At 49.1% G+C, this 70,577-nt stretch overlaps 1 protein-coding gene across 2 annotated transcripts; it reads left to right on the top strand.

The window, feature by feature from the left end:
- The first annotated feature begins 24,831 nt into the window (after positions 1-24,831).
- INCENP (inner centromere protein) lies at positions 24,832-55,441 on the top strand. Of its 2 annotated transcripts, XM_055581074.1 has the most exons (19): positions 24,832-24,986; positions 28,209-28,359; positions 28,767-28,880; positions 29,708-30,495; positions 38,061-38,112; positions 38,979-39,036; positions 39,120-39,213; positions 40,514-40,565; positions 40,993-41,110; positions 41,532-41,666; positions 47,632-47,741; positions 47,812-47,932; positions 48,230-48,352; positions 49,150-49,272; positions 49,398-49,576; positions 51,322-51,400; positions 51,586-51,693; positions 53,379-53,529; positions 54,964-55,441. In XM_055581074.1, exons 2-19 carry the CDS (start codon positions 28,220-28,222, stop codon positions 55,176-55,178), a joined length of 2,760 nt encoding a protein of 919 aa, XP_055437049.1. In that variant the 5' UTR covers positions 24,832-24,986; positions 28,209-28,219; the 3' UTR covers positions 55,179-55,441. The 2 variants fall into 2 exon arrangements, with proteins under 2 accessions (XP_055437049.1, XP_055437051.1); XM_055581076.1 differs by lacking the exon at positions 49,150-49,272.
- The last annotated feature ends 15,136 nt before the right edge of the window (positions 55,442-70,577 follow it).

Raw genomic sequence — 70,577 nt, 5'->3', positions numbered from 1 at the left:
CAAAGACTTTAAACTGAACCTGTTTAGTTTTGTTTTACACTTATAAAAATTATGTTTATTATTATTGTTTACCAATGGGGAGATGCAGGCTATTTACACCAGCAGCTGTAGGGGCAAGGGGAATGCACAGTTAGCAACCTGTATAGGATAGACAACTTAGGCAAAAATAAGACTCTCTAAAACAAAGGACAGTGGTGAGCTTCACTACACGCTGAGCATGCTCAATTTGCCCAAAGATAGACAAAATTGTTCCAGGGGAGTCCTAGGATACTGAGGTCCTGTTTGAATTTGGGAGAAGGTTACCAACACTACAGTCTGGACTTTGTTAGGAAAATGGGGGTATCCTTACTGTGGAGGCCATTGTCAGGAAGATCTCGCTGGAATGTCAAGGTCCAAGCTCGAAATGGTTTCTTTGTCAAGTGTATAAACATTTCTTGAGAGGCCACGTCACCCACAGAGAGAATCCAGATGTATCTGGTACAAATTTCATCTGGAAAACAGGACAAAATTTTGTCTTTGAAAGTCAGAGGGATGTGAAATGTTCAACCCTTCTCTATGTTCCCACTTTACAGTTTATCCACAGCTTATTAGTTTTTCCATAGTAAAGTTTCTCAGGTCAAAAATTCTGTTCTATTGTCTTGCAGGGCATTCCAAAGACTCAAATGCTCTAGTCCACTGTAGCCCCAAGGAATGGTCCCATGAATTCTCAACTATGAGTTTATAGTTTGTAGAGAGGCAGAAACTGCCTCGTTGAAGACATCAAATCTTTTAAACAGGAAGATCCTCTTTTTACTCAGTAAGGATTTCTTTTTTAAATAGGTAAGAAGTGTACTTTATTCAGAGAGAAACACGCTCCACAGACAGACTGCAGGCCATCCCAGAGGGCGCGTGTGGCCTCTTGGCAAGGATTTTAATAAGCATCTACTCTGTACAAATCTTCGGCCGTATTGCATGAGATTTCATAATGCAGTACTTTTCCAGGACCTTTGAGGTTAAACTGCAAGTTTGAGGTGACATTTTGTAGGGGCCCTAGAATCAGACATCCCTTGTGACTCAGATGGCAAGAATCCTCCTGCAAAGTGGGAGACTGAGATCAGATCCCTGGGTTGGGAAGATCCCCTGGAGAAGGAAACGGCTCCCCACTGCAGAATTCCTGCCTGGACAGAGGAAGCTGACAGACTACAATCCATGGGATTGCAAAGAGTCAGACACAGCTGAATGACTAACACTTTCTAGAATCAGGACCTGAGTTCAAATCCTGACCGCTCCCCAACCACCTCCTCTGGGTCCAGGGCTAGTTGGCTCATCTCTTTGAGACCCTGCCCACATTTGTAAAATGGAGATGATGCTAATAACTACCATATAGGGTGTTGTAAGGATTGAGTAATGCCTGAAAAGTGCTAAGCCCCATTCCTGGTACAGGCAGTATCAGTAGATGTTAGTAACATAAAGCAAATATACACGGTCTGAGAAAGAGTTTATGGTGCTGATAAGCTGAAAAGTTGCAAAGAAAGGGCACAGTGTGACGGAAGTGTGAGGCCAGAAATCTGAAGGTAAAGTCAGCCTTCAAACCAGAGGAAGGACATCTCAGCAGTAGAAAAGGAGTTATACTTGGAGTATTTGAATACGTGAATCTTTTATTCTGGGAAGCCCTCAGTTAACAGCACTGTGTGTCGCTGCTTTCTGGTCTTCACTGACCGTGGGAGGAAGCAGACACAAGCTAACCAGTTCAGTTCACGTGGAGACACGTTAAACGAGTTAAACAGCGTCAGGTATGTGTAGTAGTGTTCGTCGCTCAGTCATGTCCGACGCTTTGTGACCCCGCACACTGCAGCCCGCCAGGGTCCTCTGTCCATGGGATTCTTCAGGCAAGAATACTGGAGTGGATTGCCATTCCCTTCTCCAGAGGATCTTCCCAACCCAGGGATCGAACCCAGGTCTCCTGCACTGCAGGCAGATTCTGTACCATCTGAGCTACAGGGAAGATCCAACATGTACTGAACCAAATTAAAACTACTCTGAGAATAAAGAGGGGGAGGTGTTTCAGTGTTTCATTTTATTTTTTAATTTAATTTTTATTTTATATTGGGCTAAGATGGGCTCGATAAAGGACAGAAATGGTATGGACCTAACAGAAGCAGAAGATATTAAGAAGAGATGGCAAGAATACACAGAAGAACTGTACAAAAAAGATCTTCATGACCCAGATAATCACGATGGTATGATCACTGACCTAGAGCCAGACATCCTGGAATGTGAAGTCAAGTGGGCCTTAGAAAGCATCACTACGAACAAAGCTAGTGGAGGTCATGGAATTCCAGTTGAGCTATTTCAAATCCTGAAAGATGATGCTGTGAAAGTGCTGCACTCAATATGCCAGCAAATTTGGAAAACTCAGCAGTGGCCACAGGACTGGAAAAGGTCAGTTTTCATTCCAATCCCAAAGAAAGGCAATGCCAAAGAATGCTCAAACTACCGCACAATTGCACTCATCTCACACACTAGTAAAGTAATGCTCAAAATTCTTCAAGCCCGGCTTCGGCAATATGTGAACCGTGAACTTCCAGATGTTCAAGCTGGATTTAGAAAAGGCAGAGGAACCAGAGATCAAATTGCCAACATCTGCTGGATCATGGAAAAAGCAAGAGAGTTCCAGAAAAACATCTATTTCTGCTTTATTGACTCTGCCAAAGCCTTTGACTGTGTGGATCACAATAAACTGTGGAAAATTCTGAAAGAGATGGGAATACCAGACCACCTGACCGGCCTCTTGAGAAATTTGTATGCATGTCAGGAAGCAACAGTTAGAACTGGACATGGAACAACAGACTGGTTCCAAATAAGAAAAGGAGTACGTCAAGGCTGTATATTGTCACCCTTATGGCAGAAAGAGAAGAGGAACTAAAAAGCCTCTTGATGAAAGTGAAAGTGGAGAGTGAAAAAGTTGGCTTAAAGCTCAGCATTCAGAAAATGAAGATCATGACATCCAGTCCCATCACTTCATGGGAAATAGATGGGGAAACAGTGGAAACAGTGTTAGACTATTTTTGGGGGCTCCAAAATCACTACAGATGGTGACTGCAGCCATGAAATTAAAAGACACTTACTCCTTGGAAGGAAAGTTATGACCAACCTAGATAGCATATTCAAAAGCAGACATGACTTTGCCAACAAAGGTTCATCTAGTCAAGGCTATGGTTTTTCCAGTGGTCATGTATGGATGTGAGAGTTGGACTGTGAAGAAGGCTGAGTGCCGAAGAATTGATGCTTTTGAACTGCGGTGTTGGAGCAGACTCTTGAGAGTCCCTTGGACTGCAAGGAGATCCAACCAGTCCATTCTGAAGGAGATCAGCCCTGGGATTTCTTTGGAAGGAATGATGCTAAAGCTGAAACTCCAGTACTTTGGCCACCTCATGCGAAGAGTTAACTCATTGGAAAAGACTCTGATGCTGGGAGGGATTGGGGGCAGGAGGAGAAGGGGACGACAGAGGATGAGATGGCTGGATGGCATCACTGACTCGATGGACATGAGTCTGGGTAAACTCTGGGAGTTGGTGATGGATAGAGAGGCCAGGCGTGCTGCGATTCATGGGGTCGAAAAGAGTCGGACACGACTGAGTGACTGAACTGAACTGAACTGATAGTTGATTTACAATGTTGTGTTAATTTCAGGTGCACAGCAACGTGATTCAGTTACACATAAACATATATCCATTCTTTTTCAGATTCTTTTTTCCACTTAGATTATTATAGCATATTGAGTAGAGTTCCCGCATCAGGTCTTTGCTGATTATCTATTTTATACCTAGTCGTATGTATATGTTAATTCCTAATATGTCCCTCCTCCTACCTTTCCCCTTTGGTAACCATAAGTTTGTTTTCTATGTCCGTGCGTCTATTTCTGTTTTGTAAATAAGTTCATTTGTATCTTTTTTTTTTTAATTTATTTTTGGCCACGCTGGGTCTCTGTTGCTGTGTGTGGGCTTTCTCTGGTTGCAGCGCTTCAGGATCTAGAGTGTGGGCTCAGTAGTTGTGGCACATGGGCTCAGTTGCTCTGAGGCATCTGGGGTCCTCCTGGACCAAGGATCGAACCCATGTCCCCTTCACTGGCAGGCGAATTCTCAACCACTGGGCCACCAGGGAAGTCCCCATTTGCATCATTATTTTTAAATTCCACATATAAGTGATATCATATGATACTTGTCTTTCTCTGTCTGACTTACTAGTCTTTCGTTTTAAAATAACATTTCATCTATTGTCCTAGCTGTCTAGTCACTGTCATGTCTGACCCTTTGCAACTCCATGTAACTGCAGCATGCTAGTCTCCTCTGTCCTCCACTATCTCACGGAATCTCCCCAAATTCATGTCCACTGAGTTGGTGATGCTATGTAACCTATTTATAATTGTTAACCTAGCTAACCTATATCTAATTTAAAATAGAATATTTGATAATTATACTACAAAGTTTAGCCCTCTCACTCCCACACTCGGTGGAATGCTGCCCCTCTGAACATGTACTGCTAATCTCTAAATGGTTACCAATGGGAAACGTCCTTCTACTTGGTTCTGCCTGAAGGATTTAACCAGGATGTCCCCAAAACAGAAGATGCAAACAAAAGAATATGGAAAAGTGTTCAACTTTACTGATAATCAAAGAAACATGTATTAAATACAAGCTCTTATTTTAATTCAATTAGTGAAGACTTTAAGTATAACAACGACTAACATAGAAATGGCAACCCACTCCAGTGTTCTTGCCTGGAGAATCCCAGGGACGGGGGAGCCTGGTGGGCTGCCATCTATGGGGTCGCACAGAGTCGGACACGACTGAAGCGACTTAGCAGCAGCAGCAACATAGGCAAGGGCCTGGCAGAATGAATCCTTTCAGGAGTTTCCAGTGAGTAACAACAATAAAAACTGTATTGTTCTCAAGCTCAACAAGGAAATATTAACTGACATGTGCCACTCACAGGAAGCAATTTCATAGGCAGTAAAAGTGAGGCTCGTGGAGTGGTGACATGGTAAAATACACACACACACACATGACGAAAGAATATGAGGTGGTTAGGAATGGTTTTTCCAGGAGTCACGTATGGATGTGAGAGCTGGACTATAAACAAAACTGAGCACCGAAGAATTGATGCTTTTGAACTGTGGTGTTGGAGAAGACTCTTGAGAGTCCCTTGGACTGCAAGGAGATCAAATTAGCCAATCCTAAAGGAGATCAGTCCTGAATATTCATTGGAAGGACTGATGCTGAAGCTGAAACTCCAATACTTTGGCCACCTGATGCAAAGAGCTGACTCACTAGAAAAGACCCTGATGCTGGGAGAGATTGAAGGAGAAGGGGACGACACAGGATGAGATGGTTGGATGGCATCACTGACTCGATGGACATGAGTTTGAGCAAGCTCCAGGAGTTGGTGATGGACAGGGAAGCCTGGCGTGCTGCAGTCCATGGGGTTACAAAGAGTCTGACATGAGTGAGCGACTGAATGGAACTGAAGGATGCCATGATCACACTTGTGCCTAAAAAACATACCCAGAAGGAGTTATAGGAAGAAATACAGCCACAGTGTGATGAGGTGGTGAGATTAGCGATCACTTTCTATTTCTGTTTGTCTCAAAGTTCCTACAGTGAATGTGCCCTATTTGTAAATATTTTCTTTCACTTTATAGTTTATCTTAAAAGTTTTATTTTAATTATGTAAAAACCTGGTGGTCAAACATCAGAGCTCTCAGTCCCCAGTTCCTATGCGGGTGGAAAAAATCACAGCTCTCAAGGTGACAAAAACTCGGGTTGCAGGAATAGTAGAATGACTATACCATTCTCCTGAAAGATTCTAGAACATTCCTAACAGCCTACCTGGTGAAAAAGATTTTGCAAGTAATATGTACTTATCTTTGGGAAAATACATACTAACCCACCACAGCTTCTTAGTATAGCAGAAACTTTATAATCTTAAAGTTTTTTCTTTTTTTTTTTAAAAAATTCATTTATTTGGCTGCATCAGGTCTTAGTTGGGATCTTTCCTTGTGCAGGCTTAGTGGCTCTGCAGCATGTGGGATCTTAAGTTTCCTGACCAGGGATTGAACCCATGTCCCCTGCTTTGCAACGTGGATGCTTAACCACAGGATCACCAGGAAAGTTCAAACAGTTTTGTTTTTTTTTTTTTTTCCTTATTTCACCCTCTCCCCCTGGTTCAACTTTTCTGAGGAAATGAGATTTTCAGGCATAACTCCAAGTTCTGGAGAGACGTCATGGCACAAACCCCTTCCCCTTCAGGTGGTCGTGGTTTCCTGTTCCCTGTAGGTAGAAATTCCCTGGGCTCCTACTTTATTCCAGAGCACACAAAGTACCCAGGGAGTGCCCGGAATGCCCCTACTCTCTGCGAAGAGTCCTAGATTCACTTTTATTTGGCTCTTTGAAGAAAAGAGGCAGAGTCTACAAGAGAGAGCAAAATGGGTCATTATTGGTAAAACAGAATATAGGTACAGTCTTATGACCGAAAGGTGTTGGGAATCATACTCTGACTTGTATATACGCAGTAAATCTTGCAAGAGGATGAAGTTTGTTTTTTTCTTTTTTTAAGTATGTCTTTTTTTCAGAGAATATAAGAGACAGATAAAGTGAAGAGTGCCAACTACTGTCAGGAACATGTTGCTTGTTAAAACTGGAATCTTGGGACTTCCTTGGGAGTCCAGTGGCTAAAAAGATCCCACATGCCACAGCTAAGACCTGGTGCAGCTAAATAAATAAATGAATAAATATTTTAAAAAGAGAAAAAGCTGGAGGGACTTCCCTGGTGGTCCGGTGGTTAAGACTCCATGCCCTCAGTGCAGGGGTCATAGTTCCCATCCCTGGTGAGGGAACTAAGATCCCACATACCATGTAGTACAGTAAAACAAAACCAAAAAAAGCTGGAATCTTGTTTAAAGAGAAGAAAAGAAAAGCCAGCATTATCTGAGTGACTATTGCTAATAGTCATACAATGTCCTTTAAAACTGCGCACAGGGATTAGTCCCTTTGCCAAAGAGCCACTGAGTAAATAAAAACAGGAATTCCAGTGTCTTGGTTTCTCCTGGGGATGATTTTTGTTGTTTTTCAGTCACTCAGTCATGTCCGACTCTTCGCCTTCCCATGGACTGCAGTACACCAGGCTTCCCTGTCCTTCACTATCTCCCAGGGTTTGCTCAAACTCATGTCCTTTGAGTCAGTGATGCCATTCAATCATATTATCCTCTGTCGCCCCCTTCTCCTCCTGCCCTCAATATTTCCCAGCATCAGAATCTTTTCCAATGAATCAGCTCTTTGCATCAGGTGGCCAAGGTACTGGAGCTTCAGTTTCAGCATCGGTTCTTCCAATGAATACCCAGGGTTTACGATTACCTCTCCCTTAACTGTGCTCTCTGCATTTGCTGATTCTGAGCACACTGACTCATGAGCCCACGCAGCAGCTGCCTACACCATCCTGTAGGATTTAACCTACCTCTTACTGGTCCAGCAGGTTAACATTCACAGAAGGAAAAATTTTCTCTCTTTCCCACCCCCACTTGACTCCTAAACCTCCAGAATGTTTTATCATCTAGAAATCCAAGTTACAAATCTTCTCCTAGGAAGTTCTTTGCAAGTTCAGCTTTAGAAGACCTACTTCCCCACTCTTACTATTTTCTCTAGCAGCCCGGAAATGTGTTCAACCTCCAGCAGCTCTTGAGGGGAGCCAGTCACAGGCAGAAGAGTTCTTTTGTAGAGGAACTTCAGTCACATTGGCTAGTTCCTTAAGGCAGTGGTTTCCAAGGCTGATGTGTAGGCTGGGTTTGGTGAGTGACAAGGATTCTACTGATTTGGGCAAAATGACAAAAATAAGAACAAGGCAAGTGTTTTTCAAAAAGGAATTTATCTAGCTGTGATGGATTTTGAGATTGCATACTCTTTTATTTTTTGAGTTAAAATGTCTTTTATAATAGTAGGGTCATAATAAGTGATAGATTTTTTTAAAAGACATGCATATTTGCTCAGTAAAATCAATACAATGTACATTTTTTGTTAATTTACAATTTTGTGAAATCCAAAAGTCCAGAGAACAATTGCTGTCATGGATTTCATCAAAGATTTAATATGAGATAATGGTATTTAATGAGACTTAATAGCATTTCATTCCAATGAGGAAAGTTCTGAATAACCTGTCTTTGTACACTCAAAAAGTCAACCTACTTGGAAGCAACCTCGGTGTCCTTCAGCAGATGAATAGATAAATAATAGATAAATTCCATTTTCTGCGGTCCATCAGAAAATGGAATATCATTCAGTACTAAAAAGAAATGAACTATCAGGGCATGAAAAGACATGGAGGAAACTTAAATCCATATTATGAGCTGAAAGAAGCCAATCGGAAAAGTCTGTGTATTCTGGGACTCCAACTATATGACATTCTGGTGAAGGCAAAACTTTGAAGATAGTAACAATAATCGTGGTTGTCAGGGGTTGTAGGCAGAGGTAATGACTAGGCAAAGCATGAGGATTCTTAGTACTCTGCTTGATATGTATCATTTTGATACATATCATTACAATTTTAGCTAAACCCTACAACACCAAGAGTGAACCCTAATGTCTAAGCTATAGACTTCTAAGCTTAGAAGTCTATAGACTTCTTTTTTTTTTTTTCTTCTATAGACTTCTTTTTTAAATATAGAAGTCTATAGACTTCTGGTGATAATGATGTGTCAGTGTAAGTTCATTAATTATAATAAGTGGACCATTTGATCAGGGATATTAATAACTGGGAAGGCTAAGCATATAGAGGGGCAGAAGGTATATGGGAAATCTCTCTATTTTTCACTCAGGTTTGTTGTGAACCTAAAAATTCACTTAAGAATAAAGTCTTTTTTAAAAAAGTCAACCTACCAAGCAAAATTAATGATTAGTTACAGCCGCTGTGGGGGAGCAGAGATCTCTGGCCAAGACCAGAACATCAGTTTCTTAAGCCTAACGCTTTAAATCTTCAGCGATCACCTCTCATATAGCTGAGAAAGTTGACTTTGATGCTTTCTAGTCCTGGCCCTACCACTAACTTGACATATAACCTTGAACTAGCCACTTACCAGTCTGGGTCCATTTCCTCAGGCTGCAAAGAGTCCTTTCCAGATCTGAAATTCTGTAACTTAAAAAGTTAATGATCTGCAAGTTCAACATATTAAGAAAAACAGAGGGTTCCTCCTGGGTAAAGGATCAACGCTGGGGAAATTCACACTAATTATAGAAAGCAGCAATATACTCAGTGAAACTAAAAACTGGAAACACACAATTTTTCTTATTGCCCTAAATGGTCATGACTTATAAGTTGTTATTCTAGAGTGGTTTGGTATTGAGAGGAGAACTAAGAAGATATTCCTACCCCATCCCCTCCCCTCTCTAGTAAGTGAGAAATCCCATGGACAGAGGGTCCTCTCAGGTTACACTCCATGGGGTCACAAAGAGTCAGGCATGCATGCATGTTAAGTCGCTTCAGTCGTGTCCAACTCTTTGCAACCCCATAGACTGTAGCCTGCCAGGCTCCTCTGTCCATGGGATTCTCCAGGCAAGAATACTGCAGTAGGTTGCCATGCCCTCCTCCAGGGGATCGTCCCGACTCAGGGATGGAACCTGTATCTTCTGTGTCTCCTGCATTGCAGGCGGAGTCTTTACCACTGAGCCACCTGGTAATCCTGAAGAGTCAGACAGGACTTAGCAACTAAAACAAAATAAGTGAGGCATTGTTTTCAAAGGGCAGTGGATCCAAATGCAGTCACTGCCTCTTAGTGGACACACAGCGTGGGGTTCATCTCTAGATTCAGAGATTTCAACTCAGTTGCCCAGCAGCTGTAAGAATCGTTAAGGCTGGAAGGGCCTTAAACAGCTGGCTGTTTCACTTCCTTTACTTTGCGATGGGGATGTTGACACTTGAAGTCACATGGTGGGGCCCAGGGTTTTTTGTCTCAAGTCCAGGGACCATCCCCCTGCATCACATGGCAGCTTCATAGGGCTGCACAAACTCTGCCTATTTCTGTAAACATCTTGAGTGTTGGGGAACTACCTTTGGCAGGAAAAGAAAGATACCTCTCCACGTCAATTGGTCTCCCACTGGAACAGGAGGAGGATGCCTCAGACACAGCCATGTGACCTGTGGACCTGAAAAATATTCACAACCTAAAAAGTGAGAGTTATGTTTATTCAATGGGAATTTTTAGGACTTCAGATCCAGGAGACAGCATCTCAAGTAGCCCTAAGAGAACTGCTCTGAGGAGGCAAGGGAGGAGCCAGGTTGCATAGAAGTTCTGCAACAAAGGGCAGTAGTCTGAACATCAAAAGATTGTTGTGAATAAAAGGAAAACCAACCTGCCAATGCAGGAGATGCAAAAGACTCAAGTTCGATCCCTGGGTAGCGAAGATCCTCTGAAGGAGGAAATGGCAACCCACTCCAGTATTCTTCCCTGAGAAATCCCATGGACAGAGGAACCTGACAGGCTACAGCCCATGGGGTTGCAAAGAGTTAGATGCAACAGAGCAAACACACACACACACGCACACACACACACACAAAGCAGCAAAATACCAGATATCTCAAGTTAAGGAATTTAGTGCTTTCCTATGTATGGGAAAAATCAAGGGTTTCTGTTGGAGAAGGAAATGGCAACCCACTCCAGTATTCTTGCCTGGAGAATCCCATGGACAGAGGAGCCTGGTGGGCTATAGTCCATGGAGTCACAAAGAGGTGGACACGACTGACCAAATAACACACACACACACACACACACACGAGTCTCTGTTCACTTAACTCATTCCTGGGATATGCACCTATGTAGGATATTCTCTATATGTCACCTATCTGGGGCCAGTAAACTGTGTTTTCCCATCCCAAGTTTCCTCAGGGCTCACCATGGGGAGTGGCTGCAGTCTGATGGCTGCTAGATGGCAGGTATTCCTTCCTTCCTGAGTTCCCTCAGGACTCACCAGCTTACCATCCATAATGGTTACAATTGCTGATGACTGTGACATCCTTTGTTTACTGATATGGCAGGAATTATTCCATTTCTTAGGCCTGATAAGGCTAACACAGAGGGAGAAGGTCATGGAACATGAAGGTAGAGATGGGATGTGCCAGGATGCCCAGCAAACCACCAGACATCAGGAGAGCAGCAGGTAACAGCTTCTCCCTCAAAGCCCTGAGAAGGGGCCAATGCTGCCAAGCCCATCTTGAACTTCAGGCCTCCAGAATGATGAGACAATACATTTTTGTCATTTAAGCCACTCAGTTTGTGGTACTTTGTTATGGCAGTGCTAGCAAATTCATAACAGATTTTACAGAGCTTTCTCCATCAAACACCTTCCAGTTGTCAAATAGACTTTGATTTTGCAGGACCAGATGAAGCTGCCTTTTCTCCAAAGTATCCAATGATTGAAATTTCAAATCATGGAAAGATCGTGTGTACTTAGAATTTCAGAATCATTCACTGCGGGACTTCCCTGGTGGCCCAATGTCTACCAAGTGCTACCAGGCTCAGCACTCCCAATGCAGGGGCTTGGGTTTGATCCCTGGTCAAGAAACTAGATTCCCACATGCCTCAACTAAGAGTTTGAATGCCTCAACTAAGAGTTTGAATGCCTCAACTAAAGAGCCTGCATGCCGCAATGAAGATCAAAGATCCCATGTGCTGAAACTAAGACACGGAGCAGCCCGATAAATAAATAAAAATAAATATTTTCTAGAAAAGAATTATTTGTTGGAAGGAACATAGTCTAATGACAGAATGAGTAGGAATCCTTCTACAGTATCTCCTTCAGCCAGGGACAGAAAAGAATCCTGTATCCCAGGATGCCTCTGGTGGTCCAGTGGTTAAGAATCCATCTGGCAATATAGGGGACACAGATTCGATCCCTGATCTGGGAAGATCCCATATATCTCAGAGCAACTGAGCCAGTGAGCCATAACTACTGAGCCCAATCTCTACAGCCAGTGCTCCACAATAAGAGAGCCCCCCGCAATGAGAAGCCCACACACTGCAATGAAGAGTAACTCCCACTTTCCACAACTAGAGAAAGCCCGCGCACAGCAACAAAGACCCAGTACAGCCAAAAGAAAGAAAAGAAAGAAAGAGAACTCGCTCAGTCATGTCCGACTCTTCGCGACCCCATGGACTGTAGCTGACCAGGCTCCTCCAATCCATTGGATTTTCCATCCAAGAATAGTGGAGTGGGTTGCCATTTCCTTCTCCAGGGAATCTTCTGGATCAAAAATAATAAATAAGTAAAATTAAAAGAAAAAAAAAGACTTCTGTATCCCTGCTGTTGCTGCTGCTAAGTCACTTCAGTCCTGTCCAACTCTGTGCGACCCCATAGACGGCAGCCCACCAGGCTCCCCTGTCCCTGGGATTCTCCAGGCAAGAACACTGTATCCCTAGGGCACAAAAAAGGCAGGACAGTCCAGATGAGATATTCTGTAATAGAATAGAGATGTAGCCTTAGAACTCAGCAAAGGATTAGCACACGCAACCACCTTCCATACTTGAAGCTACAGAGGAGCTCCTTATGAACCTTAAATGAAGTAACTGGGGTTGCCATCCATGAGCTTGATTCTACAATCATGTATAAGGGACTAAAGCAGAGACAAGCAAAGTCCCCCGAGCAAAGCCAAAGGAACATCAGGAAGCAAACGCTTCCTGTCCAAGTGCTATACGGGGAAGGATGAGTTTTAGTCACCAACTTTAAGCAGTTCCTGTTCCAAAGAGGTATTTTTCCAGCTAGGATGGTTTACTCAGGACCAGCAGAGAATTGCAATTTAGGGTCAGCCAGCATGGTGAGCTATATTCAAGTCCCCACATGGTAAGGGAAAGGAGATAATTTTTTACGGAGAAGAAAAGGAAGTTGGGGGGTTTCCCTGGTGGCTCAGCCAGTAAAGAATCCTACTGCAATGCGGGAGACCTGGGTTTGATCCCTGGGTCTAGAAATTTCCCGTGGAGAAGGAAATGGCAACGGGTGCTCCAGTATTCTTGCCTGGGAGGAGTCTTTTCTTTCTGTTGGGCTCTGCTGTTCTTGCAGGGTGTGAGAGCTCCCCCTGCTGGTCTCCCAACTCTATTTAACTGCGGTATCTATTAAGAGTAACTTTTTACATCTCTTAGGTATGTACTCAGGGAACATGACAGACTTTACCTATTTCTGATTCCATTGGCAAGAGTCTCTCTGTTATAAGCTGGATGCATCAGGCTGTCGTAGCTGGCTGCCATTAACCATTCATCCAAATCCCCATGCTAATTAGCAGCACATGGGACTACAGCGTGGCTTTTGCTGTACATAAGAGAGAGAAATTAAAAGACACTTACTCCTTGGAAGGAAAGTTATGACCAACCTAGATAGTATATTCAAAAGCAGAGACATTACTTGGCCAACAAAGGTTCATCTAGTCAAGGCTATGGTTTTTCCAGTGGTCATGTATGGATGTGAGAGTTGGACTGTGCAGAAAGCTGACCGCCGAAGAATTAATGCTTTTGAACTGTGGTGTTGGAGAAGACTCTTGAGAGTCTCTTGGACTGCAAGGACATCCAACCAGTCCATTCTAAAGGAGATCAGCCCTGGGATTTCTTTAGAAGGAATGATGCTAAAGCTGAAACTCCAATACTTTGGCCACCTCATGCAAAGAGTTGACTCATTGGAAAAGACTCTGATGCTGGGAGGGATTGGGGGCAGGAGGAGAAGGGGACGACAGAGGATGAGATGGCTGGATGGCATCACTGACTCGATGGACGTGAGTCTGAGTGAATTCTGGGAGTTGGTGATGGACAGGGAGGCCTGGCGTGCTGTGATTCATGGGGTCGCAAAGAGTTGGACACAACTGAGCGACTGAACTGAACTGAGAGAGAGAAATGCACTCAATTGTATCCAGCCTAAAACTGGCTGCCCCAAAACTAGGATTCCTCAAACTAAATCCTCAATAAATGAGCTTCTGATTGTGCTTTTATTCACTGCCTGAGGGAGACTACACAGAAAACACTTACTCAAGGATTTAGTTTGGTGAGCTTTATTCTTTACTGCATGAGGATCAAAAAGCATTCTTTTAATAAATTTCCTTTGCACACTTCCTAGTTCATATAAATGAGTTTCTCAGCCATTATGATCAGAAGGTAACAACAAAAAGAGTGATTCTTTGAGACTTCAACATATAGGCCACCCAAATAAAACACAATTGTGGAGAACTTTGGCTACCAGCTGTGATGGAACTAGTACAGAATAAGTCCTCCTATGGTAAACAGCAGTAAAGCTGGAGTGAAAAATATGAGCAACTCTTTTTAGGCATTAGACCACAGGAGGAGGCAGACTGTTGTCCTGAAGAGAAGGGGCACACCTGGGGTTGAGCCCCAGGACCACTCTGTCTTCCTGGGGTGCGGCCAGCTGGCACCTTAAGTAGCTGAGGAAGCAGATATCAGATCTAGGAGCAGGTGGGGTGACTGGAATTTCAGAGCATGGGCAGACATTTGTGTGGTCCTCTACAAGGTAGGGAAGATGTGGAGCAAGTGAAATTAGAATCAGTTGCGTGTGGAAGGGTGAAATGGTGCAACCACTCTGGAAAACTGTATTTTATAAAGTTATACATACACTGGCTATATGCCTCAGCATTTTCATAATAACAGACATATGGAAAAGTCATATCCCAAATATCCCCATCAGCAGAATTAAGATTGCAAAATATTCGTTAAGTTGTATTAATACTTTTATACAGCAGTAGTAAGAATGAAGGAACCAGAGCCACAAATAACAGCATGGATGAATCTCACATAATATTGAGCAAAAGATGCCAGACACAAGAGCATACTGTATAACACTTTATTTTTTAAAAAACACAAACTTTTATTTTTTAAAAAACAAAAATTATGTTGAGAGATGAATGTGTTTTGGGGATAAACCTATACAGTAGTCCCCCTTATCTGTGGGGGATAGTTTCCAGGACCACCAGTGGAGGTCTAAAATCTCAGACAGTACCAAAGTATATACCAGGTTTTTTTCTACACATACATACCTATGATAAAGATTAAATTATAAATTAAGCACAGTAATAGGTTGACAACAATAATAGAACAATTACAGCAATCTATTGTAATAAAGCTATATGAATATGGTCTTTCTCTCTCAAAATATCTTATTGTACAAATGTAATGCCTTTTCCATCGTAACTAAGCAGTTCTTGGGCGCTGTAGGCTGAAACGTTTACAGTTTGAGGTGTGACAGCAAACTAGCACGAGTTTCTTTTTCCTTCTTCACAATTTCACAGATAGAAGAGTCATTCTTACCAAAGATCTTAGTAACCTGTGTATTTTTTTTTCTTTATTAAGAACTTCCACATTTTCACTTAAAGGAAGCACTTTGTGGCTTTTCTTTGTCATATCTGAATTGCCAGCATCACTACTCTGGTGCCTTGAAGCCATTATTAAGTAAAATTAGGGCCACTTGAACACTGAGCACTTTGATGCCTGGACAATTAATCCAATCAACCAAGACAGTAAGTAGCTAAAGGGGTGGGGTACACTGGAAACGGATGAATCTTGGCACCAGCTGGATACAGCAGGTGGTGCAAGATTTCAACACCCCACTCTGAACACAGCACAATTTAAAACTTATGAATTATTTACTTCTGGAATTTTCCATGTAATATTTTTAGACTGCATCTGACCCCGAATAACTGAGATCTTGTAAAATGAAACCATGGATAAGGAGAGACTACTGTACAAGCAATCAATGATTACCATTTTTTTTTTTTTAAGGCTTTACTTTGGGAAAGGGAGCAAGTAGGCTTCCGGGAGGCTAGCGAAGCTCTATTTCTTAACCTGGGACGTGCTTTTTAAGGAATGATTTTGACAAAATAATAAGCTGTATATCTCTGTTTTGTGCCTTTTTCTAGATGTGTGCTCTATTTCACAATTAAACTGTTGGAAGGGAGGAATGAAGGGACATCCTCATTCAGGATAATTTTAGGGGTCCAAGAAGCCAGGATCTGCCCCCAGGTCCATACACCACCTGCAGCATGAAGCCCCAGCCTGGTTAGCGTGTCCTTCGCTGGTCGCCGGATCCTCTGGCACAAACTGTCTACAAAGTAAAATGCCTAGAACGGCGCTTGGCAGTGCAGCACTCTGACTGCCAATCAGCGGCTTCTAATCACCTGCGCCTGCGCAGAGGCGCCTGCGGCAGATTCGGTTACGCCTGCGCAGTCTGCGCGGCTGGGCTTTAACTCGTCCAGGGGCAGCTGGAGCAAGGGAATCGTTGGCAGCTGGCCTGTGGGCAGAGTATTAGTATTTGGACAGGAGGTGCAGTTGCATGTCCGCTGAACCGAGTTGCAGGCTACTAAATGGGTACCCATGTTTAGTTCCAAAAATTTTCTAACTTGTGCTGTGCTTAGTCACTGTCGTGTCCAACTCTTTGCGACCCCATGGACTGTAGCCCGCCAGGCTCCTCTGTCCATGGGGATTCTCCAGGCAAGAATACTAGAGTGGGTTGCCATGCCCTTCTCCATGGGATCTTCCCAATCCAGGGGTGGAACCCAGGTCTTGTGAATTGCAGGCGGATTCTTTACTGTCTGAGCCACCAAGATTCTAAAATAGGGATCAGCAAACTTCTATAAAGGATTGACAGTAAATAGTTTAGGCTTTGTGGGCCATGAGGCAAAATCTCCTATATTACACAGGTACTTTAGTAAGCAAAGAAAAACTTATCTACAGCTAAAATTGATGTAATTCAATATAAAGCAATAATGATTAAAAAATTTAAGGGAATAGGCCTACTAATAGAATTGTAGTTTGAGGTTGGGACGTGGAGGATAATATTTTCTTAATTGTGGCTCATAGTTAAGTTTGAGGGAATGCCAGGAGATAGTGAAGGACAGGGAATCCTGGAGTGCCGAAGTCCATGGGGTCACAAAGAGTCAGAAACGACTGAATGCCTGAACAACAATAATCATTAAAATTCAAATATGATGTTCACCTGTAAATGCAGATACAGTGAGATTTTTACCCACTTCCTTTTTAAAGTGTCTTTTCACACAGATATGTAATGCCAGATATTGATAATCTGAGATGATTTCAGTTGACCATATTCATCACCAGAAAATGGGCTTCCCTAGTGGATCAGTTTCCCAGGTTGGTAGGTGCCCAGTATGCTACTGGAGATCAGTGGAAAATAACTCCAGAAAGAATGAAGGGACGGAGCCAAAGCAAAAACAACACCCAGTTGTGGATGTGACTGGTGATAGAAGCAAGGTCTGATGCTGTAAAGAGCAATATTGCATAGAAACTTGGAATGTTAGGTCCATCAAATCAGATCAGTCGCTCAGTCGTGTCCGACTTTTTGTGACCTCATGAATTGCAGCACGCCAGGCCTCCCTGTCTATCACCAACTTCCGGAGTTCACCCAGACTCATGTCCATCGAGTCAGTGATGCCATCCAGCCATCTCATCCTCTGTTGTCCCCTTCTCCTCTTGCCCCCAATCCCTCCCAGCATCACAGTCTTTTCCAACGAGTCAACTCTTTGCATGAGGTGGCCAAAGTACTGGAGTTTCAGCTGTAGCATCATTCCTTCCAAAGAAATCCCAGGGCTGATCTCCTTCAGAATGGACTGGTTGGATCTCCTTGCAGTCCAAGGGATTCTCAAGAGTCTTCTCCAACACCACAGTTCAAAAGCATCAATTCTTCGGCGCTCAGCCTTCTTCACAGTCCAACTCTCACATCCATACATGACCACAGGAAAAACCACAGCCTTGACTAGACGAACCTTTGTTGGCCAAGTAATGTCTCTGCTTTTGAATATACTATCTAGGTTGGTCATAACTTTCCTTCCAAGGAGTAAGCGTCTTTTAATTTCATGGCTGCAGTCACCATCTGTAGTGATTTTGGAGCCCCGAAAAATAAAGTCTGACGCTGTTTCCACTGTTTCCCCATCTATTTCCCATGAAGTGATGGGACCGGATCCCATGATCTTCGTTTTCTGAATGTTGAGCTTTAAGCCAACTTTTTCACTCTCCATTTTCACTTTCAACAAGAGGCTTTTGAGTTCCTCTTCACTTTCTGCCATAAGGGTGGTGTCATCTGCATATCTGAGGTTATTGATATTTCTCCCGGCAACCTTGATTCCAGCTTGTGTTTCTCCCAGTCCAGCGTTTCTCATGATGTACTCTGCATATAAGTTAAATAAACAGGGTGACAATATACAGCCTTGAGATACTCCTTTTCCTATTTGGAACCAGTCTGTTGTTCCATGTCCAGTTCTACCTGTTGCTTCCTGACATGCATACAAATTTCTCAAGAGGCAGGTCAGGTGGTCTGGTATTCCCATCTCTTTCAGAATTTTCCACAGTTTATTGTGATCCACACAGTCAAAGGCTTTGGCAGAGTCAATAAAGCAGAAATAGATGTTTTTCTGGAACTCTCTTGCTTTTTCCATGATCCAGCGGATGTTGGCAATTTGATCTCTGGTTCCTCTGCCTTTTCTAAATCCAGCTTGAACATCTGGAAGTTCACGGTTCAGGTACTGTTGAAGCCTGACTTGGAGAATTTTAAGCATTACTTTACTAGCGTGTGAGATGAGTGCAATTGTGCGGTAGTTTGAGCATTCTTTGGCATTGCCTTTCTTTGGGATTGGAATGAAAACTGACCTTTTGCAGTCCTGTGGCCACTGCTGAATTTTCCAAATTTGCTGGCATATTGAGTGCAGCACTTTCACAGCATCATCTTTCAGGATTTGAAATAGCTCAACTGGAATTCCATCACCTCCACTAGCTTTGTTTGTAGTGATGCTTTCTAACGCCCACTTGACTTCACATTCCAGGATGTCTGGCTCTAGGTCAGTGACCACACCATCGTGATTATCTGGGTCGTGAAGATCTTTTTTGTGCAGTTCTTCTGTGTATTCTTGCCATCTCTTCTTAATATCTTCTGCTTCTGTTAGGTCCATACCATTTCTGTCCTTTATTGAGCCCATCTTTGCATGAAATGTTCCTTTGGTATTTCTGATTTTCTTGAAGAGATCCCTAGTCTTTCCCATTCTGTTGTTTTCCTCTATTTCGTTGCATTGATCGCTGAAGAAAGCTTTCTTAATATCTTCTTGCTATTCTTTGGAACTCTGCATTCAGATGTTTATATCTTTCCTTTTCTCCTTTGCTTTTCGCTTCTCTTCACAGCTATTTGTAAGGCCTCCCCAGATGGCCATTTTGCTTTTTTGCATTTCTTTTCCTTGGGGATGGTCTTGATCCCTGTCTCCTGTACAAGTCACGAACCTCATTCCATAGTTCATCAGGCACTCTATCTATCAGATCTAGGCCCTTAAATCTATTTCTCACTTCCACTGTATAATCATAAGGGATTTGATTTAGGTCATACCTGAATGATCAAGTGGTTTTCCCTACTTTCTTCAATTTAAGTCTGAATTTGGCAATAAGGAGTTCATGATCTGAGCCACAGTCAGCTCCTGTCTTGTTTTTGCTGACTGTATAGAGCTTCTCCATCTTTGGCTGCAAAGAATGTAATCACTCTGATTTCAGTGTTGACCATCTGGTGATGTCCATGTATAGAGTCTTCTCCTGTGTTGTTGGAAGAGGGTGTTTGCTATGACCAGTGCATTTTCTTGGCAAAACTCTATTAGTCTTTGCCCTGCTTCATTCTGTATTCCAAGGCCAAATTTGCCTGTTACTCCAGGTGTTTCTTGACTTCCTACTTTGGCATTCCAGTCCCCTATAATGAAAAGGACATCTTTTTTGGGTGTTAGTTCTAAAATGTCTTGTAGGTCTTCATAGAACCGTTCAACTTCAGCTTCTTCAGCATTACTGCTTGGAGCATAGATTTGGATTACTGTGATATTGAATGGTTTGCCTTGGAAACGAACAGAGATCATTCTGTCGTTTTTGAGATTGCATCTAAGTACTGCATTTCGGACTCTTTTGTTGACTATGATGGCCACTCCATTTCTTCTGAGGGATTCCTGCCCGCAGTAGTAGATATAATGGTCATCTGAGTTAAATTCACCCATTCCAGTCCATTTCAGTTCGCTGATTCCTAGAATGTCGACATTCACTCTTGCCATCTCTTGTTTGACCACTTCCAATTTGCCTTGATTCATGGACCTGACATTCCAGGTTTCTATGCAATATTGCTCTTTACAGCATCAGACCTTGCTTCTATCACCAGTCACATCCACAGCTGGGTATTCTTTTTGCTTTGGCTCCATCCCTTCATTCTTTCTGGAGTTATTTCTCCACTGATCTCCAGTAGCATATTGGGCACCTACTGACCTAGGGAGTTTCTCTTTTAGTATCCTATCATTTTGCCTTTTCATACTGTTCATGGGGTTCTCAAGGCAAGAATACTGAAGTGGTTTGCCATTCCCTTCTCCAGTGGACCACATTCTGTCAGATCTCTCCACCATGACCTGCCCATCTTGGGTTGCCCCACAGGCATGGCTTAGTTTCACTGAGTTAGACAAGGCTGTGGTCCTAGTGTGATTAGATTGACTAGTTTTCTGTGAGTATGGTTTCAGTGTGTTTGCCCTCTGATGCCCTCTTGCAACACCTTCCGTCTTACTTGGGTTTCTCTTACCTTGGGCGTGGGGTATCTCTTCACGGCTGCTCCAGCAAAGCACAGCCATTGCTCCTTACCTTGGACGAGGGGTATCTCCTCACCGCCGCCCTTCCTGACCTTCAACGTGGGATAGCTCCTCTAGGCCCTCCTGAGCCCGCGCAGCCACGGCTCCTTGGACGTGGGGTTGGTCCTCCCGGCCACCACCCCTGGCCTCAGGCGTGGAGTTGCTCCACTCGTCGCCACCCCTCCCTGCCGCCGCCCCTGACCTCGGACGCAGGGTAACTCCTCTCGTCATGAATCAAGGCAAATTGGAAGTGGTCAAACAGGAGATGGCAAGAGTGAACATTGACAATCTAGGAATCAGCGAAGTAAAATAAGCAATAAGCAAACTCCCTATTGCCAAATTTAGACTTAAATTGAAGAAAGTGGGGAAAACCACTAGACCATTCAGGTATGACCTAAACCAAATCCCTTATGATTATACAGTGGAAGTGAGAAATAGATTTAAGGGTCTAGATCTGATAGATAGAGTGCCTGATGAACTATGCAAGGACGTTCGTGACAGTCCCTGTACAGGAGACAGGGATCAAGACCATCCCCAAGAAAAAGAAATGCAAAAAAGCAAAATGGCTGTCTAAGGAGGCCTTACAAACAGCTGTGAAAAGAAGAGAAGCGAAAAGCAAAGGAGAAAAGGAAAGATTTACCCATTTGAATGCAGAGTTCCAAAGAATAGCAAGGAGAGAGATTAGAAAGACTTCCTTAGTGATAAGTGCAAAGAAATAGATGAAAATAATAGAATGGGAAAGACTAGAGATCTCTTCAAGAAAATTAGAGATACCAAGGAACATTTCATGCAAAGATGGGCTCAATAAAGGACAGAAATGGTATGGACCTAACAGAAGCAGAAGATATTAAGAAGAGATGGCAAGAATACACAGAAGAACTGCACAAAAAAGATCTTCACGACCCAGATAATCACGATGGTGTGGTCACTGACCTAGAGCCAGACATCCTGGAATGTGAAGTCAAGTGGGCGTTAGAAAGCATCACTACAAACAAAGCTAGTGGAGGTGATGGAATTCCAGTTGAGCTATTTCAAATCCTGAAAGATGATGCTGTGAAAGTGCTGCACTCAATATGCCAGCAAATTTGGAAAATTCAGCAGTGGCCACAGGACTGCAAAAGGTCAGTTTTCATTCCAATCCCAAAGAAAGGCAATGCCAAAGAATGCTCAAACTACCGCACAATTGCACTCATCTCACACACTAGTAAAGTAATGCTTAAAATTCTCCAAGCCAGGCTTCAACAGTACCTGAACCGTGAACTTCCAGATGTTCAAGCTGGATTTAGAAAAGGCAGAGGAACCAGAGATCAAATTGCCAACATCCGCTGGATCATGGAAAAAGCAAGAGAGTTCCAGAAAAACATCTATTTCTGCTTTATTGACTCTGCCAAAGCCTTTGACTGTGTGGATCACAATAAACTGTGGAAAATTCTGAAAGAGATGGGAATACCAGACCACCTGACCTGCCTCTTGAGAAATTTGTATGCATGTCAGGAAGCAACAGGTAGAACTGGACATGGAACAACAGACTGGTTCCAAATAGGAAAAGGAGTATCTCAAGGCTGTATATTGTCACCCTGTTTATTTAACTTATATGCAGAGTACATCAGGAGAAACGCTGGACTGGATGAAGCACGAGCTGGAATCAAGGTTGCTGGGAGAAATATCAATAACCTCAGATATGCATATGACACCACTGTTATGGCAGAAAGTGAAGAAGAACTAAAGAGCCTCTTGATGAAAGTGAAAGTGGAGAGTGAAAAACTTGGCTTAAAGCTCAACATTCAGAAAACTAAGATCATGGCATCTGATCCCATTAGTCAGTTCAATTCAGTCGCTCAGTCATGTCTGACTCTTTGCAACCCCATGAACTGCAGCACACCAGGCCTCCCTATCCATCACCAACTCCCGGAGTTCACTGAAACTCATGTCCATTGAGTCGGTGATGTCATCCAGCCATCTCATCCTCTGTCGTCCCTTTCTCGTCCTGCCCCCAATCCCTCCCAGCATCAGAGTCTTTTCCAATGAGTCAACTCTTCGCATGAGGTGGCCAAAGTATTGGAGTTTCAGCTTTAGCATCATTCCTTCCAAAGAAATCCCAGAGCTGATCTCCTTCAGAATGGACTGGTTGGATCTCCTTGCAGTCCAAGGGACTCTCAAGAGTCTTCTCCAACACCACAGTTCAAAAGCATCAATTCTTCGGCGGTCAGCTTTCTGCACAGTCCAACTCTCACATCCATACATGACTACTGGAAAAACCATAGCCTTGACTAGACGGACCTTTGTTGGCAAAGTAATGTCTCTGCTTTTGAATATGCTATCTAGGTTGCTCATAACTTTCCTTCCAAGGAGTAAGCATCTTTTAATTTCATGGCTGCAGTCAGCATCTTCAGTGATTTTGGAGCCCCCAAAAATAAAGTCTGACACTGTTTCCACTGTTTCCCCATCTATTTTCCATGAAGTGATGGGACCAGATGCCATGATCTTAGTTTTGTGAATGTTGAGCTTTATGATCCCATTACCTCCTGGCAAATAGATGGGGAAACAGTGGAAGACTTTATTTTGGGGAGCTCCAAAATCATTGCAGATGGTGACTGCAGCCATGAAATTAAAAGATGCTTACTGCTTGGAAGGAAAGTTATGACCAACCCCGACAACATTTAAAATGCAGAGACATTGCTTTGCCAACAAAGGTCCATCTAGTCAGGGCTATGGATTTTCCAGTAGTCATGTATGGATGTGAGAGTTGGACTGTAAATAAAGATGAGCTCTGAAGATTTTATTCTTTTGAACTGTAGTGTTGGAGGAGACTCTTGAGAGTCCCTTGGACTTCAAGGAGATACAACCAGTACATCCTAAAGGAAATCAGTCCTGAATATTCATTGGAAGGACTGATGTTGAAGCTGAAACTCCAATACTTTGGCCACCTGATGCAAAGGGCTGACTCATTAGAAAAGACCCTCATGCTGGGTAAGATTGAGGGCAGGAGGAGAAGGGGACAACAGAGGATGAGGTGGTTGGATGGCATCACCAACTCAATGGACATGAGTTTGGGTAAACTCCAGGAGTTAGTGATGGACAGGAAGGCTTGGTGTGCTGCAGTCCATGGGGTCGCAAAGAGTCAGACACGACTGAGTGACTGAACTGAACTGAGTGGCTCAGTCAGTAAGGAATCTGCCTTCAGTGGTGGACCAGGGTTCCATCACTGGGTGGGGAATGTCCCCTGGAGAAGGAAATGGCAACCCACTCCAGTATTCTTGCCTGGAGAATCCCATGGACAGAGGAGCCTGGTGAGCTACAGTCCACAGGGTCGGGTATAGTCCATGGAGTCTCAGGAGAGTCCAACACGACTTAACGACTTAACTATCACCAGAAAGGTATGTGTAGAATTGTTAGCTTCTTCTCTTGATATTTGCCTTTTAGCAGGTCATCGCATTGCTAATGACGTCCAGTTGGAGATTAAGTGGAAAGTCCTGAATAACAGAGTTAAATGGATTATGAAATAATGGAAATTTCCTCTGCATTTGCATCAAAGTCTGAAAAAGTATGCTGGAACTGCAGTTTGAGGTTGGCAATTTGTGTGGAAATGGAAATGTGGGTTCTTACTTTAACCTTTGACAGCATGGAAAGCATATAACCAATTTGGCTTCACTTGTGACTCAGACAGTGTTAATTGTTATGGAAACAATTTCTCTGTATTATAAATTTTGCTGTCTTGCTTTGTAATTTTAAGTTGAAATCATTAAGAAACATCATCATCTATATTATTTCTGTAAAATGGCTGAGGTCGGCCCGTATTGAGGACAGAGTTGGGTGAAGAAATGGCAAAGTGAAGACTCCCGAAAAGAGCACTATCCACAGATAAGGCCTCACCTATCTCCCAGGTCCCTCAGGGCACTCACAATGCACACTGGGACTTGTAGTTCTGGCGTGTGAGGCCTTGCGCGCGCAACCCCCACCTCTAGCGATCTCCTTTCTCGGCCGCGCGCCGCTGTTCCCGGAAGCTGTACAGGTTAAAGTTTCAACGCTTCCTCTCCCTTCTTCTTAGTCCCGTAGACTGCCAATCCACGTAGCCAATCGATGGCCTGACTGGTGCTTCCTTTTACTTGATTGGCTTAGAGTTTTGCAGCCGCCCAGACAAACTTGACGGGGATTGGTCGAACCTTCAGTTTTGAAAATCGTAGGTTTGGCCCGCGCTGTACCGCCCCGTTTGTTCACTGCAGCCGCAAGCCTTGGAGGCCGGGAGCCGTGGGGCTTGGGCCGGCTGGGATTTGTGTTGGGAGGGTCGCCGGACTTGGATCGCAACAGCAGTTAAGGAGACGCGGTGCAGTCGAGTGAGTCTGCGCGGGCGGCCGGGGGGGCTGGGGGGTCGTTAGCAATTTGTTATCCCTCCGCAAGCCCTGGACCGGGGGGCATGACCTCCCTTATCCCCCGTTGCGGCCTGCAGGGGATGGGTCTCCTCTTCCAAGTGACGAGGTGACCTGCCTTGGTCCTGGGGCCCAAGATGACCCCACCCCCCTCACCCCCTGTCCAAGAAAATAATCCCGTCCGCTCCCCCTCCAGGTGCCTTTTGTTGACCTGGACAGGAAGCACCCACCGACCGGGTGTTTGGCGGCATTGTACCAGATGGCATTTCTGTACAGTTAACCCTGGCTCACCACCTCCCTTATCGGCTGAGCAGCATTTTAAATTGACCCATTTCCGGAGGCCGGTGCTGACTTGTCATTCCGCAGGCCCGTTTACTGACAGTGGCCTTCTCTGGGGCGCCCAGTCAGAAGTTAGCGCCTTTCCGAAGTTGAAATGGAGTAGGCGGCAAAGCTTGAGGTTAAGAGCACAGTTTAAATCCGGGCCCCTCCCTTGACTTGCACGAAGACTTGGCCTTAACTTCAGTCTGCCTCAATTTGCTCGTCTGCACCAGGATCTCCTTGAGGTTGTGCCGAGAATGAAATGAGATGATGCTCCACCCGAGCATGGAGCAGGTCTCTTTACAGAAGGTAGCTATTACGAACCTCCTTCACTGAGGTGTGGTCAGGGTTGGCTGGTGGACTTCCCGCACCTTCAAAAGAACAGGCATTGTGAAGGAGGGCCGTGGGGCTTTTAACGTATGACGTGAGAAAAGTATTGGGAGAGGAAGATGAGCCTCCTTCACCCTTGGTGGGACGTAAGGTGCTTTGGGTTTTTATCAAGGTTCTTATAGGGGACTGAAAAGATTTTTATTGCTTTTCCAGGGACCCTCATTCTCAACACTGATCACCTTTCTCAGGGTCATCTCTGATCTAATGACAGTGACCCTTTTTAAATAGGCTGAGGCTGCTGAAAACAAACCTCCTTATGGAAGGAGCTCAAACACTTTTTCGCACTTTGTGTAAGAAGCCCTGACCCACTTTGCCATTTACTTTTTTAAATAAAAGAGCAAATTGTTGCTTTCCATAGCACAAAGTGTTTTGTGTTCCTTAAACAGGTCTCTCTTTCCTAGCCTCAAACTGGATTCCTGTCGTTAGCCAGGGCTGAGCGCTGGGACAGAGGGACTGGGGGGAGGCAGAGGGATGGCAGCCAGGAGGCTGTGCTGTGACTGGAATCTGCACATCGGTCTCTGCCCAAAACCTCTGCGATCCTGCCCAGTTGGTCCTGCCCTGACGGGTGCTGCTCTTGGCTCCTCGGAGTAGGGCTTTGGATGAGAAAGGCGTGCTCTAACCTGTGTAGAATGGCCTGATTTGGTGTCCCTGTGTGTGTGTGTCTTTGGGGAGGGAGTTAGAGTGGCTGTAGAATGTTTATTTCTAGGTGTACAGTTCATAGATGGATCTGTTCATTCAACAGGTATTCTTTTTGTGCCAGGCACTCTGCCAAGCTCTGGGCTTCAAAGCTACAAGCAAGACAGATCAGGGCTTGCCCTCAGGGAACAAATGCTTAGTGGGCAGAGACAGGTAGTCTGCAAGCAGATACATTGTCACCTGAGTGTTGTGCAGAGTATTGAAATTGATGGATAGGATGGTGGCTGGTAGTCAGGTCCTCCCTGCATTGCTGAGAGCCAAGTGCTGAGGAGTGAACTGTACCAAATAAGAGACAGAAGGTTCCAGGCAGAGGGCAGAGCTTGCTCGAGGAACCCAGGCCAGTGTGCCCTGGAAATCAGGCCCCAGGAAGGCAGTCCTATGAGGCTGCAACAGCACCTGGCGTTAAGCCCTTTATAGGGGTCGGTGACTTAGCCCCTCCGTCAAGAACTTCCTGTCTTAGGTAGAGGCCGAGCTGTGTGTGGTTCTTGGTTTTGCAGGTGTCGATCGGGGTGGTGGGTCACTGCCATGGCATGAGACATGCAGTCTGTTGTTATGGCTTGTGACTGTCACCTATTAATTCGTTCTTCCATTCATTGCCCCAGTCGAGATATTTATTGAGCCCCTGCTATGAACCAGAATAGAACACTTCTTCTTTGCCTGGGCCTTTGGTGATAATTTTATCACTGAGTTTTGAGGAGAATATCTGAGTTTCTAGTTGTTTGTTTTTGTTTGTTTGAGTTGCTAGTTTCTTAAGAAATAGAAAGCAAGCTTATGGTTACCAAAGCGGAAAGGGGGGAAGAGATAAATTAGGAGCTTGGGATTAAAATATACACACTATGATATACAAAATAGATAATCAACAAGAACCTACTGTATAGCCCAGGGAACTCTACTCAGTATCTTTTAATAACCTGTAATGGAAAAGAATAGATATATATGTATCTGTAAACTGAATCACTTTGCCACGTGCAAATCAGCTATATGTCAATAAAAATTATTTTTAAAAAATTAAGGGAAAACTAATTTTGTATTTTATACTGCCTGATATTTCTAGACTAAGTTTTCTAAAAAACCAAGACATTGCTTATCCACTTTCCTCATGCTCCCTCATCCATCCGAAGGCGTTTCAGTTCAAGGGAGAGAGTTATAGGGGCCCCTTAGAGAAGAGCCTGTCTCTGGACCACCACTTTCTTACCCACTCCTTTGGAATGCAGATCTGTCATTTACTAGCATCCATAAGAGGCAGTTGGATTCGATGTTCTTTGACCTGACACCTGGGGTTAGCTTGTGTGTACCTCAAGTGTTAGTCACTCAGTCGTGTCCGACTCTTTGCAATTCCATGGAATGTAGCCTGCCAGGCTCCTTTGTCCATGGGATTCTCCAGGCAAGAATACTGGAGTGGGTTACCATTCCCTTCTCTAGGGGATCTTCCCTATGCAGGGATCGAATGCAGGTCTCCTGCACTGCAGGCAGATTCTTTACTGTCTGGGCCACCAGGGAAGCCCCTAGGTGTCCCTTAAGGTGGCCCTCAATCACCTTCAGGCAGTAAGAGGAGTGGGTAAGAGCAGGCCTGTGTGTGGGCAGGTCAAGGAGTCCTACCTGGTGGGACCACAGTTTCTCCTGAACCCAGGAAGGCCATTTGTAATGAGGTCCATTGATCCCAGAATTGCCTGGGCAGCATGGACTTCTGTGGAAAGTGTCGTATGGGGCTGGGGAGGGGTTGGTGTTTGAACAGTGTGAAGATTCCAGCCTGAGCCCCATTCCTCTTGTCTCTGCTTTCTCCAGGCAGAGCCACCATGGGGACAACAGCCCAGGGGCCCATTCACTTGCTGGAGCTCTGTGACCAGAAGCTCCTGGAGTTTGTCTGCAACGTGGACAATAAGGACATGGTGTGGCTGGAGGAGATCGAGGAGGAGGCCGAGCGCATGTTCACCAGGTGCGGGGCTGGGGGGGCGGGGGCGGCGGCAAGAGCGGGGCCCACTGGCAGGATGCACCAGGGGCTGCCTGGCTGCTGCGGCCTTAGGGCACTTCCCCACCTGCCGGGCAAGACAGGCTGCCAGGGGTCCTTCCTGAGTGCCCCAGATGCTCGGGCTAGGGAGAGGGGTTGGCCCACGCCTCAGAAGGTAGGGCTGCCTGGCAACCTTGCTCCCCTGCTTTGTCTACGCGAGGAAGCCCCAAGTGCCTGGCGGTGACTCTTACACAGCCTTGGAGCGCTTGCTTGGTACTTACTGGTCACCCCAGCTTGACCAGCCACCGTCAGGAAAGGGGCAGCTGTCTGGCTGGGTGGGGGTGGGGCAGTGGTTTCCAAGCAGCCTCGACCATCACTGTCTTCGTACCAAACAGAGAATTCAGCAAAGAGCCTGAGCTGATGCCCAGAACGCCTTCGCAGAAGAACCGACGGAAGAAGAGACGAATTTCTTCCATTCAGGATGAAAACAGAGACCCCATCCGGAAAAGGTAGGAGGGGCGGGAGGCTTGGTGGCCACGAGGAGAGTTTGATTCAAAGGTGTTAACTGAGATCAGGAGCAGTGGGCACTGCGTGCGCCATGCCGAGGGAAATGAAGCAGGGCTGGAGACCGTGGAGTCCAGAGCTTGTGTGCGTTAGGGTAGGGGTGGTGTTTGATCTGGGCCTCGGAGGATGGGGAGGGTTTCTGGAGGTGGGAGAAGCAAGAGAATCTGACTTTCTGCTTGGGGGAGAGTGACCAGAGGTGTAGACTGGGGGCTGGCTGTCTCCCAACCCCCTGTTGCTATGCTGGTTCTAACTGCCCCTGTAACGACCGTGGGTTTCACTGTACCAGGGGAAAGAGGCTGGGTCTTAGAGTCAGGCGGTCCTGGGTGTACACCCCAGCTCTGCTGCGTAGCAACTGTGTGTCCTTGGGTTAATGTTCCACTTCTCTGAACCTCAAGTTTCTGAAATCTAAAGTGAGGATGAGGGTCCCTGCCTCTCGGGGACTGTCTGGTGGATTAAGCGACAGAAGGAGCGATTCTGCCAGCAGGGTGCTTGGCCCAGTCTGACCCAGTCAGCAGGAGGTTTATGGGAATTTAATCTTCCCAGCGGTCTTGTGAGGACTGGCATCATCCCAGTTCACAGATAGGGAGACTGAGGCTTGGAGAAGAGCACCTGGGGTGTCTTGGCTAGAGGCGGCAGAGCCTGAATTGGAACCCCAGTCTTCTGCCTCCAAGCTTCAGAGGCCCCTGGAGTTGGCAGCTCCTCCAGCTGGAATTGTGGGCAGCCTCCCCGCTTCCCTGGGTCACCTCAGCTTCTGCTCCGCCCCCTCCACCAGGTTGTCCCGCAGAAAGACACGGAGCAGCCAGCGGATCTCCCGGCACCTCCGCAGCAAGGACAAGGTGGAGAAGCTGGCCACAGTGGTGGGCGAGAACGGCTCTGTCCTGCGGCGCGTGACGCGGGCTGCCGCTGCAGCGGCGGCCGCCTCTGTGGCTACCGCCCCTCCTTCACCCACCTCCAGGTCTCCCACTGTCCTGACAAAGAATCCCAAGGAGAGCCCAACCCAGTGCCAGCTGGTGCCTGCGGTAGAGATCGGTGCCACTGAGCGCCGGAGCGCCGAGCAGTACCTCAATCAGCTCCAGTCTGCCCAGGCTCCGACCTCTGCCCTGGCCCCGGCCTCCCAGATCCCCTCGAGCTCGGATGAGGATTCAACACCCCAGAAGGCAGAGGTGGGAAGGCTGGAGTCTGTCACCGTGAGCTCCTTGATGACTACACCTCGGGACCCCAAGGGCCGAGGGGCCGGGGCAGGAAGGTCCGCCTCCAAGCTCCGGATTGCGGTGGCCACCCCGGGCCCGCAGGACTCACCCAGCTCTCCCGCCTCCCCGTGGCGGGAGCGGGTGCTGGCTCCCCTCCAGCCAGATAACTTCTCCACCCCAATGGGAGCCCGTGTGGACCGGCAGTCCGTGCGGCGCAGCCTGATCGCCCCATCCTCCCCGGGCCCCCAGGCCTCCCTGGCCCAGACTCGCTCCCCAGTTTCCAAAGAATCCGAGAGCACCGTCCGACGATCAAGCAGAAGGATTGCCAAGAAGGCCGCCAAAGAGCCAACTGCCTCCGCCCGCATCATCTGTGAGTCGGGGCTCGGTGTTGGGCAAAACTTCAGAGGGTGGTCCTTTGTGCCCGGCTCAGTGGAGGGTGTCTGGGGGCCCTCTAAGTAAGGAGCTGTCCACAGAACTTTCTGTGATGATGTGAATGTCCCAGATCTGTGCCATCCCACATAGCAGCCACTAGCTAGCCACGTGTGGCTATAGAGCCTTCAAAATGTGGCTCCTTTGATCGAGGAGCTGAATTTTTAGTTTTATTACATTTTATTTGTTTCTGATTTAAGTTGCCACACAAAGCTCATGGCTGCCATGTTGGACAAAGCATATTCGATCCAGCGCTTTTGTTTTCCAAAAGAGAAATTTGAGGTCCAGCACTGTTTTCCACAGTGTCCCCATGGTTAATGCCATGCTGAGCTCAAACCTGGGCCTGTCCCCCAGGGCTGGCGTGTTCCCCTTCCCTCCTGCCCAGACTCTCTTAGATTCAGCCTGCTTATGGACCGCCTCCTGTTGGCATAATTGTAGGGCCTGGAGATACCGAGGTGAAGAGAGATGAATTCTGGGAGGGACACATAGCTGGGTTTGAGTGCCAGGTTGACCTTTTACCTGCCCTGTGACCTCGGGGAAGTTACAGGAATGCCTTCACGAGCTTCAGTTTCTCGTGTGTCGGCTGATAATAACAGCATCACCTCAGAGGGTCATTGGGAGGTTTTCTTGTTAATGCACATAGGATGCTTAGAACAGTGGCTGCACGGACAAGGGGCTGTGTGACGTTAGCTGCTTTGTCATCATCTGATCCCAGCTCCAGGGATCCTTGTCCCAGGTGGAAGCAGGTGTGAGCCACAGAGAAGGACAGGCAGCTCTAAGAGTCAGGGATGTCTGCATGGAGGAGGTGGGGTCTGAGCTGGGAGGGTTGCGAAGGCTTCCTGGGCTTTTGCCTAGTGGAGAAATTCAGGAAAAGGTATTCCTGGCAGAGGGAACAGCTTGTATGGAGACCCTGAGGCCCGAGCTGGCCAGTGATGGAGTATCTGGGACTCGAGCTTGACCCCACAAAGGATGTGGCCCCTCAGTGGTTGTTGGAAGGTTCCAGCGCTGTGTGAAAAACAGCCAAGAAGAGAAGGAACAGGGCAGAGAGTCCAGGGAGGAGGCTGCAGGGTCCAGCCGGAGGACGATGAGGTCCTGGGGTGGTGGAGAGGACGAGCCAGGCTTTTACATTAATGAAACTGAGGCTTAAGGAGCCCACTGAGTCTGTTAAGTTGGGAAGCTGGGGTTAGGGCCCCCTGTGTTTCGTCCTTTCTAGGATGGCGGGCCGCTTGCCAGGGAGGCCAGGTGGAAAGCCTCAGGGCGGGCATCAGGCAGGTGAGGGCCCGGCCCAGTTTCTTCGCTGCCTGGGGAAGGGCTTGCTCCAGGGTCTGGGGCTCAGGGACACACAGCTGGCAGCCCATGCAGGCCTGTGGTCTGACACACTGACCATACTTGGATTCTCAGAAGGGCCCAGAAGCTTCTGACCTGTCTTGGGGATGGGGATTTCCTTAGGTGTGAATCTCATCCTGGGCCCAAGGGGGAGAGCAGACCTGGAATTCTAGAGGGAGGGTCAGGTAGAGACCCTCAAGGCCCTCCTCATGCTTCTGGTTCAGACATCTGGATACTCTTAAGCCAGTCTTTTCCCTGGAGAAGGAAATGGCAACCCACTTCAGTATTCTTGCCTGGGGAATCCCATGGAGGGGAAGCCTGGTGGGCTGCAGTCCATGGGGTCGCAAAGGAGTTGGACACGACTTAGTGACTGAACAACAACTTGGCCCCCGCCCTGAACACAGGTGGGCTTCAGTCCTATGGAAGGAAGACAGTCAGACAAGGTGGTTAAGCCCTGGAGACACTAGAGCCTGCAGGACCTGGGGCATACCCTTCTCAGAACCTCAGTTTTCCCATCTGTTAAATGGTAAGAATGCCTGCCTTGAGTGTGGGTAGAAGACCCATCTTAGTGGTTGGGTATGGTACAGCTCGTTCATGCAAAACAAAACTAGATGATAAAACCACAGTCAGCCTGTGTCCCTACAGCTCAACCGAGGAGTGGCCTATCTGATCCTCCTAGGGCGCTCAAGGGTGTGGAGCAGGGAAGGGCGAGAGGGCTTCCTGGAGACCTTCCTGATACCCGGGCCCTGGGGCTTAGCTGGGCGGGCAGCTTAGAGGTGGAGGTCTTAGTTTGGGTTCCCCGGAAGCAGCCCTCGATGTCAGGATTTGAGAAGAGCTTGTTACTGTGGGAGGGAGAGGAAGCACCTGCAGCAGGGGAGCAGGGAGGTGACCACCAGTAACGGGACTGGGGCCTCTGGAGCCAGTGTGGAGCCCTTGGGAGGGGCTGCTGGGTGGAGGCATTAACCCCTGAACTCCTGGCACGGTGCACAGTTGGCCACACTTCACTGGGCAAAGAAGTGGTTTCTGAAGTGGTCAGGTGGGGCCAGGGCCACTGCCCCCGGTTTCTGCAGGGCCCAGCTTTACAGGCCGGGCTCCTCCCCAGGTGCCCCGCCCAGCTCTGCACAGGGAAATGGCCCCTTAGCCCCTCTCCAGGCCTTTGCCCTGCCACCAGACCTGTTCTAAAGCCCTAATGGCTTGAGTTGGCGCTTAACATTCCAGAGAAGTCTTTGCACACTTCTGTGTGGTCACATGGGCGTCTTCTCACCTTTCAGCCCCCTCATCAGCAAGCCCTGAGCTGGGATGGGAGGCAGGGGGTGGGAGGAGTCTCCTGGCTGTGGACACCGCAGGTAGGAGCCTGCCCTTGTTCTCCACCCGACTCCCCCAGGCCTGCCTGCCTCCCCCCTAGTAAAAGTCGCTTAGTCTGTCCGACTCTGCGACCCCATGGACTATAGTCTGCCAGGCTCCTCTGTCCATGAAATTTTCCAGGCAAGAATACTGGAGTGGGTTGCCGTTCCCTTCTCCAGGGGATCCTCCCAACTCAGGGATCAAACCCTGGTCTACTGCACTGCAGGCAGATTCTCTATCGTCTGAGCCACTTGGGAAACCTCACAGAAGGATGGTCCCTGCTTCCGGCCTCCCATCCTCTGCCTTAACGTCTGGCCACGCCCACGTGGCTCAAATGCTCCACAAAGCCTGCTCCTTCCTGCCTCATGGCCTTTGCAGATGCTGTTCCTTCTGCCTAGACTGGCACCTCTCAATTTGCGGCCTCAGAACCTCAAAGAGCTTTTGATTATGAGGCCTCTTATCTGTGGGTAGTTATTTAATAGTTTTAAGAGTAACAAACCTATTAAGGTTAGTTTTTCTTTCTTTCTTTTTTTTTTAAAATAACTGTTTCCCAAACAAATGTGGTGAGGACCCTGGCATTGTTCTCATGTTATAAATCCCATTTATGGGTGGCTGAGAAGAAGGTGGCTGGGTGCTGCGTTCAGTCTGTTGCACTGTGCTGTTTGGGTTCAAGTCTGTGACGAAAACCTGGCCTCACATAGAAACCTAGTTGGAAAAGGGAAGAGGACTTAGAAAGCATTTTGTTGTGTATTCTTTTTTCTTCCAATTAATTTGTGCGTACTCGCAAGTGTGTGGAGTTACACACATCTTCCAGGTGTTGACACACTTTATTATATATTGTCTTAAAGGAGCACGTTTGTGTTCTGGTCTCATCAGAAAGGTTTTTAGGTATCAGGAAGCTATGAAGTTCATGGCGGTTTTGACTTTTTGGGGGGCTCAGTTTTTTATTCTTGGCAACAAATCCTGTTCATTTGATTTGAAGGGACAGGCTCCCTTTGGTCATTTCTAAGACAGTATCTGCCAGACGCCCAAGCTTGGTGAGCCATAGTTTGTCAGTTGTTCTTTGACTTAAAAACAGCATTCTGTTTAAAAAAAAAAAGGGAGGGGGTGGGACCAGTTCAGGTGAGCCCTCAGACCCCTGTGCTTTTTAGAGATTTGGCTATGCAGCCCAAGGGCATTTTGCATACACTCTACTTTATGACATAGTGTATTAAAAAGATATGTACTTAAGTTTATTTATTTTAAAAATATTTATTATTTATTTGGCTGTGAGGGGTTTTTTTGTTTTTTTTTTAATGCTTACTTATTTGACTGTGCCATGTCTTACTTGGGGCACGCGGGATCTTTGATCTTTGTGGCAGCATGCGGGATCTTTAGTTGCGGTTTTGGTATTATGGTGAAAATAGTTAAGACCTTGTGGGTGCCCCTGAAACAGTACTCTTGGGCCCTCAGCTCTCAGAAGCCCCAGACTACACTCAGAACTACTGGCCCAGACATCCCCCCCACCCCTCCTTTGCAGCTTTCTTGCACTTCACTTCCCAGCCTCCAGACCAGCTTGTCTCCCCATCACAGGCTTTCCAAGTCCTCTCCTCTTTCCTGTCGTGACACATGCACATGTCAGCCACAGGATTATCTGGTGATTGTCTAGACCAACTTGTGGCCCGTCTGGTTTGCTCTCTTGGGTCCCCAGGCCCTAGTGGCCCTCGATGTGTGTTTGCTGAATGCATCTGATGCTTTGTGTTCAGCCTGTGCTGGAAGGTGGAGGCCCGAAGCCCGGCATTGTCCCTCTCTCCAGAGACTTCCAGCCCAGTGAACTTTGTCCCCGGAGGGGCTTGTTACCAGCTATGGAGTAGCAGGAGACATTCAGGCAGCAGCTCTGTGGAAGGTGTGAGGAGTCAAGGGAGTGCTGACTGCAGGGCTATGCACCCCGGGAATGGGGAGAAGTCTGTGGGTTAGAGGGGATCTGGGTCTAGTGAAGGGAGGGGTCTACAGGATGGGGAGGATCTGTGGTAGTGAAGGGAGGGGTCTGTGGGGTGAGGGGGTCTGTGACTAGTGAAGGGAGGGGTCTGTGGGCTGAGGGGGTCTGTGAATAGTGAAGGGAGGGGTCTGTGGGGTGAGGGGATCTGTGACTAGTGAAGGGAGGGGTCTGGGTGGAGGGGGTCTGTGACTAGTGATGGGAGGGGTCTGTAGGTTGGGGGTGGTCTGTGACTAGTGAAGGGAGGGGTCTGCAGGTGGAGGGGGTCTGTGACTAGTGATGGGAGGGGTCTGCAGGTGGAGGGGGTCTGTAACTAGTGAAGGGAGGGGTCTGTGGGGTGGAGGGGTCTGTGACTAGTGATGGGAGGGGGTCTGTAGGGTGAGGGGGTCCGTGACTAGTGAAGGCAGGGGTCTTGGGATAAGGGGGTCTGAGGGGGTCTGTGACTAGTGAAGGGAGGGGTCTGTAGGGTGAGGGGGTCTGAGGGGGTCCGGGACTAGTGAAGGGAGGGGTCTGCAGGTGGAGGGGGTCTGTGACTAGTGAAGGGAGGGGTCTGTAGGGTGAGGGGGTCTGAGGGGGTCCGGGACTAGTGAAGGGAGGGGTCTGCAGGTGGAGGGGGTCAGTGACTAGTGAAGGGAGGGGTCTGCAGGTGGAGGGGGTCTGTGACTAGTGATGGGAGGGGTCTGCAGGTGGAGGGGGTCTGTGACTAGTGATGGGAGGGGTCTGCGGGGTGGAGGGGGTCTGTGACTAGTAATGGGAGGGGTCTGTAGGGTAAGGGGGTCCGTGATTAGTGAAGGGAGGGGTCTTGGGGTAAGGGGGTCTGAGGGGGTCTGTGACTAGTGAAGGGAAGGGTCTTCAGGTGGAGGGGGTCTGTGACTAGTGAAGGGAGGGGTCTGTGGGGTGAAGGGGTCTATGACTATTGAAGGGAGGGGTCTGCAGGTGGAGGGGATCTGTGACTAGTGATGGGAGGGGTCTGTAGGTTGGGGGTGGTCTGTGACTAGTGATGGGAGGGGTCTGTACTGAGGGGGTCCGTGACTAGTGAAGGCAGGGGTCTTGGGGTAAGGGGGTCTGAGGGGGTCTGTGACTGGTGAAGGGAGGGGTCTTGGAGTAAGGGGGTCTGAGGGGGTCTGTGATTAGTGAAGGGAGGAGTCTTGGGGTAAGGGGGTCTGAGGGGGTCCGGGACTAGTGAAGGGAGGGGTCTGCAGGTGGAGGGGGTCTGTGACTAGTGAAGGGAGGGGTCTGCAGGTGGAGGGGATCTGTGTCTAGTGAAGGGAGGGGTCTGTGGGGTGGAGGGGTCTGTGACTAGTGATGGGAGGGGGTCTGTAGGGTGAGGGGGTCCGTGACTAGTGATGGGAGGGGTCTGCGGGGTGGAGGGGGTCTGTGACTAGTGAAGGGAGGGGTCTGTGGGATAAAGGGGTCTGTGACTAGTGAAGGGAGGGGTCTTGGGGTAAGGGGGTCTGAGGGGGTCCGGGACTAGTGAAGGGAGGGGTCTGCAGGTGGAGGGGGTCTGTGACTAGTGAAGGGAGGGGTCTGTAGGTTGGGTGTGGTCTGTGACTAGTGAAGGCAGGGGTCTTGGGGTAAGGGGGTCTGAGGGGGTCTGTGACTAGTGATGGGAGGGGTCTGTAGGTTGGGTGTGGTCTGTGACTAGTGAAGGCAGGGGGTCTTGGGGTAAGGGGGTCTGAGGGGGCCTGTGACTAGTGAAGGGAGGGGTCTGCAGATGGAGAGGGTCTGTGACTAGTGAAGGGAGGGGTCTGTGGGGTGAAGGGAAGGGTCTGTGGGGTGAGGGGGTCTGTGACTAGTGAATGGGGGGGTCTGTGGGGTGAAGGGAGGGGTCTGCAGGTGGAGGGGTCTGTGACTAGTGAAGGGAGGGGTCTGTGGTGTGAGGGGGTCTGTGACTAGTGAAGAGAGGGGTCTGTTGGGTGAGGGGGTCTGTGACAAGTGAAGGGAGGGATCTGTGGGGTGGAGGGGGTCTGTGACTAGTGAAGGGAGGGATCTGTGGGGTGGAGGTGGTCTGTGACTAGTGAAGGGAGGGGTCTGCAGGTGGAGGGGGTCTGTGACTAATGAAGGGAGGGGTCTGCAGGTGGAGGGGGTCTGTGATAGTGAAGGGAGGGGTCTGTGGGGTGAGCGGATCTGTGACTAGTGAAGGGAGGGGTCTGCAGGTGAAGGAGGTCTGTGACTAGTGAAGGGAGGAGTCTGTAGGGTGAGGGGGTCTGTGACTAGTGAAGGGAGGGGTCTGTAGGGTGAGGGGGTCTGTAACTAGTGAAGGGAGGGGTCTGCCGGTGAATGAGGTCTGTGACTAGTGATGGGAGGGGTCTGTGGGGTGGAGGTGGTCTGTGACTAGTGAAGGGAGGGGTCTGCAGGTGGAGGGGGTCTGTGACTAGCGAAGGGAGGAGTCTGCAGGTGAAGGAGGTCTGTGACTAATGAAGGGAGGGGTCTGCAGGTGGAGGGGGTCTGTAACTAGTGAAGGGAGGGGTCTGCCGGTGAATGAGGTCTGTGACTAGTGAAGGGAGGGGTCTGCAGGTGGAGGGAGTCTGTGACTAGTGATGGGAGGGGTCTGTGGGGTGAGGGGGTCTGTAACTAGTGAAGGGAGAGGTCTGCCGGTGAATGAGGTCTGTGACTAGTGATGGGAGGGGTCTATGACTAGTGAAGGGAGGGTCTGCGGGGTGAGGGGGCCTGTGACGAGTGAAGGAAGGGGTCTGTGGGGTGAGGGGGTCTGAGTCGAGTGAAGGGGAGGGGTCAGCAGGTGACAGTGTCTGCTGCAGAGAGACGCCGTGAGCCCCCAGCAGAGCCTGGCTGCCCTGGACTTCTTGGACAGACCAGGCAGGTTCTGAGGGTGTCTTTTTGTCCCTTTGTTTTCCCGTCAGGCCACAGTTATCTGGAGAGGCTCCTGAATGTTGAGGTGCCCCAGAAAGTCAGGTGAGTTGAGTTCTGGGGCTTGGGGACCTTCCCGGGGCTGGCAGGACACACACACTGTGGGCCCTTTCCAGGTGAGCCCCCCGGGGGGAGGTGTTTCCTTTGCCCGAGCCTCCCCTTTCCTTGGGAACCACTCCTGAGCGGCCCACCACTGCCCCCTGCCCCTGCCCCAGTTTTACCAGGAAGTGCCCCACGGGTGCCAGGTCTTCCCACATTGCTTGTCAACATCCCTGGTCAGCCCTGGCCCCTCCAAGCCTTACCCTGGGGCCGGGGCTCCATAGGTTGTCAAATCCAAAGCCCTGAGGGTGAGCCAGCGCAGTCAGGAGGAGTCAGTTCCTCCTGGAGTGTGCGGCCTGGGGATCGGAGCTGCTCCATTTATAGCCCGGTAGCGCTTGGGGCCAGCGCCCCTTTTCCAGGAGGCCACGTCCTGCTATCCCTGAAACTACTGCAGCCCCCCTCCCCCGCGGCCCCTGCTCTGGAGCAGAGGGTTGGTGCTGGGGATGGGCAGACCCACTGGCTTTGCCGGCCCCATGGTGAATGGAGGAGAGGCCTCAATGAAACGTGGCTCATTCTGGCCAACCGGGTTGACAGGGAGCTGGGAAAGGGCTGACATCCAGAACCCAGGCCCCGATGGGATCTGAGTGAAGCCAGACTCAGAAGCTGACACCCCTCATCTGCCCAGGCCACAGACTTAAAGCACCCAGCATGTGGCTCTGGCTGCCCTGCCTGCCTGGGGCTGTGGGGCTGTAGTTCAGTCTGGGGCATCTGATGGACCCCTCCTGGCTCGCTTCCCCAGGGCACGGGAGAGGGGCTCCCATGGGGAGGCTTGGGCAGGGTGGGTCCCACAGTGCCCCCTGCTCTGCTTCCAGCCCCAAAGAGGAGGAACCCAGCAAGGAAGCTGAGCCTAAGGAGTCAGCCGAGCCAGAGGTAAGTGGGCAGGCCAGGGAGGGGTGGGCTCGAGGCCTGCGAGTCCCGGGGGCAGACTCCTGAAGCCTTGGTTCTTCCCTTAGGTCCCCAAGAACAAGGGCGGGGCGTTGCAGCTCCGTAGCACCACCAACATCACCCTTAGCCCACCCAGCTCACAGCCTGCAGCCAGCAGCCAGGGTGAGTGTGAAGGGCGGCAGGGTGAGTCTCCTGACCTGCTGGTGAGGGACATTCAGGGCTGTGCAGGCCTTGGTAGCCTCTGCCTGACTTTCTCTCAGAAGCGGGGCAAGGCTGGGTTTCTGTGCTGACAGGCCGAGGGTACGTGAGACCCGGGGTGCAGAAATCTTGAGTCTACATGTTTCATCTCCCACCTTTTGGCTGAAGCTGCTGCTGGGTGGAATTGGGTGGCCATGGCCAGTTGGTCCAGGAAGCTGGGGTGGGGCGACCTGAATTAGGGCAGTAACTGTGAACATGCCAGGTCAAAGCCTCAAGCCTCCCTCCAGGGTGGGGAACAGGGAGGGCTGGGTGCTGGGGTGTGAGCACATGGCCTTGTGTTTTGTCTGCCGCTGGCTCACTTCTCACCTCTGGGTCTCCCGGCTGAAAGGGCGGGAGCGCTGCAGGCTCTGCAGCCCTGCCCGCACCTCCCCTGGTTCAAAGTGCAGTAACTGAGGGGGCTTGAACGTGGCTCCCTGGCTTCATGACTGGGTTAGGGACAACGGCCACGCCAGCCCCACAGACCTCAGGGGTCGCTGCTAGAACCCTTTGGAGTAGAGAGCGTTGTGAGGGACTTCCCTGACGGTCCAGTGGCTAAGACACCACACTTCTACTGCAGGGGACATGGGTTCAATCCCTGGCTGGGGAACCAAGATCCTGCATGCCACATGGTGTGGCCCCCCAAAAAAAATAGAAATGTAAAAAGTGTAATAGTGTTGAAGAACCAGGAGAGGGGAGATCGGCCCCTTCTCTTACTAGGGAAACAAAACCTACTGACCAGCACCCCACATGTTGACCGTGCTCGGGAGCACCCCACCCCCACCCCTGTGCCACCCCCAGCGGAAAGGGCCGGAGAGGTCAGGTTTTGAAGCCAGTCCAGGGGCCTGTTAGAGCTTGCAGCTTCCAGTTCTTCCCATGAAAGTCACCCCATGTTAGTGTTAGGCTGGGGAGAGGGGGCAACTGGGCTCTCAGTGTTAAAGGCGGGTGGGACATGCTTGGGGCCCCCTCGATGGGACTGTCTCACCGTTTTCACCCCGGAGGCCAGGCCTGGGGACAAGGGGTCTGTGAACTGGGACAGCATGCTGGCTTTGCACGTCCCGAGATGTGTCAGGACCAGATGGTGCTAAAGTGGATGCTCCTGCCCCTGGCCACCCCAAGATATGCTAGGAAGAGAGCTTGGCCCCTGCCGGGGCTGCTGCCCGTGGGCCCCTTCCCTGGACCCCTCCCCACCCTCCATGCCACCCCCCTGAACCTGCTCTCTCCACAGAGGCCGAGACTGACCAGGCAGATGGCCCCAAGGAGCCACCCCAGAGTGTCAGGTTTGCATCTGGGAAGGGGCATGCAGGCCACCATTCAGAGGGACCCAGAGGGGCGTGAACCCTGAGTCCTTGGCTGGGGAGGGTGGGCACCTGCATTTCCTCTCGGCAGAGGTGGGGCCTGGTGCTCTCACTTAATAAAGGAGACAGCTTCGTGCTGCGGGGTGAGCCTGGCCTGGGGGTGGGCGACGGGATCCCAGATCCCATCTTCCTGGCCGCATGACCTTAGACTGGTTCATTTCCCCTCCTCTGACCAGGCAGCAGAGGGTCAGTCAGGGAGACTCACCTCTGCGGTACCTTTCAGGCTGGAGTCTTGGGGGCTGAGCCCAGTTCTGTTCACAGAGGGGGCACCTTTTCTGGGGCGTGGCGGGGGCGCTGGGGAGGACACCAGGGCCGGCCCCCTGACACCGCTGCCTCCACGCCTCGGCAGGAGGAAGCGCAGCTATAAGCAGGCGGTGAATGAGCTGGACGAGGAGCAGCAGCTGGAGGATGAGGAGCTGCAGCCCCCCAGGAGCAAGACCCCCTCCCCGCCCTGTCCTGCCAGCAAGGTGAGTGCACGTCTGCCCTCCCTCTGCGCCCCTGCCCCACCCCGGGGTCTGGCCCTGGTCTCCTCTGTCCCGCCCCTGGGGCCTGATCCTGGTCTCCTCTGTCCCGCCCCCTAGGGTCTGACCCTGGTCTGTCTGTCCTGCCCCCAGGGTCTGACTCTGGTCTGTCTGTCCTGCCCCCAGGGTCTGACTCTGGTCTGTCTGTCCATGGTCTGTCTGTCCCGCCCCCTGGGGTCTGACCCTGGTCTGTCTGTCCTACCCCCAGGGTCTGACTCTGGTCTGTCTGTCCTGCCTCCTGGGGTCTGACCCTGGTCTGTCTGTCCTGCCCCCAGGGTCTGACCCTGGTCTGTCTGTCCAGCCCCCTGGGGTCTGACCCTGGTCTGTCTGTCCTGCCCCCGGGGCCTGACGCTGGTCCCATCTGCAGGTGGTGCGGCCCCTCCGGACCTTCCTGCACACCGTGCAGAGGAACCAGATGCTCATGACCCCGACCTCGACCCCCCATGGCAACATCATGAAATCCTTCATCAAGCGCAACACTCCTCTGCGCGTGGACCCCAAGGTGAGGAGCTGCCAGGGTCTGGGCCAAGGCAGGTTGTGGCCCGGCCCACCAGTCAGGGGCCAGCTCGAGCCTCTGTGGCCCCAGGCTGCCTCGACCCTGGGGACTGTCCCATCCCCTTGGGCTCCGCCTGGCCACCTCAAGGCTTGGCCGGCTCCGGGTGGCCTCCCAGGTCCTGGGTCCTGGGCCGGGAAGTTACAGAACTGGCCTGGCTGGCCACCACCATGACTGTCCATCCCCACACACACACCATTCCCTCCCGGTGGCCTGAGTAGTTAAAGTGAAGGACACATGTGGACACTGATTTGCTGGGGATGAGGGCTGGGTGATGCCAGAGGAGTTGACACTGGTGAGAGGTGGGCAGGCCCCAAGCAGACTTACTGGCGTCACCAGGAGGGTGGTCTGCCTTCCAGGTCTCCCCCAACCTGGCATTAACTCTTGGCTTTTTCCCTGTCTCCTCTCCTCCACAGAGCAGCTTCGTTGTAAGTAAGGCCTTCCCCTTCCTCGTAACCTAGCTCCACGCAGCACTTACCCGCTGTGGCCCTGTCTCTGAAACTGACAGCACCTGTAGAGGCACTAACATCATTGATGGGAGCGTTAAGGGGGCCGGAGGAGGGAGGTGAAGCCGAGGTGCTGGCAGGCTGGGAGGAGGCGTCTCAGAGCCTCCCTGAGGCAGGAGGCAGCAGAGCGGGTGTGACCTGCAGCCTGTCCCCGGGGCCGCATCTTGCAGTGTCCCCCCACCCTCCCCACCCCCGACCACCTCCTTCCGGCCTCCCTCCCTCCCTCCCTCTTCCCTGTTGCTGGGCTCATCCTCAGGGTCTGGGGCTGTGAAGAGAACAGACAAGGCTTCTCTGATCCCAGGCCACCGAGATTTACTGGGTTGCAGACCTGAGTTGCTGCCTTGAGGGGCAGGGCAGTGCGGGGAAAGGAGGGCCAGGTCCGCTGGGTGACACTTTCTAGAACGGTCAGTGTCATCCCTTCAGAAAGAAAGCCACAGGAGCTGTTCTCTTCTCAGATGTCCCAGAGCCAGGCTGGACTACCGGCCGTGTGCAGGGAGCCGTAGGGCACTGGGACCGGCTTGGGCCACGGTCCTGGCTCCCAGGGTCTCCTGCGCAGCTGCAGAGCTACAGTCCCCGCAGTCCTTTAGTGTCCGCTGGAGCTTTAAAGGGTCTCCTACCAGGAGGGCTTCTGCCTCCAGCCGAGGGTCTTAGGGCCTCAGCTTGGCAGTCAAGGGGCTTCCCCACAGCTGCACAGGCAGGCCCTGAACTTGCCTCTCCTGCAAGAAGGCTGGTCCCATCTGGGTGGACAGGGCTGGGGCATGCCATACAGTATGCCAGGGAGCAGCTGTGTGGTCCTTATGCACCTGTTTTTGTGCCAGGGCCCTGCTGGGCATCTGTGCCCATAGCAGTGAACCAACCCTGGGCTTGTTCCTCCTACGAGGAACTACCCGTGCCCCACCCAGACTGCTTGGAGCCTCACAGGGCCTGTGGGGATGAACAAGGGATCTAGGAAGCTGCCCTTCCCAGCTGTGGGGAGCCCAGGTCTCTGCACGGGGCATCTGGTGGGTAGGACAGTCCTCAAAGAGACCAAGGGACCTACACAGGTCTCTGTGGCCTTGGACCATTTCCTAACCTTTGGGCCTGCATTTCTTTGGCTATGAAATGTGGAGACAGTGGTCCATTCATGCAGACCCAGTGAACCAGAGAGTACTGTATGTCAAGCCCCCAGCACAGGGCTCGGCACGGAGTGGTAGTTTAATGAATGGCAGAGATGCTGCTCAGTTGAGGCCCCTGGAGGCAGAAGGGGCTGTGCAAGCTTTTGGATTCTTCCTGCTCTCTGCCCTGGCCTTGACGGGGGCGTCTGGGGAGCAGCCCACCTCTCAGGGTTGGGGCAGAGAGGAAGCACGGGTTCTATGGCATAAGTAACTCTTGTTTTCCTTCTGTGAGATTCACAGTGCAACAGGATAAATTCTGTGACCTGGACTGGGAAACCCTAACACCTGAACTTCAGGACAAGAGCCTGTTTTTCTGAGCCCTGCTGGGAGCAGGAGTCTGGCGCGTGGGGAGGGTGGGGTAGGAAGAGAGGGCGGGCACTCTCTGGGTGCCACGTGGCCTTTGTTTCCCCGGTGCTTTCCTCACAGGCCAGCAGGCAGGGTGGCCTCTCGCTGGGTTCCCCTGGGTCTGGGTGGTTGGAGAGCAAAAAGCCACCTGCTCCTTCCCTGAGGGGGCCTCCTAAAGGCCAGCGTCCTCCTCCAGCCTGGCTCCTAGGCTCAGGGTCATCTCTGTTTCCATTTCTCTCTCCATCTTCTAAAAAAAACTTTACAGTAAAATTTATGTTAAAAATGATCATACAGTAAAATCTATACTTTGTGAAAGTATAGGTTATGTAACCCCCTGCCACAATTGGGGTGCAGAGCAGTTCCATCCCCCCCCAAAACTCTGTCCCCCACCCACAACCCATGTTCTCCATCACTATAGTTTTGGCTTTTTGAGAGTCACGAGGGGAATCATGACAGGTGATACCTCTTGAGATTGGCATCTCAGCCATTACATTTGAAGTCAGTTTCTGGTAGACAGCATATAGTTGAGTCATGGTGGTTTTGTTTTGTCTTTTCTTTTTAAAATCTAACAGTGTCTGATTTATTTTGTTGTATGTTTGGATTTAAGGATTTAAGTCTACTGTTTTATTATTGTCGGCTGTAACATTATTTTTTTCCTTCTGTTTCCCTTTCTTGCCTTCTTTTGGGGGTCCCTTGAACATTTTTTAGTATTCCATTTTAATTTGTCTTCCACGATTTGGACTGTATCATTTTGAGTGTTTTTTGGTGTTTGTTCTGAGCCATTACATACTTAACTTTCACAATCGCTTTAGCATCTGTATCTTATCAGTTACCTGTAGGCGCCTTGACTCCCTGCTGTGTGTGAACCTTGTCTTTCGTGTTTCATCTCCATACATCGACAGCCCTGGCAGAATAATTTTTGCTTTCAACTGTCAAACATTTTAAAGAAACTTGAGAGGAAAGGAAGTCTGTTGATATTTACCCCGATGTTTATCATTTCTGTTCTGCATTTTCGATGTTTTCTTTTGCTATCATTTCTCTTCCATCTGAAAAACACACTTTAGCAATTTTTTGAGAACAAGTCTGCTGGCAGCAAATTCTCTAGTTTTCCTTTGAGAAAGTTCATTTATGAAGGATATTTTCACTGAATAAGTGGAATTCTCGAGTAACAGTTCTTTCCTTTTAGCAATCTTAAAATGTGCCATTTCTGTCTGGCCTCCACACTTTCTGATGTCAGTCAAATGATTGCTCCCTGTTAATGTGTCTTTTTTTCCGGTGCTTGCTTTTCAGATTTTTTCCCTTTGTATTAAGTGAATTTTTTGTTTGTTTGTTTTGTTTTTTCAAGCTATGCTGGATCTTCGTTGCGGCATGCAGGCTTTTCTCCTGTGGCAGGTGGGGGCTCCTCTCTAGTTGTGGCGCGCGGGCTTCTCATTGCCGTGGCTTCTCTTATTGTGGAGCATGGGCTCTAGGCACGTGGGCCTCAGCAGTTGTGGCACATGGGCTCAGTAGTTACGGGGTTCCAGGCTCTGGAGCGCAGGCTCAGTAGTTGTGGCGTGTGGGCTTATCTGATCCACAGCACTCAGGATCCTCCCAGCTCAAGGATCAAACCCATGTCTCCTATATTGGCAGGTGGATTCTTTACCACTCAGTCATCAGGGAAGCCCTGTATTATTAAGTTATTAGCAGTTTGATTCTTTTCTGGCTGGGTATGTGTTTCCTTGGATTTATCCTGTTTAAGTTTTGATGACCTCAGCTTCCCTGGTGGCTCAGATGGTAAAGCGTCTGCCTGCAGTGCGAGAGACCCAGGTTTGATCCCTGGGTTGGGAAGATCCCCTGGAGAAGGAAATGACAACCCACTCCAGTACTCTTGCCTGGAAAATTTCATGGACTGAGGAGCCTGGTGGGCTACAGTCCATGGGGTCGCAAAGTCGGACACGACTGAGCGACTTCACTTCACCTCACTTCACTTTAATCTGTAGATTTATATCTTTCTGCAGCTCTGGGCATTTTCAGCCATTATTTCTTCAAGGTTCGTTGTTTTGTTTTGTTTTTTTTTCTCCCCAGCATTTCATAAACCTTTTGTTGTCATCCCACAGTTCCTTCAGGCTCTGTTAATTTTTCTTCAATATCTTTTCTCTCTGTGCATAGACTGGATCCATTTTATTGATTTATCTTCAAGTTTTCTCCATTCTGCTGTTGGGTCCATCCACTGAATTTTTTTTTCAGTTACTGTATTTTTAGTTCCAAAATTTCCATTTGATTCTTCTTTAGATCTTTTACTTGCTGAGAGTTTCTATTTTTCCAGTTTCTTACGAATCCTCTGATGACTTATTAAAGCATTTTTGTCATAGCTGTGTTAAAGTCTTTGTCAGGTAATTCCAACATGTCATCTTGGCATTGGTGTCTGTTGATTGTCTTTTCCCATGGGAGTTAAGATTTCCCTGGTTCTTTTATGCTGAGTAATTTGGGATTGCATCCTGGACATTTTGAATATGATGTTAGGAGTGAGTTAAAGTTGCTCAGTCATATCCGACTCTTGCCAACCCCCTGGGCTGTAGCCTGCCAGGCTCCTCTGTCCATGGAATTCTCCAGGCAAGAATACTGGAGTGGGCTGCCATTACCTTCTCCAGGGGATCTTCCTGACCCAGGGATCAAACCTGGGTCTCCCACATTGCAGGCAGATTCTTTACTGTCTGAGCCACCAGGGAAGCCCTATGTTAGGAGACTGGGTCTTGTTTAAATCTTATGGAGAATGTTATTGTTTGCTTTAGTGGCAATCCGCTGGTCCCGGCTGTGGTTCCAGCCTGCTTTCTGTGGCCTGTGGTTCCAGCGTCAGTTCATATTTCCAAGCTTTCACAGTGCTGTTTGGACCTGTCCAGGTGCACCAGTCAGCGGTCAGGCTGGGATCTGGCAGGGGGCCTGTGGCTTTAGTTCTCAAAGTTTCAGGTGTGATAGTGCAGGGATTGAACCCGTGTCTCCTGCACTGACAGGCAGATTCTTCATCACTGAACCACCAGGGAAGCCCTGAAACAACTAATACTTTTAAAAAGTTGTTTTTGAAATTATTATGTAGCCATATCATAAGAAGTGTGAAAAATAAAGAGAAAAAATGGCATCTCTCATCTACCTCTGCAGCCTATAGTAAACCTCTGTTAGCATATGGCAGTATTATCTTTTCTTTTTTTTTCAACTGTTAGGAAATAGTTAATACACACAAAACTATGTGTGTACAGTCATAAAGTTATTACACATATAATAAAAAATTAATACACGTACCCACCCAGGGGCTTCCCTTGTGGCTCAGCTGGTAAAGAATCCACCTGCAATGCGGGAGACCTGGGTTCAATCCCTGGGTTGGGAAGATCCTCTAGAGAAGAGAATGGCTACCCACTCCAGTATTCTGGCTTGGAGAATTCTATGGACTGTATAGTCCATGGGGTCACAAAGAGTCGGACAGGACTGAACGACTTTGAGTTTCACCCACCCACCCCCTTAAATAGAACATTAACAGTAACTTTAAAAACTGCCTTTCTGTCCCTTCCCAATCCCGTTCTTCATTCTATTTTCAAATATACTTTTTACGTATCTAGACTCAGAACATACATCCAATGTTAAGCCTGACTTTTGTGTTGCCCAGGACTTGACCAGGCCCAGGTGAGGGCACACGTGTCTCAGGCCCCTGGGAGGCCTTTGGATTCCCCCAGGAGAGAGACCGAAGCCCCAGGCCTCCATCTGGGTGGGAATGGAGGCCCGTTTGGGGTGATTTTGACTCTCAGAAGCAGTCTGGTGCTGCTGCCTGTCTGGCGGGGTTGGGAGGGGTGGTTGCTGTGGGGGTCCCAGGGCAACGTCTGGGGGTCATCCTGGCCCAGCACCGGGCTGTGCTCGCTCACTCCCTACCCCCCACCCCAGGAGAAGGAGCGGCAGCGCCTGGAGAACCTGCGGCGGAAGGAGGAGGCCGAGCAGCTCCGCAGGCAGAAGGTGGAGGAGGACAAGCGCCGGCGGCTGGAGGAGGTGAAGCTGTAAGTGCCCCCGTGCCCTGCAGCCCACCCAGCCTCGCTGGGCCCCCGTGACCAGCCTGTGTGCCCGCAGGAAGCGCGAGGAGCGCCTCCGCAAGGTGCTGCAGGCCCGGGAGCGGGTGGAGCAGATGAAGGAGGAGAAGAAGAAGCAGATCGAGCAGAAGTTTGCTCAGATCGACGAGAAGACAGAGAAGGTGCGGGCCTGGGCTGTGGGTGGCAGCTCAGTGGACTGGACCCATGGGGACCTTACCGGTCTCCTGCCCCATATCCTCCTGTCCGTCATGGGCCCTGCGTTCTGTTCCATGTGGAGGGTGGAAGGTCTGCTCTGGAGCAAGCACAGGACTGCCTCCTGGCTGCCCCCTCTCCGGGGCTGTGGGAGCAAGCCAGATCCATGGGGACTCGGAGTATCCGTCACGCAGAGTACCGAGCCCCCCTCCAAAGGGTTGAGTGAGGGGGCTGTTCCGATGGGCATCTGGGCATGGGCTCCGCAGGCCAAGGAGGAGCGGCTAGCAGAGGAGAAGGCCAGAAAGAAGGCAGCAGCTAAGAAGATGGAGGAGGTGGAGGCGCGCAGGAAGCAGGAGGAGGAGGCACGGAGGCTCAAGTGGCTGCAGCAGGTGCGAACACCGGGCGCGGCCGCAGGGAAGAGGTGGGGGAGTCTGCAGGACCCCGAGGACCGCTGGGCACACGCCGCTGCACCAGGTTGATCCTGGTGGATCTTGTCACCTTGAGCTCGGAAGGAGCTGCAGCAGAGGCTGTGGAGATGGGGATGGTGACGGCGACCTGCCTTGTGTTTTCTGCAGAGGCAGCAGTTTGAGGGCTAAGTCCATGGCCTCGGGAGCCAGACTTCCAATTTCATTTCTGCCCTGTTAGCTGTGTGACCTTGGGTGGGTTCCTTGACCTCTCTGTGCTTCATTTCCTTCAGGTAACAGTGGTATCTACTTGATAGGGTTGTTGTGAGGATTAGGATTAAGATTACAGGGCTTCCCTGGTGGCTCAGATGGTAAAGAATCCACCTGCAATGTGGGAGACCTGGGTTTGATCCCTGGGTCAGGAGCAACCCACTCCAGTATTCGTGCCTGTAGAATCCCCATGGACAGAGGAGCCTGGCGAACTACAGTCCATGGGGACACAAAGAGTCGGACACGGCTGAGAAACTAAGCACAGCACATAAATTTACAGGCCTACCTATTCCTGAGACCTCAGTCTTATGACTCTCAGTCAGTCAGTCAGTCAGTTCAGTCGCTCATGACTCTAGGGGATGCAAATCTGGCATTAGGGGGTTGCAAGACTAGTGGCTGAAACGTATGAAGCATTTACATAGTGCCAGCCACTGTTCTAAGTGCGTCGTGTATATAAACCCAGCAGTCTCATGAGGCGTGGCCGTAACTGTTGTCCATGTTTTATCAACGAGGACAAACCAGGCCAGAGGGCTTGTGTGACCCGCCTGGTGTCCTCCAGCTCCAGGGTCTGGCTCCAGTCTGTAAACATGCTACAGCAGCAAAAGTTGTTGCGGGATGCCTCTCAGGCCGGTCAGGTGCTCCTTGTGGACGGGGCTTTGGTGGGGTGTCCTGGGCTCACGCCCCTCTTCCTCCCCAGACGCTTTGTGGCCCCTGCAGCCCGGGCTGGCCTGCGGGCCCTAACCACGCTCCCTGTTGACAGGAGGAAGAGGAGCGGCGGCACCAGGAGCTGCTGCAGAAGAGGAGGGAGGAGGAGCAGGAGCGGCTGCGGAAGGCAGCCGAGGCCAGGAGGCTGGCAGAGCAGCGCGAGCAGGAGCGGCAGCTGGCGGAGCAGCGCGAGCAGGAGCGGAAGAGGGAGCAGGAGCGGCTGCAGGCCGAGAGGTGAGCGGCCGGGTGGGTGGCCCACCCCCTGGGGGCCACGCTGTCCTCCTGTGCGTGTGGTTGACACAGGTGTAGCCATGACCCAGGGGCAGCTCCCACCTTCACTCGGGGGTCTGGAAAAGAAGGTTTCCCTTCTTCCTATAGGCTTCCTTGGTGGCTCAGATGGGAAAGAATCTTCCTGCAGTGCAGGAGACCCGGGTTCAATCCCTGGGTCAGGAGGATCCCCTGGAAAAGGGAATGGCTACCCACTCCAGTATTCTGGCCTGGAGAATCCCCGTGGACAGAGGAGCCTAGTGGGCTGCAGTCCATGGGGTCACAGAGAGTCAGACATGACTGAGAAACTGACGCTTTGCAAAACAGGGAGGCTTTTTTTCTCTTGGCTCCAAACCAGGCAGACCACCCAAACATGGTGTGTTGGCTGCTGGAGATTTGAGGAGTACGGGGCAGAGTCACTCAGGACTTTGTCTTCATTCTGCCTCAAGCCGGATAAGCTGAGCCCTTTGGTGTGTTTTTTTCTCAGCTGACATGAGGCAGGGAGGTTGCAGGATGAGCCAGCATTTCTCAGCAGTCGCTGAGGGTCTTTGGGTGGGAGCGTCCCACCAAAAAGGATGCCCTCTGGCGTCCTTGGCTCTTGCCCACCACTCTGCTCCTCTATTCTGATGATGACTCGGGTTGCGTCCCATCAACATTTCCTGGCTGCCCCCCACCCCCATTGGGGACCATGGTGGATGAGCCCTTTCAGAGACAGGGGTCTCTGCGATAGGCAAGATTTCCACACTTAGTTCCACCGCTGTTTATCCAAGGCCAGTCCCTGTGCCTGGTTGTGCTGGGTCCTGGGGGTGCCAGGGAGGATAAACCAGTCACCGTTGGCCCCGAGCTGTATGGGGCCCTATGCCTGTGTGTAGACATAGAGAACTCTGCCTGTGCATGTGTAAACACACGGGCAGACCTCAGCCCAGGCCCTGCCTCCACTTCCTAGGAAACACCAGGTGTCTACGTGGGGTACCCCTGGTGGGGGGGTCCACGTGCATGGGGGGTCCACTGCCAGGGGGCTCACTGCATCAGGGCTGTCTCCCGTGCTTGATGATTGGCACAAAGGTGTCCTTTGACCTGTGGGCAGAGTCAGAGACAGGAGCCTGGGAAGGGAGCAGAGGGTGGCAGCTGGTGTGGTTTTAGAATTGGATGTGTGCTAGGCAGCACCAGGGGCTTCGAGGGGACGGACAGTGGTTTGGTGGTCATAATGGTTGGCAGCTATACGCCTTCCACCCATTTCCTTGTTTAAACCTGTGGCCGGCACACCAGCAGCTCCACCTCCAGAGGGGCACACAGGTTCAGAGAGGTTCCGTGATTTGTTCAGGGTCATCCAAGCAAGTACACGGAGGTGGCCCGTGAGCAGCCCCGCCCGGCTTCACGTCAGGCCCGGGTGTGGGCCTGCGGTCAGGATGAGTGGCAGTGACTCGGAAGACCTCATTTCACTCTCCTGTCAACTCTGGAGGAAAGGAGCTGGGTTCCCATCGTACGGCAGATAAGAGCGAGGTGCAGGGTTGTGGAGGAGGGGGCCCCAGCTTGGTGGCCCCGAAGCCCAGCACCCCCACCCTGTCGGGTGTGCACGCCAGCCTCCGGTGTAGCTGCTGGCCCTCAGCTGGCGTGCCCGCCCTGCCAGTGGGCCAGGGGGCCTGGCTTCCCTGGCAGGGACGAACAGGGGCTCAGCTTCCCACCCTGACGTGCTCTGTCTCGGTCCTCAGGGAGCTGCAGGAGAGAGAGAAGGCCTTGCGGTTACAGAAGGAGCGGTTGCAGCGGGAGCTGGAGGAGAAGAAGAGAAAGGTAACGGGGGGCCGGGCGTGTGGCTCCCGCGGGCTCTGCACTGAGCTCTGGGCTGGGGCGGCCTGGCCCCAGTGGTTCGGGCAGGAGCTGCTGTGCCTGCCTGGCTGTGCTGGGGTTGGCGCAGAGGAGGGGAGCGCACTCCCCTGGTCTGTGACATCCTGCCTCCTGCTGTCTCCGGGCCCCAGGAAGAGCAGCAGCGTCTGGCTGAGCAGCGGCTGCAGGAGGAACAGGAGAAGAAGGCCAAGGAGGCCGCGGCTGCCAGCAATAGCCTGAATGTGACCGTGGACGTGCAGGTGAGCCCCGGGCATCAGGGCGGAGACGGCCCCCGTCTCTGATGATTCTCTTCCCAGGAGCTGGAGGCACAGGCTGAGTAAATTAGGACCATGAGAAAGAGGGGGCTTCCCTGTGGCTCAACTGGTAAAGAATCCACCTGTAATGAGGGAGACCTGGGTTCGATCCCTGGGTTGGGAAAATCCCCTGGAGAAGGGAAAGGCTACCCACTCCAGTATTCTGGCCTGGAGAATTCCATGGACCGTACAGCCCATGGGGTTGCAAAAAGTTGAACACGACTGAGCGACCTTCACTTCCCTTCATGAGAAACAGGAAGGATACAATCAGCCCATTTGTTTTTTTCTCCCCCCACTATTTTTGATATATGTATTGTTCTTTATTCTGAAAGTAGAAAGTAGTTAAAAAAAAAAAAAAAATTGAACTTTATAAAAGAATACAAAGCAAAAGAAAGGTGCCCTCAAAAGGAAAAGTCTAAGTCTGGTGTATTTCTTTCTATATTTAAACATTCATAAATATTTTGTACACACTTTTTCTCATGCACACATAAGTATAGTTTTTTAAATGGGCCCAGACTGTACATACCGTCTCAGTCTGTTCGTGCTGCTACAACAAATGACCCTAGACTGGGCGGCTTAAACAGCAGACACGCTGGAAGTCCAGGGTCAAGGCACTGGCAGGTGAGCGGCCTCCTCCGGTTCACAGATGGCCGTCTTCTCGCTGTGTCCTCACATGGCTGGAGGGGAGAGGGCGCTCTCTGGGGTCTTTTCTAAGGGAACTGAACCCACTGAGGAGGGCTGTGCCTCCCAAAGGTCCCACCTCCAGATACCATCACACTGGGGATTAGGATTTATCATAGGAATGTGGGGGAAGAATACAAACATTCAGTCCAGAACACATACCCTTTGGCAGCTTGATTTTTTTTTTTTTCCTCCTTTTTTTTGTGTGTGTTTAATGTGTTATACACGCCTGTTTCCCCTCCTTTTTTTTTTGCTTGTTTAATGTATTGTACACGCCTGTTTCCCTTCCTTTTTTTTTTGCGTGTTTAATGTGTTGTACACGCCTGTTTCACCTCCTTTTTTTTGCTTGTTTAATGTGTTGTACACACCTGTTTCCCCTCCTTTTTTTTTTTGCTTCTTTAATGTATTGTACACGCCTGTTTCACCTTTTTTTTGCTTGTTTAATGTATTGTACACACCTGTTTCACCATTTATTAATTTCCTTTGGTGGCTGTGTTCCACTTAGTTGGTACCAGAATTTCTTTAATCAGCCCTTCCCGACAAGCATTTAGGCTGTTAATGCTGTTACAGACGGATATAGTGTGAGGAAGGGTTTTCGTTGCAGTATAGTTTAGGATGTTGAAAACTTGGAAGGTCGCTGAACCAGGTGGTTAAATTACAAATCATGGAGTTCCCAGTGCAGTGCCCTGCAGCCATTCAAAGGACATACACACACATACACACACTGACCTGGAAGAACGTTTGTAACACACTTTTACATGAAAAAGGAAGACACAAGAGTCATGTATGTGGCATGTTTTTTTTTTTCCCCAATCAAAAAGCGACCCCTGAACCTTTTTCTTTCTTTTCCCTGTGAAACGAGGGAAGGTGGCCAGAGCCTGGTGCTTCTCAGCTTCAGGAGAGGCCAGCATGCAGGGTGGGCAGCCAGTAGCCATGTTCATCTTTTCCAGTCTCCAGCTTGTAGCTCGTATCAGATGACCCCTCAGGGGCACAGGGCCCCCCCCAAGATCAATGCGGATGACTACGGGATGGATCTGAACAGTGATGACTCCACCGATGACGAGGCCCATCCCCGGAAGCCCATCCCCAGCTGGGCCCGAGGTGAGCAGGGCCTGGAGCTCCCCAGGAGGGCGGGTCCCCACTTGTGACTCCGAGGGCTTGGTGGCTGTGGGTGTCAGGAGCCCATTGTGCCCATGGGCTGGCAGCTTGAGTCTTGGGCCAACTCTGCATCGGACCTCCGGACGCTGCTGGAAAGGGTGGGTGCCCTGTGACCAGTGGGCTCACCTGTAGACCAGATTTACGGTGATGGGTGCCTCCATTCTCAGCAGATGTGTTAGATCCTGGCTGACTGCTGGCAGGCGTGGTGCTGGGTATTCCGCCTCAGACTCTGGCCTCCCCCTGGGAGCCCCACCCAGCAGGCCAGATAGACCCAAATATGTCGCCTGGGATGGGAATAGAGCTCAGAGAGGTAGCGGGGCTTTGGCCGTGCATAAAGACCTGGAGCAGGGGTTCTGGCCAGCTGGTGGCGGGAGTTGGGGGTGGAGATGGGGGACCTTGAGCAGGATTGGTCCCCGAGTTTACACGTCTCTAAACGGGAGTGTGGGTGAGTTTGAAGGTGCTTTAGGCCTGGGTCCAAAGCTTGTGGGAGTGAGCAAGGCCAGTGGGTGCCCATCTCACAGAGCTGGCCGAGCTGGGAGCGGGGTGGGCCTCACTCCCCTGAGGAAGGGCCCAGAGCCCCGGAAGCTCAGCCCTCTACAGACCACAGGCCCTGTGAGTCTCACCTCATCTAAACCCCACAGTAACGGGAATCTGACTCCATCTCCTTAATAGTAAGTCATTCTGGAGGTGGCAGCTGGCAGGAGTCAGCGTGGCTGGGATGCCAGGCTAATTGTGGTTGACCTCGACCAGCCCACTTGAACTCTCAGTTTTCCCATCTGGAATGGGGGTGCTGAGAGCACCCAGCTGAGAAGGGCTACTGATGACGAAGCACATTAGTGCAGGAAGGCCTGGTACGAGGCAAGCGCTGGGCACGCATTCTGCCACCCTGACCCCCTGGGTTCCTCCTCAGCTTCACTCTAGGCTCTGAGCCTCCAGCAGCCCCAGCCTGCACTGTACGTGATGGGGCTGGCAGTGTTGATGTCACGAGTAGCCGATCAAGGCCTTCAAGCATGGTGTCAAATGTGTTGGTCTGGGAGCTGGACTTGTCTTCAGACCCCAGCTCTGCCGGTCACCAGCTGTGTGCCTTTGGGCAGGTCTCACCGAGGTGGCCGTGGTGGTCTCACAATGAGGCGGTCATGCAGTGACCTCAGCCAAGTGCCTGGCTCACGTGAGCTGCCAGAACAGGGCTTGCAGGAGCGGGCAGTGAGGGGTTATCGCTGTTTTGTGGAGGAGGACTCTGAGGAGAGTTGATGTGGCAGGAGGTGGGGGAGTGATGAGGCGGAGAGGTTGACAGGGGTTCTGTGGGGGGGCAGGGAGACGGGAGGAGGCTCAGGGGGAACCCAGGGCAGTGAGCCAGCCCTTCATGTGCCCCCGCAGGCACCCAGCTCAGCCAGGCCGTCATCCGCCAGTATTACCAGCCCCCAGACCTTATGGACCTCTTTGGAAGCCTCCTCCAACTGGACTTGGAGGAAATCTTTCAGAAGAGCAAGCCCCGCTACCATAAGCGCACCAGCTCCGCCGTGTGGAACTCGCCGCCCCTGCAGGGCCCCAGGGTCCCTGGCAGCCTGGCCTACAGCCTGAAGAAGCACTGAGCCAGGCCCGCGGGCCCGCTCGACCATCTCGGCCTTTGTCTGTGTCTGTCTGTCCATCTCTCTGTTGACCTACTGCCCTCCTGCCTGGTATCCTGTCACTGAGGGTTTGGTCAGGTGTATATAAACGTCCTCTGAGTCATGGGTGAAGAGCGGCCCATCCCCACCTGGTCTGTGGACAGCACTCTGTAAATAGATTGTTCGAGTTCAGCTGAATTTTAGCCTCTAGTATTTGAAAGCTAGATTAATAAAGTCTATTCCTTTAAGCCTGCTGTGGGTATCATGGTACCAGGGCTTCTCTGCACAAAGCCCTGAACCCTGGCTCTGTCTTGGGCCACCGGAGGGGCCAGAGGAGGAGGTATATGTCAAGGTCAGCTGGATCCCACCCCCAGAGAGGCCGATGGGACAGGCAATTCTGATGGCAGCCCTGAACAACCCTGAGAAACACTTCAGTTACTTTCGTGTTGAGGCAGGTGACATTACAAGCCTGTTTTTCTGGGCACCGCCCTGCCTGGAAAGAGGGGCTCGTTCAGTGGGTCAGACTTGGAGTTGAGGTCAGAGTTGGGCTCTTGACACAGCTCTGCCACTTAACACAGGCCCTCAGCCCCTCCACGCCTCAGGTTCCATCTACCCTCGCCGCACAGATGCTGAAAGGACTTTAGAACATGGACAGGCCACTGAAGCAGATCTGGGTGAGGAAGGGGATGTCTCTTGAAACTACCTCGGGACCAGTACGTGCAAGCAGCTGGGATGTTTCTCCAGCAAAACCAGGCAGCCGCCAGGTTCAGTGCTCATTAGCCGCCTCATTAAATGCTTCTCCACGGAAGCTGGCCCCGCCCCACTGCCGCCAGCTGTGTGCTAAACCTGCCGTAGCTCCATCTCCTTCTCCAGCTCCTGGGATGGGGGTTGGTGAACTTGGGCCTATGGGCAAATCAAGTCACAGTCCGTTTTTGTTAAGTTTTATTGGAACCCGCTGTATAGACATGAATTAACTACTGTCCCCATCTGCCCTGCTGAGGGCAGAGTTAAGGAGTTACATCAGAGGCCTAATGTTTCCCAAAGGTGAGAGTATTTATTCTATACCTTTACAGAAAATGTTCGCTGACCCTACTTCAGGACAAAATCAAGGCTGAATATAAGAGATTTTTTTAAATGAGCAAAGAGTGAATACACATAACAGGCTGAGATCTAGAAGACTCCACCCATGAAAAGAAAAACATTTTACTATTCATTTAAACAATTTACATTTGTTTCATATGTTCTCTGGGCTTCCCAGGTAGTGCTAGTGGTAAAGAACCCACCTGCCAATGCAGGAGACCTAAGGGACATGGGTTCGGTCCCTGGGTCGGAAAGATCCAATATTCTTGCCTGGAGAATCCCATGGACAGAGGAACCCAGCGGGCTACAGTCCATGGGGTCACAGAAAGGACTGACGGAGTGTACGCGTGTGCACACACATGTTCTTTGATGAGAAACTTGTGTTGAGTCTGCTGGTGAGGATGTGTTTGCCTAAAGCCATAATGTCAAAATATGGCCTCTTGTAAGCTTATTTGTATGGTGGGTTTGAGAAGAAATTGTTAAACCAGCAAGTGGGTGGTTACAGTTACTCTGTGTCTTCACCAGCACTTGATATTCTTGGTGCTTATTTTCGCTGTTTTTATAGATGTGTAGTGAGTTCTTGTTGTGGTTTTTTTTTGTTTTGTTTTGTTTTTTTACTTTGGCGGCACTGTGAGGCTTGCAGGATCTTGGTTCCCCAATCAGGGATCAAACCTGTGCCCCTGAGTGGAAGCTTGGAGTCTAAGTCCTAGCCACTGGACCACCAGGGAATTCCCTCTTCATGGTTTTAATTTGCATTTCCCTAACGGCTGGTCATGCTGAACATCATCTCATGTGCTTACCTGCCATCTGCCTACCTTTGGCGAAGTGTCTGTTCAACTCAGTTCAGTTTAGTTCAGTCGCTCAGTCATGTCCGACTGCGACCCCATGAATTGCAGCACGCCAGGCCTCCCTGTCCATCACCAACTCCCGGAGTTCACTCAAACTCATGTCCATCGAGTCAGTGATGCCATCCAGCCATCTCATCTGTCATCCCCTTCTCCTCCTGCCCCCAATCCCTCCCAGCATCAGGGTCTTTTCCAATGAGTCAGCTCTTTGCATGAGGTGGCCAAAGTACTGGAGTTTCAGCTTTAGCATCATTCCTTCCAAAGAACACCCATTTGTTCATTTTTAAATTGAGTTGTTAGTTTTCTTGTTGTTTAGAATCTGTATATTCTAGACATAAATCTGTTGTCAGATATGTATGTACTTTGCACTATTTTGTCCTAGTCTGCAACTTGTCTTTTCATTCACTTACCAGTATTTTTCATAGAGCACAAATTTTACTTTTGATAAAGTTCAATTTATTAACGTTTTCCTTTTATGGATTATGCTTTTTTGGCTTCATGTCTAAGAAATCTTTGTCCAGCTCCAGTTCTCAAAGAGTTTCTCCTATGTTTTCTCCTAAATATTTTATAGTTTTACATATTACATTTAGGTTTATGATCTAGTTTGTGTTAATTTTTTTTAATGTGAAGTTTATGTTTTTGTTTTGGGAGCATATCTATATGCTCCCAGTTGTTTTGGGACTATTTGTTTAAACGACTGTTCTTTTTCACTAAATTTCTTTTGTGTCTTTATCAAGAGTCAGTCAGCCGTATTTGACTGTATCTGTTTCTGGACTTTGTATTCTCCTTCACTGGTCTATGGGTCTCTCCTTTTACAGTAGTCTTGACCACGCTAATGGTCAAGATTACTGTAGCTTAGTCTTAAAAATCTGATAGTGTGATTTCTCCATCTTTATTCTTCCCTTTCAAAATTATCTTGACTTTTCTATCAGTGTTGCCTTTCTGTATAAAATTTAGAATCAACTTACCTATATAAAAGTGCTGCTGGGATATTGATTGAAATTACATTAAGCCTGTAGATAAACTTGGGGAGGGTTGACATGTTAGTGATGGTGAGTCACGTGACATAGCTCTCCGTTTCTTTGCATCTTTAGTTTCTTTTATCAGCATTTTGTAGTTTCAGCATGCAGATTCTGTTAAGTATGGTTAGATTTCTAGCTAAGTATTTTCTCAGAGCCTTTATAAATGGTATTGTCTTTCTAATTTTGGTTTCTACTTGTTCATTGCTGGTATATAGAAATCCAATTGACTTTTGTGTGTTGACCTTGTATCTTATAATGCAAGTTAAGCAGTACTTAGAGGGAAATTTATAGCACTAAATGCTTAAATTAGAAGAAGTCTCAAATCTACGACCCTAGCTTCCACTTTAAGAAACTAGAAAAAGAAGAGCAACCCAAAATACAGGCAGAAGGGAAATAACAAAGGTAGAGTGGAAGTCAATGACATTGGAAAGAAAAAATAATAGAGAAAAGTTTAATTAAACCCAAAGCTGATTCTTTAAGAAGCTCAAAAAAAAAAAAAAAAATTGTAAACTGCTTTCAAAACTGATAAAGCGAAAAAGAATAAACAAATGACCAATGTCAGGAACGAGAGGAAACACTACAGATTCTACAGACACTAAAAGAATATTATGAACAGTTTATGATGTTTGGCAATCGAGATGAACACAGATTTCTTGGAAGATACAAATTGTTTCAGTCACTCAAAAAGAAATGTAAAACCTAAGTAGCCCTATCTATGAGAGAAATTTAATTTGTTGTTTAAAATACATATGTATGGTCACATGGTTTTGGACAAAGGTGGAAAGGCAATTTAGTGCGAGGAGAATAATTTTTTTTTTCAGCAAATTGTCTTGAAACCATTGGATATATTTAAAAATCTCCAACCCTACTGACACCATCTACCAGATTAATTCATGATGGGTTGTAGTGCTAAATTTAAAAACTAAAAATAAGAAACTAGGAAAAAAAATGGGACAAAGTTAAGATTTCTCTTAGACATGACAATGAAAGTATTCTCTGGTGGCTCAGACAGTAAAGAATCTGCCTGAAATGCAGGAGACCCAGGTTCTACCCATGGGTTGGGAAGATCCCCTGGAGAAAGGAATGGCAACCCACTCCAATGTTCTTGCCTGGAGAATTCCATGGACAGAGGAGCTACCATCCATGGGGCTGCAAAGGGTCAGACATGACTGAGTGACTAACACTTTCATAAAGGAAACATTTAAAACTCTTCCCCCTTTAAAAGTCACTGCTGGGACTTCCCTGGTGGTCCAGCGATTAAAAATCTGGCTACCAGTACAGAGAACACAGGTTCGATCCCTGGTCCAAGAGGATCCCACATGCCGAAGGGCAGCTAAGCCTGAACTCCCCAACTACTGAGCCCATGTTCTAGAGCTGGTGCTCTGCAACAAGAGAAGCCACCGCAGTGAGACGCCCGTGCACCGCAGCAGAGAGTAGTCCCTGCTCACCACAACTAGAGAAAGCCCACATGGAGCAATGAAGGACCCAGCACAGCCAAATAAAGTATTAAAAAGTCACTGTTGCTAACCATTCTCCCACCCCTATGACTGGGGTGATGTAAATAGCCTGTAACCATATTCCTGGGGGTTCCCTGGTGGTGCTAGTGGTAAAGAATCCACCTGCCAATGCAGTACCACAGGAGACTCGGGTTTGATCCCTGGGTCGGGAAGATCCCCCTGCAATAGAAAATGGCAACCTGCTCCAGAATTCTTGCCTGGAAAATCCTAGGGACAGTGGAGCCTGACTCCACTTTTTTATTTCCAGGGATAAAGCTGGGAATGGATTCAACTAGGCTCTCTCTTGCTTCGGTAGGACCTATTCCTGTGTGCCCATCCCACCCCTCATTGTAACCTTCTTTTACCTACCTGACACTTCCCCTGGTCAGGCACCAGCTGGCTACCTGCTCTGTGAAGCTTTCCTTGTCTCCCTCAGGTGGACTAAGGCCGACTGCTTTCTGGCTCCCTCTGGGGTGGTGATGCTCTGGGTACCCACAGCTCTGAAGTCAGCTGAGCACCAGTGAATGCTGGGTAGTCTCTGCTTGGACAAGAGCTGTAGCAGCCTCTGCTCCTCTGGATTTCCCTGATGCAAACACTCCTCCGGAAGCTTTAGGAAAGAAGGAAGTGTATAGCCTGTATTCCAAAGGCTTCCAAACTTGTCCAAGACCTAAGGTTATGGTCCTGCCTGAGCCACGTGGAGCTCAGTTCTGAGGTTCCCTTGGACATCTAGAGAGCAATCAGCAGCACGTAGCGCTAGAGAAGCTGAGTCACTTGAGCCCCGAGGCACCAGCTTTGTATCCTTCCTGACTGAGGAGAACAAGCTTAGTTGTCCCCAACCAGCAAAACAGAGAATAAATTCCACGACCCATCCCAACCAAAGCTCCACTCAGTGCAATCTGTCATGCATGCTGGAAGGAGGAAGTGAACTTATTTTCTTATAATGAGAAGGGGGGGACTTTTAAAATAGTCATATCTTTTTCTTTGGCTTCACCGGGTCTTATTTGCAGCACCCAGAATATAGCTCCCTGATCAGGGGTTGAACCCAGGCCCCCTGCATTGGGAGCACATAGTCTTAACCACGGGACCACCAGAGAAGTCCCTAAAATAGTCACATCTTCATTTGGACTTGTCTTGATCGCAATTTATTAACCCTGAAAAAGTGGACACTTTCATTAGGATTTAGTTGCCTTTAATCGTACTTGCCCGCAGATACACACGTGTGTACACACACACCTGCCAACATTATTTACCTTTTCAAACATTCCCCATCCTCTGCTGTTAAGATACAGGAAGGCAGGTCATATCAGATTAATTTCAGGGTAACCATTCTAGGGCTACATGTCAAGGGAGAGGGGGTAACAACCCATGAGAGCTGTGAGATTTCTTTGGGCCTCTGTGTTTTCCCTACCCAGCTCTGCCTCTAGCCTGGAGGGCTCGGTGCAGGTGAGGATCCATCCCTCAGAGCAGGAGAACTTGAGGGGTCTATTTGTGTCCTTGGATTGTGATTTGAGAATAACAAAGAGGTCATGTATGGATGTGAGAGTTGGACTGTGAAGAAGGCTGAGCGCTGAAGAATTGATGCTTTTGAACTGTGGTGTTGGAGAAGACTCTTGAGAGTCCCTTGGACTGCAAGGAGATCCAACCAGTCCATTCTGAAGGAGATCAGCCCTGGGATTTCTTTGGAAGGAATGATGCTAAAGCTGAAACTCCAGTACTTTGGCCACCTCATGCGAAGAGTTGACTCATTGGAGAAGACTCTGATGCTGGGAGGGATTGGGGGCAGGAGGAGAAGGGGACGACAGAGGATGAGATGGCTGGATAGCATCACTGACTCGATGGACGTGAGTCTGAGTGAACTCCAGGAGTTGGTGATGGACAGGGAGGCCTGGCGTGCTGCGATTCATGGGGTTGCAAAGAGTCGGACACGACTGAGCGACTGAACTGAACTGAACTGAAGGGCCCCTGGGATTCTGTAACAAAACAAGTACAGGATCACTTCCTGTACCCTCACCACAAAGGCAGTCACAGTGTTTTTACTGAGTGAAGCCAAGAAGAAGGTGGCATTGTGGGAGCAATGGGGGGGCCAGACAAAGACGGTGGCACTTAAAAGGAGCTGGAACATGTCCCCACTCTGGTCCAGCCTGGGGGACGCTGCTCGGAAGAGCATGGTCTCCTGGGCTGCAGCCTCAGGCCCGGGTCCCGCTGGCCCTTCCGCTGTTGTGTCTCATGTTTTGATGAAACAGATCAAGAAGAGTGGCTCAGGCAGAGAACATAACCCAGCAGTAAACTCCTTACTGTGTGAGGGTCAAGGGCACGGGGTTTGTCATCCAACCTGAGTTAACTGCTTCCCCCAGGAACTGTCTGGGAGTAAGGATGATAACTGTCAATTACAAAGCACTGACTGTTGGCTTCCCTGGTGGCTCAGTTGGCAAAGAATCCATCTGCAATGCAGGAGACATGGTTCGATCCCTAGGTTGGGAAGACCCCCTGGAGAAGTAAATGGCAACCCACTCCAGTATTCTTACCTAGAGAATCCCATGGACGGAGGAGCCTTTGCATCCATAGGGTCGCAAAGAGTCAGACACAACATAGCGACTAAACCACCACCACCGTGTACAAGTCTTCTGCAAGGTCTGAGGGTCTGTGCCCTCAATCACATCTTCACTCCAAACCAGGGGAGGGGTGGTAATGGTATCATTTTCGTCTTCATTTTAAGTTTATGCAAAGTGAGACTCAATGTCAATGCCAAGCTCATGCAGGGCATGTGGTCAGGTTGGAATCTCTTGACTCTGGAGGTGTTGCTCTGAAGGTACAGCTCTGCTGTACTGCTGTCCAGACATGAGGAAGGTAAGAGGAGGCCCTCCATTGTCCAGTACTCTTGCCTGGAGAATCCCATGGATGGAGGAGCCTGGTAGGCTGCAGTCCATGGGGTCGCTAAGAGTCGGACACGACTGAGCGACTTCACTTTCACTTTTCACTGCATGCATTGGAGAAGGAAATGGCAACCCACTCCAGTGTTCTTGCCTGGAGAATCCCAGGGACGGGGGAACCTGGTGGGCTGCCGTCTATGGGGTCGTACAGAGTCGGACACGAGTGAAGCGACTTAGCAGCAGCAGCAGCAGCAGCAGCAGTGTCTTCATCCAAGGCTGCTGTAACTTACCCAGACTTCCTGACGCCCCCTAGTGGCCAGGCATGGTATCATGTATCACCCAGGAGGCTGGCAGATGACATTCACAGAAGTGCCAGGAAATGAAGTCTTCCTGGGGTGGATTTTGACTAATGGGGAACTGGAGGTAGGAGGGAGCTGCCACCTTCCTGTCTCCCACAGGGGTTTCTGAGGCATCGTTTCTCCACACAGCCCATCTGGAGAAGTCCCACTGCCCAGCCAACTGCCGTGTCTCCACACTGGGTGGGTGTGGAGGGGTGGTTGATGCAATCAGGCCCATTTGCCTGACACCTGTCCTGGCTCACTTCCCTTTTGCCAGGTTCCCGGGAGGCCTGGGGACATCTCGTGAGGTTGGGGCACAGCGGGTATACACAGCATAGATATCCCCTGACTTGGCCAAGTAAGGGAGCAATAGAGTAGATCAGGGCCAAATACAGAGTTTCCTTATTTTTATTATTTTCTAAGTGACATGGTAAGGAATCTGCCTGCCAGTGCAGGAGATGCAAGAGATGTGGGTTCGATCCCTGGGTCAGGAAGATCTCCAGGAGTAGGAAATGGCAACCCGCTCCAGTGTTCTTGCTATGGACAGAGGAGCCCGGCAGGTTACAGTCCACGGGGTGGCAAAGAGTCAGACGCAACTTGAGCATGCACACACACACACATAGTGACCCCACGAAGGACCCTTGTAACTTTGGGTGTTCGGATCTCCGTTGATCAGAAGGAGGATCTAAAAGTCAGATTGTCACACTGGAGCACTGGCTGCACGTTGATGAAATTCAGTGAAGCGGACCTCCATGTCTGGGTTCTGGACCAGGTCCCTCTGGGGTTGTCCTGCCCAGGACTGAGCCCTGACTCACGATGGGTGAGAGGAGAGCAGAGGGGCTGGGAGAGCTGGGCTCACCTCCGTGTCTGCTATCCCTGCTTTCTCCTCTGCCAGAACTCAGCAAATGAGCTCTCAAAGCAAGCTTTGACAAACACATTCAGCTCTGCCCACAGATGCTGGAGGAAAAGGCTTAGGCCTGTTCACCATGACCCAAAGCCAGCGCTGTGCGTTGTCAGGGGAGCACTGTGCGTGGAGCATGGCCCCACCTGTGAAGCAAGGTACCAGCCTATGGACATCCATGTCTGGATGGATGGGGAAAAGACTCAGGTTAACACTGGCCGTATCTGAGTGACTTCCATCGTCTTCCATGTGCTTTCTTCATTTTTTTCAAAATTTCTAAGGAGTGCTCTGTCCATTACACAGTGCCTTGCATAACAACTTTCATTTATTCCTAAAAACCCTGCTCACTGAATGAAAAACATTCCTGTTATTTTTAATGGGAAAAATGATGATGTATTTCGTTACAAACCAACGTTCCCAAATTATTTTCACAGACAGAAAAAATATCCCAAATTATTTTCACAGATAGAAAAATATATCAATGGAACAAGGAAAAGTTTATGTCAATAATACATGACACCTTGAAAGTCAAAATGCAGTTTCTATGCATAAACATGTCGCAATAATGGTAAGCGTGTGTGTATTTTTTTTTCATCATCATCTCCACACAATTTTCATTATCAGTTTCTCAGGCTTTTGGGAGCTCATGATCACCTTACACCCAAATGAGACTTAAAAGTATAGTGCCTTTACTATATATAAAGTTGCATATGTTAATATATATACCTTTATATCCATATCTATATCTACATCTGTATCTTCATATCTATAGCTGTCTACCTTTAGAACAAAATTAAGGCTGAATACAGGAGGGCTTTCAAAAAAATGAGAAATTAGTTAGCATGCACTGTTCACGTTAGTCTAAAAGATTCTATCCATGCAAAGAAAAGTGTTTTAGGACTCATTCAAATACAGAGTGCATTTCAAATTTGTCTCATGACATTCTATGACTGGGAGGGGTTGTGCTGAGTAAAGTGGCAAGTATGTCTTTGCCTGGGCTTCCCAGATTTCCCAGGCAAGACAACTGGAGTGGGTTGCCGTTTTCTTCTCTGTTTGATCCCGACTCAGGGATCAAACCCGTGTCTCCCGTATTTGCAAGTGGATTCTTTGCCACTGCCTGCAATGCAGGAGACCTGGGTCAGGAAGATACTCTGGAGAAGGAAATGGCAACCCACTCCAATATTCTTGCATAGAGAATTCCATGGACAAAGAAGCCTGATGGTCTATAGTCCATGGGGTTGCAAAGAGTCAGACACAACTGAACAACTAACACTTTCTTTCACTTTTCTTTGCCGCTGAGTCACAAGGGAAGCACAGCTGGAGCACAGGAGCTCTAAAGGTTCCCGAGGGGATTCTAGTTAGGGAACCACCGATGTCTGTAGAGGCAAGCATTTAACATTATAAAAGCATTATAATGCTAACATATGCATATAACTATAATGCAAACATTGTAAAGCATGACAAAAGTCATCAAGAATGATGTCACCAGCAGCTCCGTTTAATAAAAACTTAGTGTATGTCTGGAATTATGATGAGTCCTTTACCTGCATTATCCACATTCACCCTCTCAGAGCCCTGCAGGACATTCATGTCAATTTTCAGTTCAGTCCAGTTGCTTAGTCGTGTCCAACTCTTTGCAACCCCATGGACTGCAGCATGCCAGACCTCCCTGTCTATCACCAACTCCTGGAACTTGCTCAAACTCATGTCCATTGAGGTGGTAATGCCATCCAACCATCTCATCCTCTGTCATCCCCTTCTCCTGCCTTCAATCTTTCCCAGCATCAGGGTCTTTTCCAATGAGTCAGTTCTTCACATCAGGTGGCCGAAGTATTGGAGTTTCAGCTTCAGCATCAGTCCTTCCAGTGAATATTTAGGACTGATTTCCTTTAGGATTGACTGGTTGGACCTCCTTGCAGTTCAAGGGTCTCTCAAGAGTCTTCTCCAACACCATAGTTCAAAAACATCAATTCTTCAGTGCTCAGCTTTCTTTATAGTCCAACTTTCACATCCATACATGACTACTGGAAAGACCACAGCTTTGACTAGATGGACCTTTGTTGGCAAAGTAATATCTCTGCTTTTTAATATGCGGTCTAGGTTGGGCATAGCTTTTCTTCCAAGGAGCAAATGTCTTTTAATTTCATGGCTGTGGTCACTATCTGCAGTGATTTTGGAGCCCCCCAGAATAAAGTCTCTCTCACTGTTTCCATTGTTTCCCCATCTATTTGCCATGAAGTGATGGGATCGGATGACATGATCTTAGTTTTCTTAATGTTGAGTTTTAAGTCAACTTTTTCATTCTCCTCTTTCACTTTCATGAAGAGGCTTTTAGTTCTTCTTCACTTTCTGCCATAAAGGTGGTGTCATCTGCATATCTGAGGTTATTGATATTTCTCCCAGCAATCTTGATTCCAGCTTGTGCTTCATCCAGCCTGGCATTTTGCATGATGTACTCTGCATATAAGTTAAATAAGCAGGGTGACAATATGCAGCCTTGATGTACTCCTTTCCCAATTTGGAACCAGTCTGTTGTGCCATGTCCAGTTCTAATTGTTGCTTCTTAACCTGCATACAGATTTCTCAAGAGTCAGGTCAGGTGGTTTGGTATTCCCATCTCTAAGAATTTTCCAGTTTGTTGTGATCCACACAGTCAAAGGTTTTGGCGTAGTCAATAAAGGAAAAGTAGATGTTTTTCTGGAACTCTCTTGCTTTTCCAATGATCCAGCAGATGTTGGCAGTTTGATCTCTGGTTCCTCTACCTTTTCTAAATCCAGCTTGAACATCTGGAAGTTCACGATTAACGTACTGTTGACGCCTGGCATCCTGACCTTGTGTCAATGTTATCTCAAAATGCATGTTGTGGGTGAGGGGCCTGGTGCCAGTCTCTGAGTTTTGAGACATTTCCTTTCTCTAATTAGCAGACGGCTAGTAGCTATATAACATCCAGCTAAAGATTAGCAGGGGGGCGTTCTTTCTGCCCCTTTCTGATGTCTATGTCAGAAGCTTTCTCTATGTCTCTTATAGTTTAATAAAACTATTACACAAAAGCTCTGAGTGATCAAGACTTGTCACTGACCCCGGATTGAATTCCTCTCCTCCAGAAGCCAAGAATCCCGGTGTCTTTCATGGCTCAGCAATAATCTTTCAGCAACCTTTCTGCATATAGGTTAAATATGCCCATTTTACAGAGTAGTAAACAGGCTTAGGGTTAAAAATCACACAGCAAGTAGATGATGTAGTCACATTCCAGTTCAGGTCTCTGTCCCTAAAGCCCAGGCACATGGTTAATATTTGGTCTCCTGGCTTCCCTGGTGTAAAGAATCCACCCTCAATGCCAGAGACCTGGGTTTGATCCCTGGGTTGAGAAGATCCCCTCGAGGAGGCATGGCAACCCTCTTCAGTATTCTTGCCTGGAGAATCCCCATGAACAGAGGAGCGGTAGTCCATGGGGTCACAAAGAGTTGGACACGACTGAGCAACTAAGCACAGCACATCTTCTATATCCAATAAGGGATTTCCTGGGGGTGATGCCTCTGGAAATTGTTCCAGAGATCAAATGGAGCTGAGAAGGTCAAGGTGACCCATGTTCTGCTGGCAGGAGACGTCTGGCCTGGAGGGTGAGACTGAGAATCAGGAAGGCCAAGATCACCTGCATGCCTGGACTGTCAGCGGCCGGTGTTTAAAGGCCAGAGCAGAGAGTCTCTGGTGTCTACTGCTTATGTCCCAGCATCTGAGCCCGCCTGCCACAGCAAGCTGGGCTCCTGCAGGCAGCTGGACACACCTTGGGGACAGGTGGGTGCGGAGGCCAGTCCCAAGGTGTCACAGGAGCAAGAACGTGAACTTGCAGCACAAGCTCTTCCGGGAGTGGTATTCCTATGTACCTCAAGGGCAGCGGGAATGCTGGGTCCCCTCACAGAGAAGGCTTTGTGCTCCAGGGATGGGAATCACTTCTTTGCCTCCAAACCTCAGTGCTTCTGATTTTTGCCCCCCATTTCACAGTAAATCGAGCTCCTAGAGAGTAGATACATGGTGCAGGGAAAGTTGGGTCACACTGGAGTTCCCTTTTCTTTGTTGATGGTTCTTTTCTTGAACCTGGACTCTGGAACCCATCTTCTCTTCAATTCCATTGCTACTTCCTCATCATCTCCTACTTGGACTTGCCCAGGAGCCTGCTTCCCTCATCAGTCATCCTTTGACTGGTTCCGCTCTGCAGTCACAGGCATTTATGCATAAAACCTCTTATTGAACATGTGTTTCATGTAAGCCACGGTGGATACATCAGTAAAGAAAACAAACCAAAATCCTTGTCTTCACAAAGCTGATATGTTATTGAGAGGAACAAAACAATCAGCCAACCAAAGAGGTAAAATTTAAAGTACAAGGTGATAAATACTGTAGAGAAAAAATGAGGCAGGAGGTAGGCTGTTTTTGTGGTTTTAATTAGGATGGACAGCCCCCGAAACTAATATTTTTTTGTAAATCAGCTATAGCAATAGTGTAGTGTTAGTTGCTCAGTCGTGTCTGACTTTTGGCAACCCCATGAACTGGGGCCCGCCAGGCTCCTCTGTCCATGGGATTCTCCAGGCAAGAATACTGGAGTGGGTTGCCATTCCCTTACTTCAATAAAACTATTAGGATGTACAGGAAAGGCCTCACTGAAGAGGAAATGTTTCAGCCCAAATGAAGGAGGTGAGGGACAGAGCCTGAGGTGTCTGGTCAATGGGCAATTCAGGTGGAGCACTCCAGGGTCTGGTCGTGATGTTCTTTTTAGTTTTTACATAAGTACGTGTTGTCTTGACCCTTGCCAGGAACCAGTGTTCCAGGAAACAATTAAGTTCTGTTGGCCAGCACATGGGAGATGCTCCAGGGCTGTGTTTCTCAAACACAACTTGCATCAGGATCACCTAGAGATCTTGATGTAACAGTTTGTTGGGCTCGCCCTTGGGATTTCTCATCAGAAGCTCTGAGGTGAGGTCCAAGAAGCTGCATTTCAAACATCAGGTGATTCTGATGTTGCTGGAGTGAGGATCGCATTTTGAGAAGGTCTGCTCTAAGGCAACTTGCCATCTCCTTCTGGAAGGCTTGGGGTTTGGCTGACTTCAGTAAACTAAAGACACAGCTTCTACTTATCAACTTATTTGAACCTCAGCAAACAACTGATGGAACATTCTCTTCCATTCTGAGAGCATTTGCCTGGCCAAAAGGGAGATCATTTTATTAAAGACCCTGTCATCCCCAACCTTCCAAACAAATGGCTTAGTGTTGGTTTAAATCTCATTTATTTTACTAAAATATACCCAATGTTAGTAAAATAAACAAGGTTAGGGGCTTCCCTGGTGGCTTAGGTGGTAAAGAATCTGCCTGCAATGCGGGAGACCCAGGTTTGATCCCTGAGTTGGGAAGATCCCCTGGAGAAGGAAATGGCAACCCACTCCAGTATTCTTACCTGGAGAATTCCACGGACAGAAAAGCCTGGCAGGCTACCATCCATGGGGTCCCAAGAGTTGGACACGACTGAGCAACTAATAAAACAACAACATCCAATATGAACACCGTTCCCTCCTGTCATTTGCTTTAGCTCTTCCTCCAGCTGCACATCCTGAGAACAGCAAGCTTGGTATTTTCTCCCTTTGTTGCCTTGTGCAGCACGGCTTCTAGGCTCAATCAATGATAAATTCAACATTCAAAAACTGTAAACTCAACAACAACAACAAAAGGTAAATTCAACATTCAAAAAAAGAAGATCATGGCATCCAGTCCCATCACTTCATGGCAAATAGATGGGGAAACAACGGAAACAGTGAGAGACTTTATTTTCTTGGGCTCCAAAATCACTGCAGATGGTGACTACAGCCATGAAATTAAAAGACACTTGCTCCTTGGAAGAAAAGGTATAGCAAACCTAGACAGCATATTAAAAAGCAGAGACATTACTTTGCCAACAAAGGTCCATCTAATCAAAACTATGGTTTTTCCAGTAGTCACGTATGGATTTGAGAGTTGGAGTGTAAAGAAAGCTGAGTGCCAAAGAATTGATGCTTTTAAATTGTGGTTTGGAGAAGACTCTTGAGAGTCCCTCGGACTGCAAGGAGATCCAAGCTGTCAACCCTAAAGGAAATCAATCCTGAACATTCATTGGAAGGACTGATGTTGAAGCTAAAACTCCAATACTTTGGCCACCTGATGCGAAGAACTGACTCATTGGAAAAGACCCTGGAAAGACCTTGATGCTGGAAAAGATTGAAGGCGTGAGGAGAAGGGGATGACAGAGGATGAGATGGTTGGATGGCATCACCGACTTGTATGGACATGAGCTTGAGTAAGCTCCGGGAGTTGGTGATGGACAGGAAAGCCTGGTGTGCTGCAGTCTATGGGGTCTCCAAGAATCAGACCCAGCGGAGCAGCTGAACCGAACCGAACTGAACAATGTTAAATTAATAGAACCAAATGGCAGATTCGTTGTCTCTGCAACTGTAAGCTTTGAACCTCCAGGTGGCGCCATTTCACGTAGAATCTGGGATCTCCCTGAACACTTGCCGTGTGTATACTGCTGGTCACTAGAAGGGGCCTTTATGTTACACTCCTAAATGCAATGGTCAAAGTCACTAAAAGGAAGTAAAACTTTCACTTGGATTTGTACTTGTTCAAAACAACTGACCAGAACTTCCCTGGAGTCCCAGGGGATAAGAATCTGCCCACCAACGCAGGGAACACGGGTTTGATCACTGGTCCGGGAAGATTCCACATGCCTCTGAGCAACTAATCCCATGCCATACAACTTTGGAGCCTGTGCTTTAGGGCCCAGGAGCTGCAACCACTGAGCTCATAT

Source organism: Bubalus kerabau, chromosome 5 (assembly GCF_029407905.1).
Source record: "Bubalus kerabau isolate K-KA32 ecotype Philippines breed swamp buffalo chromosome 5, PCC_UOA_SB_1v2, whole genome shotgun sequence".
Lineage (NCBI taxonomy): Eukaryota > Metazoa > Chordata > Mammalia > Artiodactyla > Bovidae > Bubalus > Bubalus kerabau.
The sequence above is the reverse complement of the archived record's forward strand: the minus strand, read 5'-3'. Positions and strand labels throughout refer to the sequence as shown.

Bases quoted from the DNA above. Each gene is read 5' to 3' on its own strand.
- INCENP (XM_055581074.1), top strand. From the start codon at position 28,220: ATGGGGACAACAGCCCAGGGGCCCATTCACTTGCTGGAGCTCTGTGAC. The intron at 38,113-38,978 runs GTGAGTTGAGTT...CTCTGCTTCCAG, and splicing joins GAGGTGCCCCAGAAAGTCAG to CCCCAAAGAGGAGGAACCCA. The intron at 53,530-54,963 runs GTGAGCAGGGCC...GTGCCCCCGCAG, and splicing joins CATCCCCAGCTGGGCCCGAG to GCACCCAGCTCAGCCAGGCC.